This window comes from Crinia signifera, chromosome 7 (genome assembly GCF_055691185.1).
Source record: "Crinia signifera chromosome 7, ASM5569118v1, whole genome shotgun sequence".
Taxonomy (NCBI): Eukaryota; Metazoa; Chordata; class Amphibia; order Anura; family Myobatrachidae; genus Crinia; species Crinia signifera.
Window position 1 is genome coordinate 22383264 of NC_139223.1, and position 72089 is coordinate 22455352.

Below are 72089 nucleotides of genomic sequence, written 5' to 3' on the forward strand. Positions count from 1 at the left end.
GAAATACACACAAATATATTTTATTTGTTCAAAAAACAAGGTTTTAAAACATGAAACAAAATTTGTGTACTATCTCAGGCACTGAGTACCAAGCAATGATTTTTTTGCACATATATAGTGCCAGTTACATATCATGTCCTCAGTAGTGCTGTTACAGATGTCCCCAGTATGTTTTTTTAGCAAAAGTTTTTTTTTTTAACTTTCTGGAATGTATGGTTTTAAGAATAATTCGGATAATGGATATTCGGATAAGGGATTCTCAACATGTACCCATCAACCAATAATGTAAAATCGGCTAACATGGCATCCAACATTGCTAGGCGCAGAGCCAAGAGGTGCAAGACTTCCAGAGCCAATACTTTCAGCAAATGTAGAACCATTGGATGATCAAGCCTTAATGTATATTGTGGTTATCCTTTATTAAAGTTTGCTTGTAAGTCAGGAAGGAAACTTGTGAAGATGGCATGTTGAGATGTCGAGTCAAACATTCCTTAAGTGAACACATACCATTAGGGAGGAAGCCCCCGGTTTCCATGAAGAACAGGTATACCTCTCCTACCTGTGTATCAAAGACATTGCTAAGAACCACCCCATATTGGTGGGACAAGACATCCCCCAGCCAGTGACAGTCATGGACCACCTTAAGAATGCTTTTATCTTCAAACACCATTTGTTCTTCCTCAAATTTCCCCTGAATCTTACTTCCTCTAGATTCAGTGCATGTCCTCTTCTGCTGCTCCTCTTCCTGTGAAGAATGTCTCCCACCTGTACCTTGTTAAAACCCTTGATATATTCGAAAGTTTCTATCATGTCCCCCCTTTCTCTTTCCCTTTCTTTCATGTGCCTCCTTTTCCCACCTAACCATAACCTCTTTTTTTTTTCTTTGCATTATATGCTCTTTGGGGTCTAGATTTTCAAACTGCCATCCTGTCTGCCACTGCAGTGCCACTCCTAGATGGGCCACGTGTTTGTGCCGCCCACTTGTGTCGCTTATCATAGTCATCCAGCTACCTCAGTGCAACCTTATGGCCTAAAAACAATATTGTGAGGTGATCAGAATAGACTGTAAATTAGAGATGTGCGCCGGCCACTTTTTGCGGTTTTGGTTTTGGATCTGTATCTGCCTCCGGTTTTGGATCTGTATTTGGTTTTGCCAAAACCGCCCTTATTGGTTTTGGTCTTGGTTTTGGATCTGTATTTTTTTTTTAAAAAACTCATAACAACTGCTAAAATCACAGTTTTTTTTTTTTTGCCCCTACGCTATTTTTAACCTCAATAACATTCATTTTCAATCATTTCCAGTCTATTCTGAACACCTCACACCTCACAATATTGTTTTTAGGGCAAAAGGTTGCACCGGGGTAGCTGGATAACTATGATAAGTGACACAAATGTGCGGCACAAGCAAGTGGCTCATCTAGGAGTGGCACTGCAGCGGCAGACAGGATGGCAGTTTGAAAAACTAGGCCCCAATAAGACCCCTATCTGGCTGGATCGTGTTTATGATGTGCAGCCGAGGAGCAGTGGGGGTTTCGTGTAGCGCTGACTTGTTCTGCAAGTGTGTAACTGTTTTTTTTGTTTCTTCTGAGGAAGCATGGATAGCAGAGCAGTCAGTCACGCCTGATAATTCGGATGGAGGACTACTTCCGAAAATGATTGAGGATGCTGACGATAAGGGTGTTGATGGTGGAGATTGCAGGCGCTTGGTGGTTCTAACAAAGGAATCAGAGCTAGGTGAAGGTGGACTAGATGTTGCCTTTTTAGTTTCAGAATTTCTCAAAAACTTTTGATGATTACGCTCCAAGTGACGAAACAGGGAGGAGGTTCCCAGATGGCGAAGGTCCCTACCTCTACTTACTACAGCTTTACAAATGGTACATATAGCTTGGCAGTTGTTGTCCGGATTCAGGTAGAAATAATTCCACACACAAGAGGTGGATTTTTTTGTCTTTTGCCCAGGCATGACAATGGGCTTTTTAATCCCATGGGTGACAACTGTTTCCACTGGTGTCTGAGTGATACAAACAATATCCTCACCAACACCCTCATCACCAACACCCTCATCACCAACATCCTCATTCCTAACATCCTGATCAGTGGCAGCTACACAAATATACTCCTCTTCTTGGTACACTTCCACAGAAGCATCCTCAATGTCTACATCAGCATGCTGACTTGTGCTGCTCATCCCCACATTTTCAGAGTGTGCACAAATGGCAGAAAGAGCCTCCTCTTCCAGTACACTATTGGAAGGATCAGGCTCATACATGACACCAGCAGACCCACTTGGACTCTCCTCAGGGATTTGTGATGACTCTGAGCACATAGTTGGTTCACATGCCTCTGTGAGTTTCATTTTATTGACACCTCTATAGGGAGGGCTTACTTAAGAGGTAGAATCATCATCTATAACTGACGGTGGCCAAGGCCTTAACCTTTCCTTGCCACTTTGAGTCATGAATGGCATATTGCCAATTTTTTGTTTGTCTGTAGCTAAATGTACTTTAGATTTTTTCCCAACAAAAAAGTACTTTGCTTCACATTGATATGGCTTGACTTCAGACCTCTATGCCCTTTGGACACGGCCTTACTAATCGACCTTGACGGACTATGACTGCTGGCAGCAGTTGCAGCACTGGTATGTGCTTCCTTCTCTCCTCTCAGATGTTCATCCTCCATATCTATCACAGCACAAACCAGTCAACAGTCACAGTACTGTATGCACAATTGGGGTACGGACAGCAGCCACAGTACCGTATAAAAAGATGGAGTACGGACAGCAGCCACAGTGCCTTATAAAAAGATGGAGTACGGAAAGCAGTCACAATACCTTATGAACAGATGGAGTACTAGCAGTCACAGTATCATATAAAAAGATGGGGTACGGACAGTAGCCACAGAACCGTATAAAAAGATGGAGTACGGACAGCAGCCACAGTACCGTATAAAAAGATGGGGTACGGACAGTAGCCACAGAACCGTATAAAAAGATGGAGTACGGACAGCAGCCACAGTACCGTATAAAAAGATGGGGTACGGACAGCAGCCACAGTACCATATAAAAAGATGGGGTAAGGACAGCAGCCACAGTACCGTATAAAAAGATGGAGTACGGCCAGCAGTCACAGTACCGTATAAACAGATGGGGTACAGACAGCAGTCACAGTACCGTATAAACAGATGGGGTATGGACAGCAGTCACAGTACCGTATAAAAAGATGGAGTACGGACAGCAGCCACAGTACCGTATAAAAAGATGGGGTACGTACAGCAGCCACAGTACCGTATAAAAAGATGGAGTAAGGCTAGCAGTCACAGTACCGTATAAACAGATGGGGTACAGACAGCAGTCACAGTACCTTATAAACAGATGGGGTACGGACAGCAGTCACAATACCTTATGAACAGATGGAGTACCAGCAGTCACAGAATCATATAAAAAGATGGAGTACGGACAGCAGCCACAGTACTGTATAAAAAGATGGGGTACGGACAGCAGCCACAGTACCGTATAAAAAGATGGAGTACGGACAGCAGAAACAGTACCGTATAAAAAGATGGGGTACGGACAGTAGCCACAGAACCGTATAAAAAGATGGAGTACGGACAGCAGCCACAGTACCGTATAAAAAGATGGGGTACGGACTGCAGCCACAGTACCGTATAAAAAGATGGAGTACGGACAGCAGTCACAATACCTTATGAACAGATGGAGTACCAGCAGTCACAGTATCATATATAAAAAAGATGGGGTACGGACAGCAGCCACAGTACTGTATAAAAAGATGGGGTAAGGACAGCAGCCACAGTACCATATAAAAAGATGGAGTACGGACAGCAGCCACAGTACCGTATAAAAAGATGGGGGACGGACAGTAGCCATAGTACCATATAAAAAGATGGGGTAAGGACAGCAGCCACAGTGCCGTATAAAAAGATGGAGTACGGCCAGCAGTCACAGTACCGTATAAACAGATGGGGTAAAGAGAGCAGTCACAGTACCGTATAAACAGATGGGGTATGGACAGCAGTCACAGTACCGTATAAAAAGATGGAGTACGGACAACAGCCACAGTACCATATAAAAAGATGGGGTACGTACAGCAGCCACAGTACCGTATAAAAAGATGGAGTACGGCCAGCAGTCACAGTACCGTATAAACAGATGGGGTATGGACAGAAGTCACAGTACCATATAAACAGATGGGGTACAGACAGCAGTCACAGTACCTTATAAACAGATGGGGTACGGACAGCAGTCACAATACCTTATGAACAGATGGAGTACCAGCAGTCACAGCATCATATAAAAAGATGGGGTACGGACAGCAGCCACAGTACTGTATAAAAAGATGGGGTACTGACAGCAGTCACAGTACCGTATAAACAGATGGGGTACAGACAGCAGTCACAGTACCTTATGAACAGATGGAGTACCAGCAGCCACAGTACTGTATAAAAAGATGGAGTACGAACAGCAGCCACAGTACCGTATAAACAGATGGGGTATGGACAGCAGTCACAGTACCGTATAAACAGATGGGGTACGGACAGCTGTCACAGTACCTTTTAAACAGATGGGGTACAGACAACACTCACAGTACCTTATAAACAGATGGTATGGAGCTACGGAGAGCAGTCACAGCACGTGGGACAGAGACATTTTTTTTCTTTTTTTAAACTTTTAATAATTTTATTAATTAAAAAAAAAAAAACAGTGGGGTACGGTCTGCGGTCACAGCAGTACCTTATAAACTGATACAGAGCTGCGGACAGCAGTCACAGTACCATATAAACAGATGGGGTACCAGCAGTCACAGTAACGTATAAACAGATGAGGTACGGAGCTGCGGACAGTAGTCACAGTACCGTATAAACAGATGGGGTACCAGCAGTCACAGTAACATATAAACAGAAGTACGGAACTATAGACGGCAGTCACAGTATCGGCATATACTGTACTACACACAGTGGATGTACAGTATGCAGTGCACTGCACACACTGGGTTATGTGGAGTTATACACTTTAAAACAATACTGCTGGTGGTGCTACTAAACTTAAATAAAATTAAAACTTGTGGCCACTGCCTAAAGTGCCTATGAACCACGGGCTCGGCGCCTTATATGGAATCCAGGTCTCGAGAGAATCCGACGGCGGGAAGGCGCCGTTCGGCCTCGCTTTGGGATCCAAGTCTGGCGGGAATTGCCTCGCCTCGCCTAGGTAATACTCGGATCCCCAAGTTCGTAACGGGTCATATTCTTCAGAATCCGGACCGCACATCTCTACTGTAAATGAGTGGAAATTAATTTTACAGAGGTTAATAATAGCGTAGGAGCAAAAAAAATAATAATTCTGCGATTTTAGCAGTTTTATTCAGAAAAAAAATCAGAACCCAAAACGTTGAGGGGGTGTTTTTTGCAAAAACCCATTAAAACCCAAAACCTGAAGATACTGTAATCAGAACCCAAAACCAAAAACCCAAAAAGTGGCCGGTGCGCATCCCTATTTATTATACATTTTAAAAGATCTGGATTATGCATGATAACTTATAGAACTGTATTGATTGTATTGAATCTAATTATATTTATTGTTTTTGAATTTTAATAGCCCTTTATTTAAAAAAAATGCCCAGAGAGCCATGCAATTCCCAACATTATCATTTCCCATGGGTGTATACTTTTTTAAATGTATGAACATTGTGAATAGGATAACAGTATATAAATAGTCTTCAGAGTTGCATCTGCCTATTGTATTTACATAAGAGGATGCTGTGTGTTACTTCAGAGGTGATGACAAGGGAAGAATATATCTCAATTTCACAAGAGGTACAAAAGCAGATTATTGGGATTTTTTATGTATTACTGAAATTTTTCTCGTTGTAAAACCATCGATATCTTGCATACACCAATCGGCCATAATATTATACCAACTGCCTAATGTTGAATACGTCTCCTAACACCACCGCAATACTGTATCTCTGACCCATTTAGGCATGGACTTCACAAGACCATTGCAAATGTCTTGTGATATAGGGCACCAAGACATTAAAAGCAGATCCTGTAAGTCCTTTTAGTTGCTACTATGTCTAGCTAGATGAATAAAGCTGGGATGCCCTGTGTTTTTATACCTTTCTATAAGAGCTAGCATTACATTTTTGTAAATTTGTGATAAAGTAAATTGCCTAGCCTTCACTCCCATGAATGAACCTTGGGCGTCCAACACACTGTTGTTGGTTCGCTGGTTATCCTTCTTTGGAAAATGTTTGGTAGGTACTAACCCCAACATACCAGATCCACCCCTCAAGACCTGCCCATTTGGAAATGATCTGCCCTCAGATCCTTATGTTGCTCATTTTCCCTACTTCCAACATCCCAATAACTGTTCACTTGCTGTTTAATATATTTTCTACTCCTTGACAGGTGCCATGTAACATGATAATCAATGGTATTCAAGTCACCTGAACTGAAGTTTTCCATGGTGACATTCTTGTAGTTAACTATTGAAGGCAATTGTACTATGGGGCTGATTCTGGTTTAATCAATCCTCTGCCTGTTAACACGAGGGAACAATTTCTTTGCGACTGTGCATAGTTATATATGCGCATGTGCAGCCGCTGTGTGCGAGGCGAATAGATTATTTGCTGGGTGCTTGCACACAACTGTGTGGGCGGGGGCAGCAGGCCGGGGGATTTGCCCATGGGAAAGACCAGCGTTTCATTTCAGCTGCCCGCCTGCTTCCTGCACAGGACGGCGGCAGATCTGAGACACCACAGATGTGTCTCAGATCTGCCAGTACTTCCAAAATCATTTGATGGTCAGAGGCCATCGAATGACTTTGTCCCTGCATGAAAGGCTGCAAATGGATGTTTTTGCAAAACATCCTTTCACGTGCCTGCGAGGGATCGTGGCATGCTATTTGGGAGTGGGTGGCCATGGGGTTGGGATTGGTGGATTTTTGCAGCCTTGTGAGTCAACCAGAATAACCTCCCATACAGATGGGTCTTTTGCCATCCTTGCTGGCGGGTCGCCAGAACGTACGCGCTGGCGACCCGCCAGCAGCCTCGCCAGCGAGGAGACTGAGACGCGCGTGCGTCTCACGCGCACGCGCGTCTCAGTCTCCGTCGCTGGCGCGACGGAAACCCTGTCCGTCTCCGCCTCAGGGAGACGGACAGGGCTAGGGGGGTTAGTGGGGGGTGCGGGCAGGCGGCGGGGACCCCGGGTTACCGCCGGCAAGCCGGCGGGGACCCGGGGGAACGCATCGAAGCGCCGTCGGAAGGGGACGCGCGCGCCTCTCGTGCGCGCGCGTCCGCTTCTCACCGTCGCCATGGCGCTGGCGGGGGATGGCGGCTGGCGACGCCAGCGCCATCCCCTGCAAAGATGGGACAAGACCCATCTGTATGTGTTTTTCAAAGTAAGGAATCCCCTGAAGAAGTATCTTGGAGACAAAACACATAGAGGGTTATTCTGGTTGATATTCTTGGATGCAAATTTGCTTCCTTGCGAGTCAACCTAACTCTGCCTTGTGAATGGTGGTAATGCCGGTATGATTTAAAAAGAGTAAACACAGTTGTTTGACAATAAATGGCGTCACCCAGCCACTAACCATGATTGAAAAAAAAGTTTGTGAGTTACCATTCATATTCTCTGACAAATGGCCAAAAAATCACAAATTCCGCTAGGGTATGTAACCTTATTAACACAACTGTACAGTATATGCTCTATAAACAGTTTTGATAGAGATTTCCTGTAGCAATGAGGATGGCAGTATATGAAGATTTTAAAAAAAATATTTAACACACCCATGAGTATGGATCTCAAATTATTCAAATTATGTTTTCTAGTTAATATGCCTTTCCGAACTTTATTGTACTTTATCGCACATTACTGTATGATGATTATACCCCCCTCCTCCCTTCTTCCCTGACCCCCCCACCTGTCTTCGTCTGTCTGCTAATTTTGATGATGTCCTATATCTCACTGCCAATATTTTCAATTTCTGTGTTAGCTATTACATTGATGAACCTTTCCCACCATTGATAGCCAGTTGTGAACAGAGCTTGATCCGAGGTTTACATGACTCTTAACGGATACACTTAGCTAGACAGTTACCGTCTTATCTGGTATGAGATATTGTATTATACCATTCATGCAATGTGTGTATGTATGTTACGTTTTGAACTCTTATACTCAAAACTCAATAAAAAGTTTTTTAAAAAATAAAAAAATATTTAAACAGTATATTGACTGAATTTAATAAAGATATATCTACTAAAAAAAAAATCTTATTTTAAAGACCTAATTTGGAAACCAGAGATCGGAAAATTGTGCTCCTGAGAACGATGCATATTTAAATTTGAATTAGCATATGACAAATGTTTGGATTCTATTGTAAAGTATTATGATCATTTTTTTTTCCTATAAATTGTCAGTTTAATGGTATTGCATTGATTTTTATATAAGGCTGTTAATACAACACTTTTATTTATAGGCTTTGACAAAATAAAAAAATAAAAACACCATCCAAGGTAATAGAACAATAGTAAATATATAATATAATATCATATAAAAATAGAATAATTAAATAGCGAATCCCCTTTTAGATATTTAAATGTGTATGCCAGCAGGAGAGCCTATAAGGTGAGCTGCCAACTACTTTTCTCTGATTTGGATAGCAAATTATAAAGGTATGGATTATTTTGATAATGATGCTATTTTAAGTATTCAGTACTTTCAAACAGAAAATATTATAATCTCCAAACTATTATAGAAGTAATTAAATATGAACTTTTTAAAACTTTTTGAAACCTTTTTTTTAAACTGACCTGATTGAGCAAAACTAGATATATATTTTTTAAAGTCACTATGCACTCAATTTAAAAGATCCACTATGAAAACCTTGACCTCAAAAATTACGCAGTCCAGCGCAATCAACTGATCTGCAACTAGTGGTACTTTATTGAATGCAGCTGTTGGGACTCACAAATACTCCGACTTGCAACTCAGTATAAATCCAGGCAGCTGTGGCATTTGTAAGTTTGGATGTAGTATATTAGGATGTCAATAACAAAAGATCAACATTCGCAAGGTCAACACTTGAAAAAGGTTGACTCATGCAAGAGTTGATACAGAAAGGTCAACACGTGAAAAGGTCAACATGCAATTTTAAAAAAATTTTGTCGACACCTGAGGAGCTGAACTGCCTAAAGCTGGTTTCACATTGCAAAAACCTGCTTTCAACTCATTTTTGTAAACGTTTTTTTTAAATGGGTCAAAAGACAGTAAAACCCCCATATTGCATGTTGTAAAGGTATATTGCAGTTTCAATACCATTTTTGTACCTTCAGATTCAACCCGTTTCACCCATAAAAAGCCATACAGTGTCAATTTAAATGTTTTTTTTCCTGCTTGTGGGCGGGGATCAAGTGTGGTTATCATTTGTAGCAAATACCGATTCTGAGCTGTTCAGACTGCAGGGAAAATGGCTCAGAAATGTGTAGGATCCTGCTTTTAACACGTTTCAAAATACCGGTATTTGGTAACCGGTAAATTGATTGTGGAGCTTTCATATTGCAGCTGGTACCGTTTTAAAGCAGTTAAAAATCGGCAATATGCCATGTTAAAACTGCAATGTGAAAGGGGCTTAAGTGTACCGTATCCCCTGGCATGGCTAATTTTTCTGCCCTGGCTTTTATTCATGTGCCTCCCTCCGCAACTGCTGCACTTGGAAAATGTTGCCATCCCCAGCTGTAATCCATGTGGATGGTTAAGTATGATTAGGTTCAAATAATGAAAAAAAATCCCCCAAAAACTTTAGGTCAACTTTTTAATTGGTTGACTACAGTATAGACATATCGGCCTTTTGCATGTTTTGACCTTTTGAACTGTCCACAATATGTACAGTATGTTGACCATTTGCTGAAGTCCTATTGGCTAGACATTGTCTATAAAATATAACATGTGACTTTTTTTCTCTAGAATGGCAAGACCACAATAATGAAGAATCAGACATCAGTGAAGTATTTTTACATCATGGCACTTTCTGATATAAATATGATAAGTAGGGCATTGGTCTCCAGTGTATTTCTCTTGATATTTATGCTGGGACTGCTAGTAAATTCTTCTATAATCACAGTCATTTCCCTGGAACCACAGTTACATAAACCAATGTTTCTATTCATCTGCAACTTATCAATTGTAGACATATTATACACAACGGTCACTGTCCCTAAATTTTTGAACGTGTTGCTATCAGGAAATAATATTGTGTCTTTTGTACAATGCTATATCCAGTTTTACTTTTACTTTGCAGCAGCCTGTGCAGAGGATATCTTGTTATTCATCATGGCGTATGACCGATATGTTGCTATATGTCTCCCCTTACACTATCCCCGCATCATGAGTAAGAAAAACTGTAGCTTGATTACTATGGGAATATGGGTGACAATATTTTTCAATTCCTTACTCTTTACAATCTCACTATTATATATGACCTGTTGTCATTCTAATAAAATCCACCAGTTCTTCTGTGATGCTAAATCTCTTACTATGACCTCCTGTACGGCCACAGGCCTACTGTATGTTATAATTATTATAGAAGTTTTTGTATTAGGGTTTGGATCTTTTGTATGTACTTTGATGTCTTATATAAACATTTTTTTCACGGTCTTGCGCATCAAGTCCAACGATGGACGAAAAAAGGCCTTCTCCACCTGCTCATCCCACCTCTCCGTCATCATCATGTACTATCTATGCAGTCTGTTAGCTTATCTATTGCCAATGTATTCGGATATAATGGATTTTGTATTCAACGCATTCTATGCAACAGTCACACCCATATTAAATCCTGTGATATACAGTCTGCAGAACTCGGGTGTAAAAGGGGCTCTGAGGAAATTATTAAGACAAAATTTCAATATTTAACTGAGCATTAACTGAGTTTAATTTGGTTTGGTTCAATTTTTAGGTGGTACTGAGTTATCCCACTGTCAAGTGTTTTGGCTAGCCAATAGGACAGATTCAAAATTCTGATGATTTTATACAAAAGTGTAAAAATGAATTGAACAAATTATTTAAAGAACAAATAAGTGGATATCCGTTATTGAATTATGACATTTTTGTACCTGGATTTTGTTAATTGGATGAATAATATGATTGTTTAATACTAATTGTAATATGATTGATGGATTGATCAATTTTTTTAATGGTATTTAAAATATTTATTTTAATATCATGCATGGGTCCACTCAAACAGTAGAACATCTCATTTGATGGTCTTAAATGCAGTTTGTATTGTTTGCTATAAAATAAAATATGAACTAAGAAAGAAAAAGGTGTAAGGGGTCTGTGCGCACTATTTACCTAATCCTAGTGTAGCAGCCTCCTGGTGGCCGAAAAGAGTACACACCCACTCTTCAAATATATGCAAGGAGAAAAGAGGTGGTCACCCTGAATGGCGCTTACAATGGATCAGTGAATATATCTTTTTCTGGACCCAAATCAGGGAATAATTTTTTATATATACCAGAAAATAATTTATTTGACACTTAAAACATGCGGTGCACTTCAAACAGTGTCCATGTTGACAGTGTTGACATTCGGGTAAAAAAAACAGTGAAAAACCTCATGTCAACCTTTTGACTGTCGACATTGTCCATGTTGATCTAATGCTTGTATCAACCTATTTTCTGTTGACCTAGACCCATGTCGACCTGGACCCATGTTGACCTTGCTGCCTGTCGACCTAGTGGTGTCAAACCAATGCTTGTCGACCTAGTTGTTGTAGACGAAACGATCCACATCCCATGAAATTCATTCTCATTTATACATACATACTGTATGCTTTTGTGCTGGTATCATCATTTACACTCAAAATTCTGCACATATTTTTATTCATTGACCCCTTGTATGTTTTGACTATTGAATCAACAGGGCTTTGATCGCCACATGAAAAAGGTGGACATGGCGAAGGTTGACAGGGTTGGAAGGTTGACAAAAGCATTACTGTAGGTCGATAATGGAAAGGTTGACAGTCAAAAGGTAGACATGAGTTTTTCACATTTTTGTCCTTAATACCGACATAGTTGACATGGACATCATCAAAGTGTACTGCGTCCCCTCACATGGCCACACCTTAGTGGATAGTAGGGCATAATTACTGCCAGTTGGCAAATATCGGTTTAAAAAAACTTGAAAAAACTCATGTCGAAATTTTGACTGTCGACATTCCCATTGTCATCCTGATACTGCTATTGACCTTCCAACCCCATTGACCTTAGCCATGTCGACCTTTTGCATGTGTCAACCTAATATCTGTCAACCTTCAGTAGTTGACCCACTGCATGTTGATCTAAATAGGGTCGACCCAGTGACTATGGGCCTTATTCTAGTTCACAGTTTCTGACAAAATCCTTCTTAAGCCCCTTTCACATTGCAGCTTTAACACGGCATATTGCCATCTTTTTACTGCTTTAAAACGGGAACAGCTGCAATGAGAAAGCTCCATTGACAATTTAGCAGTTACAGAATACCGGTGTTTTGAAACGTGTTAAAAGCAGGATCTTACGCGTTTCTGAGCCATCTTCCCTGCAGTCTGAACAGCTCAGGAACGGTATTTGCTACAAATGATAACCACACAAGGGTGATAGGTCATCTCCCTGCATGATCCCCGCCCACAAGCAGGAAAAGCTTTCTATGGGTAAAACGGGTTGAATCTGAAAGGTACAAAAACAGTATTTAAACTGCAATATACCTTTACAACATGCAATATGAAAGGGGTTTAAATGGTTTTTGACCCGTTTTAAGACACATTTACAAAAACACGTTGAATGCAGGTTTTCGCAATGTGAAACCTTTAGATGGACAAAACCATGAGTGGACATGGTGGGGCAGATGTTACTTGTGCAAAGAGAATTAGATGTGGGTGTGGTTTTACTTCAAAGTGAGATCTATATTGCAGTGTAAAAATAAAGCAGTCAGTATTTTCCGTGCACAGAAACAAAATAACTCAACCAAATCGAATTCTCTCTGCACGTGTTACATCTGCCCTCCTGCAGTGCACATGGTTTTGTCCATCTAAGAAGGTTTTTGTCAGAAAGAGTGAACTAGAATAAGGCCCTATATTCCAATGGAGCAGCTTCAATACTTGTATTACTAATATTACTATTCCCCTTACTAATTCAACAGTAATGTTTCTCACAGAAATGGGATAAAAATGTCAACATTTACATTGTTGACATCAGAAGGTCAACATAGTTGACCTAACAGAATGTCTACATTTTCATTAGACTTGTGGTAAGGGTTAAAGTTGCTGTTAGGATTACACTTAATGATAGTGTGTTTCAGCTATTTTTAGGAATTAACATAAATTAATAAAGACAGCGGAGGAAATGTATTGGGACATGATTTTTAGGCAAAATCTTTCAAAATTGCACATTTTCCAAATTTTGCTCATGTAATAGGGTGCAATTTGTGATATAAACTTCACGTTTTGCAGTAAAAATCTCATGTTTCGGCCGGTCTAAAAAAAAAAAAAAAAGGCATATTACAAATCGCATCCAGATGTTTTCTAATTGAGAAAAAGTGTCCAATAAAGTGTTAACAATTAAAAATTAAAAAAAACAACATGCCCCCCCCCCCCCCAGGCATAACCAGCACTGATCCCCAAAATATGGTTGAATAAAATAGTGGGGATCCCTATATTAAAGTAACCATCAACATGCTCTTGGACCGGTCCTGGTTCCCAAAATTTGGAACCAGCACAAGGCTCCAACAGCCAGCGTTGACACTTTTTATACAAGGTCCCCCTGCCGAACCATGACTACCATGGCTGGACAGTATACATGGAAGAGTGGGGACACCTCAATAAAGGGACCTTCCCACAGGCTTGTCCCATCCAGGACTGAAGCCCCAGGGACGTCTGGCTGTTTCAAAAATAAAATAAAACACCTAAACTTTTTTGTGCTGTGGAACTATAAGTCCCAACAAGCCTCCCTTGCATGCAGGGACTTGGATAACCACAAGACCCAGCATGTGGGGCACTAAAGGGCCAACTTAAACTTGTAGTTCCACAACATGACCAAGATTAAAATAAATACACACATGCACCATATAAAAACTTTATTACATACATACATACATACATACATACATACATGTGTTCATGCACACAGACTTACATACTCACCTTGCAAGACGCTCACTGCAGGTCTGTCCCCTTCTCCAGTAAAGTGTCCAAAGGGTTAAAAATAAAAAAATGATTACCGCGAACCCCTATAGGCAGAGACTGGCCCGTGTGTCTTAACACAAGCCGCTTTCACTGGGATTCCCAAGCAGGGCAGAGCTCAGCCCTGATTGGATGTAACCATCTCCATGGAGATAGAGACATTCAATCAGATGGGAAAAGTTTTGCCCTGGTTATTTAACCCATACATTTTTCTCAACAGCCTCATACTTTTTATTTACTTTATTCTATAACTTTTACTGTTGTTGGTTTTTATTGTTTTTTATTGTTCTTTTTTAACTTTTATTACTCCTTTTTTTTCACAAGCGCTCATACTTATGTATCTGTACTAACTATACCGTATAAGGTGCTTCATATAACAATGCAAAAATGTTACACACTATTAGTTTAATTGATCAGTAATGTTAAAATATTGGAAATAAGAATTTTACTTTATTAGTAGTATAATAATTTTAGAAAAACCTTTAATTTAGTTATTATTTATGATTAGGAATTGTTAAATTAATTTATGTATTCAAATTCTACATGTTGTAAATACATTGCAAAATGGATTTCTACTTTAAAAATGGACCTTGGAGCATGTTTTTTCTTTTTTTTATTCCAATAATATTCGCATTGTAATCCACACAAATATAGTCAAAGTAATACAACAAATACTGCAATCACTATTATTAATTTTGCAAATTTATGCAAGAGCCACTGTAAACTGTAAAACCCCTGTTCACAATAAAGATCAAGATTCAGGAGTTACAACAACATTTATGAATATCTGTATCAATAGTTGTTTTTGATTTTCCCCATAAATATATAATGAAACCTGTTTCCTTTGAACTAATCACAACCAGAATAGTTAATCCGGTGCAAGCTCGAAAAATATATATATATATTATTGAAGTTAAAAAATGGACATTAATCTGAATATGGGCATCTCTCAAATAACAACCAGAATAGCTGTTAAAAAATAAACTGTACAAAGATTGATATCCCTGTAAATAACTCAGAGAGCGCCACACAATTGGAATCACTTTATTGCTTAAAATGTATTTTATTAATTTTATAATAATGGTATATACCTATATCAACAATTTATATGAAAAACATTACATATACAAAATATTCCCTATAAATCAAAAAAGACTGGTTCAAAAGTTTGGCCAGTGGTAGTATTGCAAGATTACCAGATTTCTCAGTCCTCAATTATGAGAAAAGGTGATAGTTCCTTGTCATCACTTTTTATATATATATCGTAGAGGAGATAGTAATGTAGCAAAGTTCATGATAATTTGATTTCAAGCTGACAGTGGTGCCGTGTTATGCTTTGCAGACAGCTATCAGCTACCCCACCAGTGGAAGCCGCCAGTTGACGTGTTACCGATGCAGTCTTTTAGCAGGGAGCGAGCCGCCTGCCCTCAGCAAACAGTGATAGTAGGTGACATGTATTCCGCGTGCGCTCGCCACACTTAGGGCTTGGTGGCTCGCTGCACTCGCCACACTATATAAAATCAACTCCATACCGATGTGTTGTCCGGCCAACATACTGGACACTGCAAACACAAGAAATTGGATAAATAACATACTGTAAGTAGACATAAGTAGACATACAACTGATAGAACTTTCAATCATATATGATGTGCCCAAAACAGGAGAAGAAAAATGTGTGCTATTCTTCAAATTTTTGTCTGACATTTTAAACAACCTTTCAGATTTGGCCTCAAATCCACATTTTCCAAAGTTGATCGAAAATGGCTAGGTGCAAGACAATTTTTAAGAGTAATGTTTTTTTCTGAAAACCACCTTAGGATCATCCTCCAAAGACTCTGACAAAGATGTATCGCTTTTTAAAATTCAGAAATTCTTTCTAATGATGTTCTTCATTTGTTTGGAGTGAGAATTATATTTTGAGACAAAAATCGGTGTATGATTCTCTGTGAACTCCCCATTTTTAGCATTATTAGTTAATAACGAATCCCGTGTCATTTCCAATACTTCTCTCTTGGCTGTATCTAAAAGATCCTTGGGGTATCCTGACTCTCCTTCTTGGATGTTGCTCTCTTGGCCAGAGACTGTATTTTCATACTGAACATCAACCTATTGCAAAGAGGTTGACTGTCATAATTATTTTAACTTTGGAAGCAGCCATCATCGACCTTGGGTCAAAAATATACCTAAAAATCAGTATATGAGAATCCTCCGTAATTATTCGGATGAGGTAGATTTTCTGAGACAGGTTGACAAACTCCCGATTGCATTTAGTGAGTCAGGATACCCCAGGGATCTTTTAGATAGAGCCAAAAGAGAAGTATTGGAAAAGACTCGGGATTCGTTATTAACTAATAACGCTAAACAACAAAAAAATTGGGAGTTCACAGAGAATCATACACTAATTTTTGTCTTGAAATATAATTCTCTTTGTAGGATCAACCTAAAGTGGTTATCAGAAAAACATTACTCTTAAAAATTGTCTTGCCATTTTCAAATCTGAAAGGTTGTTTTCAAATGTCAAAAAAAATTGTATTACTTGTCGATTTTTGAAGAATAGCACACATTTTTCTTCTTTTGTTTTGGGCACATCATTTATGATTGAAATTTCTATCAGTTGTATGTCTACTTATGTCTACTTATGTTATTTATCTAATTTCTTGTGTTTGCATTGTCCAGTATGTGGGCCGCACAACACATCGGCATGGAGTTGATTTTATATATTGTGGTGAGTACAGCGAGCCACCGAGCCCTAAGTGTGGCGAGGCATGTGGAAGACATGTAAAGTAAGTATTATTCAAAGTATCATTCAAAACCCTAAAGTGCTACCTCGAGTTACATATATATGAAAACCATGCAATTTGAGATGGAATATAATACATAACTTAAAAAACAGGTGTCTGCTGCTTCATACACCCCAATGGAGGAAAAGTGTTTCCTTACATTTCTTACAATTGCTAAACTTTCTCCAGTAATTCAGTGTTACCTACTATCACTGTCTGCTGAGGGCAGGCAGCTCGCTCCCTGCTAAAAGACTGCATCGGCAGCACGTCAACTGGCGGCTTCCGCTGGTGGGGTAGCTGGAAGCTGTCGGCAAAGCATAAGCACCACTGTCAGCTTGAAATTTAATTATCATGAACTTTGCTACATTACTATCTCCTCTACAAAATATATAAAAAGTGATGACAAGGAACTATCACCTTTTCTCATAATTGAGGACTGAGAAATCTGGTAATCTTGTAATACTACCATTGGCCAAACTTTTGATTTATAGGGAATATTTTGTATATGTAATGTTTTTTATATATATTGTTGATATAGGTATATACCATTATTCTTAAATTAATAAAATACATTTTAAATGATAAAGTGTATCTATTCTCGTATACCATTTCCTTTGACCCTTATTGAAATCAGGCCCTCATTGAAATCAGGCCCTCATGTTGACTGTATGGATCAGCTTTGTTTGGATACATGAGCAAGCAAGACCTACCAAAGTGGTTTAATTGTCTAATTAAAGGTGGTTGCAGAGACCATCCCACCCATCAAGGTCTCCTGCAACTTTTAAAATTGAAATTTCAAAAACAATATTCTGTTTACAGTGCAATACTTTTCTTGCGCCCTGTTTAATTCAAGGGTTAGATTGTGGGTATTGTCCAGGGTCTCAATGGAAAATCAATTAAGCAAACATTTCTTAGGTGAGACAAAATCTCCTGTTGCTATTAGCCCCAATATTTCTTTGTGTGCACACACATTGTCATATGTGAAGTTTAAATCACATGACCACACATGTGAATGACCCAAGTTCTCATTGACATTGATGCTCTATCTCTAGTATAGCTACACTGATGCATATTGGCACCTGGAATTCATCCTCAATAATTTTTGCTTGGTTATCATGTAAATGTTCTATTGCCTTGTAGTTCATTACCAGTTCCTTAGTGTCACTTCAGAGTCTGCCATCACATGGAGACATTAGTCCAATATCTGATAATTGCTGTTTTACTGGAATCATTGCTGTTCTTCATGACTTCATGTTACATCCGTCTGTAATTACAGTGGCCCATATTCAACACCTGTACCATGTTATAAGGGCTTTTTGTAATACAAAAGCATACAGGAGGCATTTGGATTGTAAACATATATGGCCTAACAAAGGGCCTGATTCAGGTTGGCTCAGAGGGGCTGAATTTGGGCCTGTTTCCGATAGTGGGGGTCTGGGACTGGAAGCAGGGGAATGCCCAGCATTTTACAGGTGTCAGATGATGTCAGCACACACCCCCTTTTTCGGCCATCTCTGGCTGAAATAAAATTCAGTTTAGACTAACTTGTTTGCGGAGGGCGAAAAAATTATTTGATGATCGGTGACCAACAAATGATTTTTCGCTCATGAGGCCACATGCAAGGGGATTCCGGAGGATGTTTGGTTGGGCGGCAGGCAAGTGGTGTTTACCTAGTCAGTAGTCTGCAAACAAATGCAACTCAGCGACAAGTTTTGAATCAGGCACAAAGTTAGGAGCCAATACCAAAGTAGATTTATTATGCAGTATTTGTACTGGATACTTCAAAACAATAGATTTATAAACAATAGAGAATATTATTTGGAAAGTTATTAACAACTGTGATAGATTCTTGTTTAGCAGTATACTAAAATAAACTAAATACACAAGTACATTTGATATAAAAATGAAATAACCCTGGAAGACCAGCATCAATTAAGATCAATTATAAATCATTTACCAGCATAAGGAGCCAAATGTACTAGGGTGTGAGAATCGGAAAGTGCGAGATTTTTGGGAGAGTGTTCCCCTTTCTTTGAAGCAGCAACCATTTACACTGAAAAAACAGGTTGATTTTTCCATGTAAATGATTGCGTTTTAAAAATAAGACACAAATTTACCAAAAACTCTCACTTGATGATGATTCTCACACCGTGTTACAGTTGGACCAATGTGTCCTTTTGTTGGAATGGTATGTGAATGAATGACCCATATTGGAAATCGTTGTGAAGTGGTCTGGTGGCGCAACAGAAAAACCATCAAGTAATAAGAGGATAAGTGCGTGGTTTAATAGTTACATAAAGTATGCTGCCAATAATAAACCATAAAATAATAATAATATTAGATACTTGACATACTGTAGCACAGTATGCAGATGTCAACATTATCTTTGAGGTTAAAACAATTGATACAATCTTATTTATTAAGATACAATCGTATTATTTATTTACCATTGATACAATCGTATTTTGTCTTTCCCCTATGGTATATACTGTACCAAAATTGCAGCCCTGCAAATATGTCCAAAACCATTCGTAAGCCACATACCATCAAATGATTCCCACACTGATCAGCCCTGATTGCAGGCTCTGAGAACCGTTGGACTTACACGGGAGCTGCAATGAAATCAGCCTGATCGCAATGGAGCTGATGTCACACAGACCATTCCCTAAAACACTTGGGCACGCCTGTGTTTATTGTGGAATGCCTGCTTTTTTGAGATGTTTGCAAGCTGAAAGAATTTAGTTGTGTTTTTATTTTGTGACCATAAGGCTTTGAGGTCTTATCTTCTGTGGATCTTCTGTGACATTTTAGATCGAACTAAAATGGCATCAGTAGATTCACAGTTGAAGTCCTTACAACAGGAATTTAATTTGGTGAAATATTATTCTACTCTATTAAAATGGTCCATGGATTCCACCTAGACTGTTTTCAGCCTGAAAAAGTCAATTTAAATGGGGTCTGTATAATTTTGATCACGATGCCCACTTACAGTATCCTGTGGGGGAGACATTGGATGCATTGATAGGGTTGTCTAGTTAGATTATTTGAAGTTTTAGGAAACATAATCAGGAGATGGAGTCAGTAGATGATTGGTCTACGTCTACCTAAGTACTGTTCTCCAAACACCAGGAGGAACCCACACAGATTGCAGTTGCACAACTACTTTTAGAGGAGTTGATTGAAAGACTATTGTGGAATAAAAGGGCACTGGGGCAGATCTATGAAGCGTCATTATGTGGGAGAAGAGGTATCAGCGCACGTTATGTGCATTGATACTGCTTCTCCCCCATGTATGAAGGAGCCGGTGCACGCTAAATGACAGGGGCAGTATGCACCTCTGTCCATATCGGTGCTGATGTCTAAATGATACAGTAGCAGGCTAATATGCAAATGTATGAATGGGCAGCGCTGACCAATCTCCCTGCTGCCGATAACTGCAGCAGCATGGTGGTGAAGCCCTATCTCAACACAGGGACCGAGCTGTCTCTGCTGCTGGCGCTGGGCTGTGCTGGAGATCTCGCATGAGTAGTGAGATCCCGCGCATGCCCAGTCCAGCCAGCCGGGGGGAAGGAAAAGGTGTGTCAGTGTGAACTGATGCGCTATCTCCTCAAGGTCTCCTCATTGGGACATCACCGTAGGGGGGAGTTTGCGCTCCCCCGCTTCGGCATACAAGATGTTAATACATCTTGTCGGTGTCCCTTCCTGCTTTGCGGTGTTAATGAGGCGAAGCAGGAAGTACAATAGCGGTGCGCTAAGCGCCATTATAATACATCTGCCCCAATGGGTGAATAAATGCCCTAGGAATTCAAGAAACTTCAAACCTAAGTAGAAGTGGAGAGTGCTCCTTAGATTTTCAGTTAAATAATTTGATGAACTCCCTTACAGATGGGTCAGGTCCCATCCTTGCTGGCGGGTTGCCAGAACGTCCGCGCTGGCGACCCGCCAGCAGCCACGCCAGCGAATACACTGAGACGCGTGTGCGTCTCACGCGCACGCGCGTCTCAGTCTCCGTCGCCAGCGCGATGGAAACCCTGTCCGTCTCCGCCTCAGGGAGACGGACAGGGTTAGGGGGGGTTAGGGGGGGGTGCGGGCAGGCGGCGGGGACCCCGGGTTTCCGCCGGCAAGCCGGCGGGGACCCGGGGGAACGGATGGAAGCGCCGTCGGAAGGGGACGCACGCGCCTCTCGTGCGCGCGCGTCCCCTTCTCACCATCGCCATGGCGCTGGCGGGGGATGGCGGCTGGCGACGCCAGCGCCATCCCCTGCCAAGATGGGACCAGACCCATCTGTAAGTTTATGGTGGTATTGTATATGTATATGATACTTTTGGCCGGATGTATCAAGCTTCAACAATTTACAAAGTGCAGAGTGATAAACAACCAGACAATCAGCTCCTAAATGTCATGTTACAGGTGGTGTTTATAACATTTTTATCATTTTATCACTTTTTGAAGCTTGATGCATCTGGCCCTCCGATTGATAAGGGATCAGCAGGGATTTGACTGACCAAGAAGTGGAGTAGGATGGTAGGTCTGCTGTGTTGATTTGGGCAGATTGCTACGCTGTGAGTTGGGTCATTTATTTTCATCATATTACCCCATGTCACTTATAATGTGCATCTTGAGTGTGTTCTATTTAACTGAAAACCACTTAGCTTTAGTTTTATTTATTGTTCTTATCACTCTGAACAACCAACATTACTCTCTGTGGCAAAGTTATTTAAATTACATCATCCTTCATAGTGTTTAGAGAAAAACTCCCATGACACCTCTGAACAATATAAAACAAATGTATGTAGTAATTACCCAATGATCATCTGTTCCCAAAAGGTATAATTTCAGATAAATGTATGAACGCTGCTTAGCGATCTGTACATTGTGTCATACTGTAGCATCTTCATTCTCCCTGTGTAACAAATGATAGGACAGGACGTTTCGATGTCTATGATCGTAATGGTAAGTTCTGCTGTTCTCTTTGCCACAATACTACACAATTGATTATGGGTAAAATAATCATTGAATAGATGGGAGGTAGATCCCAACAGATCAATCTATCATGTTTATTGTAGAACACATTGTTTTACATTGAGATTGTATGTGAGTCTTTGTTTTATTGTTCACAAAAAGAAAAACCTCTAGAATTGATCAAACTTCATCTCACTGAAGAAAATCAGAATCATATCTTTCAAGGCATTTTACATTATTATCCATTTATTTCACACTACGATACTATTTACACACTTGGCTAACTATAAATTCTTGATCTATTGATTCAATAAGCTAATACATTATACTAAGGGGGTTATTCTGGCTTATTCACCGGGATGCGATTTTGCATCCTTGTGAGTGAACCAGATCCCGCCTTGCGAAGGGCAGTACGTTGGCCCACTGTTCTCAAGCCGCGTACGTTCACACTGGCTGTTAATACATATTATACATAAACATCCATTCGCAGCCTGCGGGGTAACACCCAAATCATTGGATGGTCACCAACCATTGAATTACAGTATGTGGAACGTGCATTCAGATCTAAGCTTGCTCAGAGCAAGCTTAGATCTGCTTGCACATTCGGAGGGAAGTGGGTGTTGTCAGCTGGCTGCCACCCACACCATTGGGCCTGAAACGCTGGGTGTTCCCATATAGTAATGGGCCGCCCCATGCCCTCTGTTTGCAAGAATGGGTGTGAGCACACAGAGAACAGTTTGTTTGCACTGGCCACATGCACCCATGGCATGCGCAGAAATGCGCATGCACAATGCGAACGCACATGGCTGTGCGAACGGACCAAAAAAAGGTCATTAATCCTCTAGACTGCAAGCTCTCTGCACCCTATTTTTAAGGTAAGCACATTCCACCCAATTAATAAAGTCAGCATCTCCCTTGTCTATGTCAATGTACTTACAGTCTATGATTACAGCGGTATGGCATGTACTATATTGTGTGGTTTGTAAGCTGAATGTCCAGTGCCACAGCACTTATAGCTCCTGGCAAATAAATATGTTGGGTGTACTTTTAGCACCAAAATGACATCATGTTGGATTTTGTCTACGAGTGATGAATAATATTAACTGATGGTTCACTGCACACAGCCATACACATTTTAGATGCAAAACCTCTGCAAAAATAAATTAGGCATAAATCAATTTCCTTGTCCTTATACCAGAGGTTCCCAATCACGGTCCTCAAGGCAATCCAATGGTCCAGGTATTAAGTATATTCATGCTTGTCCACAGGTGACTTAATTAGTAATTCAGTCAGTCTGATTTAACCATCATACTATAACCCATTTCTCTGTGCCTCATTATTCATCCTGTTTTCTGCATTTATCTGCTTTAGCTAATGAAGACCTTAGATTAGACTCCCCTTCTGTTTCATAATTCAATTTAAGCTTCTCACAACTACTACAAAGATCCTCATCCAATCCTCTGCTGTTTACTTCTCTAACCTCATCTACCTTTGTACTCACCTGCAAACTTCTCTCAGCTCATGCATGCCACCTGTCCTACCATCTGATTACTTCCTCCAACAAACCCCTCCAAGATTTTTCTATCAGACTTTCCACCTCTCCAACAAAACCCTCAGATGACAATCCAGGGTTTTGGTATATCCATGGCTCAGCACAGATGGTATACTCAAATTGACTGAGATACTTATTTAGCCACCTATGGCCAAATATGGATATACTGTACATGTTGGGTGTCCCTTATCCAAAATGCTTGGGACCAGAAGAATTTTTGAATAACGGATTATTCCGTATTTTGAATATTTTATATATTTCAGTGATGTATCTTGAGGTATCTTGCAATGATGTTGTACAAACACATCAATCATATGAAATACACACACATATATCTTATTTGTGCATGAAACAAGGTTTTAAAACGTGAAACAAAGTTTATGTACAATCCCAGGCAGTGACTTTAAATGCCAAACAATCATGTCCTTGCAAATATTTAGTGCCAGTTACATGTTATATCCCCAGTAGTGCCAGTTACAGATGTCCCCAGTAGGTTTTTAGTAAAAAATAAAAAAAATTAAACTACATATGGAGACTATGGTTTTTGGAATAATTTTGATAATGAATATTTGGATAAGCGATACTCAACCTGTACTCAAAGCCTGGACCATTAGAATACCTTGCATACAGAGTTTAGGAACTTCTACATTAGAGAATAATAAATAGTTGTGCAGCCAAAGTACAGTCCAAATATCCATTATCATTTACACATCTTCCATTTTGGTCTACAAGTGGATAGACCAAAATGAAAGATAAATAAGTTATCATGGATGTTATCTATTTTTTTCTATTGTGTGCTTGTAGTGTGCTTACATAGCACATATATATATATATATATATATATATATATATATTCTAGACAAAAGAGAACGGGCGCTGATAGTGCATGAATTTGTTTGAATTTTTTTTTTTTATTCTCAGCACAAAGAAAGCAGGTGTAAATAGACGTACCAACGTTGGCGGTTCTTATTCACCGCGGTCAAACAGCATAGAAGCGGTGCACCTAGTGATGGAGCCGGTTACACTCGCTCGTCCAGTCTCCAACACACAGCAACGATGGTGAAATTGATCACGACGCTAGGCCACGCCCCTACACGTTTCGTATCAACTTCGTCAGAGGGCTGTCAGTCACCTCATTTATACCAGCAGCAACGTCAATTACGTCATTACATAAATTACATCAACATAACCTTAAAATTAACATCATAAAACAACTGTCATATATAATAATATATTATAAAAACATATATTACTGTCACTAATAGCAATATCTAAATTGATTGATCATTATAGTCTATTTGTATTCTGTAAAAATTAAAAAAAATTTGGTACTTGTTTCCTAGCACGGCAACCACGATTTATATCGTGGTGGTCGTGTCGGAAAAAAATCGCGTCGGTCGCGTCTAGTGCATACCAAAACGCACACAACGTGACCGACGCGATGTACCCGATTTCTCCATAGGCTTCAATGTTAAAATAATTTAACATTGAAGCCTATGGAGAAATCGGGTCCATCGCGTCTCCATAGGCTTCAATGTTAAATTATTTTAACATTGAAACTGAGTACATTTAACATAGAAAAAAAAGGTAAATGGCCCAATATGGGCCATTTCTCATTGGCTATGGCCCCGGCATGTGTGTAAAAAATAATGGCCCCCCATTGTGGCCGCCACCCCCACGATTGACGCGAACCCGAAGCGTGGCGAGCGCAGCGAGCCCGCGAGGGGCGGCGGTGCGCGTCCGCCGACCTTTTCATTCCCCTACTATCCACGTCGGCGTGGAGTTGAGAATATATAGTGTGGCGAGCGTAGCGAGCCACCGAGCCCGAAGCGTGGCGAGCACAGCGAGGACGTGGATACCCCCTCGTGGGATTGACAGGTATCCGCTTGCGCTCGCCACGCTTCGGGCTCGGTGGCTCGCTACGCTCGCCACACTTTATATTCTCAACTCCACGCCGACGTGGATAGTAGGGGAATGAAAAGGTCGGAGGACGCGCACCGCCGCCCCTTGCGGGCTCGCTGCGCTCGCCACGCTTCGGGTTCGCGTCAATCGTGGGGGTGGCGGTCACAATGGGGGGCCATTATTTTTTACACACATATGCCGGGGCCATACCCAATGAGAAATGGCCCATATTGGGCCATTTCCCATTTGTACCTATGTTAAATGCACTCATTTTCAATGTTAAAATATGTTAACATTGAAGCCTATGGACAAATCGGGTCCATCACATAGGCTTCAATGTTAAAATATTTTAACATTGAAGCCTATGGACAAAGCGGGGGCATCGCGTCGGACTCGCATAGGCTTCAATGTTAAAATATTTTAACATTGAAGCCTATGGGGAAATCGCGGGCATCGCGTGCCTTAAAGTTAAGGCACACGATGCCCGCGATTGTGGCTGTGCTAGGAAACAAGTACCAAATTTTTTTTTATTAATGATCAAAAACTCGTTTAAATACCAGCAATCGTATTTTATGTATGTAATCATATTTTATGTATGTTTTTATAATATATTATTGTATATGACAGTTGTTTTATGATGTTTATTTTAAGGTTATGTTGATGTAATTTATGTAATGACGTAATTGACGTTGCTGCTGGTATAAATGAGGTGACTGACCGACGCTAGGCCAGCCCTCTGACGAAGTTGATACGAAACGCGTAGGGGCGTGGCCTAGCTTCGTGATCAATTCCACCATTGTTGCTGTGTGTTGGAGACTGGACAAGCGAGTGTAACCGGCTCCATCACTAGGTGCACCGCACCGCTTCTATGGTATTTGACCGTGGTGAATAAGAACCGCCAACGTTGGTACGTCTATTTACACCTGTTTTCTTTGTGCTGAGAATAAATTTTCAAACAAATTCATACACTATCAGTGCCCGTTCTCTTTTGTCTAGAAAATCCTTCACCTGTTGGATACAGGTAAAAACTTCGGTTTTGAGAAACGGAGCCACCGGGTGAAAAGACCTGATTGCTGTATCGTCCTACAAAGTATTGGACTTGTTCATTGATTTTGAACTGCACTGGATACAGGTTCACTAAGTTCAGTGCACTGTTTTGTATTATTTTATTTATATATATATATATATATATATATATATATATACATACAACCCAATAATGGTAGGGTGCCTAGATTGTATAAGTGTAGCCAATATCTTAGTACATATAACCAGTAATAGTAAACATCAAGGGTCCTCGATCCAGTGAAGCAGAGATAATAAAGTTCTTCCAAAGAAAACTATTTGTTTAATCTTTCAACCAGTGGATACACGTAATGCACACTCCCACCGTACAGACGCCATGATGCTGACCACCGGATACATCACCAGAGGGATGTGCGATTGGACAGCGGTGGCGGTACATTATTCAAGGACGCTGCACTTGCGCTGTCAGCCACAAAGACACCCTGTGGTGGATGCCGAGGTGACAGGCGATCAAACTAGTTTAAGCATAATCTAAAGAAGTCCTGGTGAGTGCATTCTGATATATACCCGCTATATATAGATATATACATCTATAAATCTGCACAACACTTTTATTGGCAAGCTGCTCAATCAGAGGTCTGTCATTCAGGTGCCAACAGGGAGGGGTAAATCTGGTTAGGAAAAAAAAACTGTTTGTATCCCAATTGCACACTGAATGAGAAATATACATATAATAATCAGATAATACAGAGATCTTGGTTGCATATATCTGCAGATATAGGGCTAAGCCCCCAGGCCATACGTCAAGGCATCTCTGTCACTGGGGGTCCCTAACACTGGGTATGGGTCTGGGGTGTGGGCCCCCAATATGCCGGCACAGGATGACTACTCCAGGGCAGCACACAAATGAAAATTAGTAGGTGTTAATAAGAAGCACATAAGTGCTATGTAAGGAGGTGAAGGTGTGGTTAAAATAATACATACAATGTGATAGGGAAAAACATAAATGTTAATAAAGTGTTAGGGTGTGCTAACCTGGAGCAGACCAGCCATACCAACAAAGAGGGAATCACACTCCCAAACCCATCCCATGCACAATAACAAATTTTGGGGCCTAATAGCCCAGTGTAAGGCCACATGATAATGGCTTACAACATCTGAGAGCCAGCTTACCTGGAGATACCCCTGGCTTCTCCAATGGCACTCAGGTGTCAGCAATCCCTCCTAATGCTGACCCATCTATGCCTCTCTCAACTGCACAACACTTTTATTGGCAAGCTGCTCAATCAGAGGTAATGTCATTCAGGTGCCAACAGGGAGGGGTAAATCTGGTTAGGAAAAAAAACTGTTTGTATCCCAATTGCACACTGAATGAGAAATATACATATAATAATCAGATAATACAGAGATCTTGGTTGCATATATCTGCAGATATAGGGCTAAGCCCCCAGGCCGTACATCAAGGCATCTCTGTCACTGGGGGTCCCTAACACTGGGTATGGGTCTGGGGTGTGGGCCCCCAATATGCCGGCACAGGATGACTACTCCAGGGCAGCACACAAATGAAAATTAGTAGGTGTTAATAAGAATCTATAAATCTAGTTGCATTTGGATGGTCCGGCACTCCATTTTTGTGGGGTCAAATCGCTCCGGTGCCCTCAGCCAGTATGTTGTAGAAGCTTTTGGGGTTGCCGAAACACAAACGGAGTCTTGTAAGTCAAAATACAAACTTTATTGTGGATAACCCAAATACAGTTTAATGCATTCCTTATAAAGCAGAGATAGATCCCACCACCAACCACGGCTGCTCCGATCGTCTGATCCGGACGGCGTCCCCAGGACTTCATCATGTGCTGCCGGTTAACAGAAAAACTAATAACACCATGCTGAATAGTTTATATACGTACATAGAAAGTGACTAGTTCTTACATGTTGAACATATATGGACAATTCCTGGTATACATAACACATACATTAAAAACCTATGTAAAAGATGTACATTGAATAGCGCTATCTGTACAGTTATATTTTCCAGAGGAGGGGTACTCTAATTGGTCCTTTATTTAGGAGGAATCCTCATGTAATATGGGGGGGGGTTTCTAGGAGGGGGAATGCTACTTGATGGAAACTCGAATATTGTACCACCCATATATATGTATTGGGGGCATATGTTGGTTAGTACTGTTAAACACCATGTGGCTTAGAGTACTGATGTGCGTGTCATTTTATTTACAAAACTTCAGCTCCATGGTATCTGGCTATGGTTCTATGTGTATGTGCTAGGTGATATTGATACACAATGTGTCATTAAGTGATAGTAAAAACAAACAAGTGCTGGTGCTTAAACTATATAACTGTGTTCTTAAACAATGTGAAAAACTGAGTATGTGTGTATATAAAATATATATTGGTGTCTTGTGGAGAGGGACCTCCTCAATGTAGGCGCTGTGTAACATCTGGTTAAAAAAAAAAACTAAAGTGATGTCGTGTGTCACAGGCCAGGGTACTACAAAAAGATCTTTAAAAGGAAGAGGTGTGTTCTGGATTCAGAAGATACTCCACATAATCTTCTCATTCAGGCCATGTGGGCTCAATGTATTGAGCCTAACCATCCATCGTGTTTCCAATTATAGTAGCTGTCCCCCTCTATCCCCACCCCTGCGGTTGTGGGGAAAGTGGTCAATAATGAGGTATTGTTACTGATTTAGTCTATGTCCTGTTTCCTTAAAATGCTTGGCCACAGGTTGTTCCAGAACTTTTCCCTTTGTGTGTCCTTCAATAGCAGCTTTTATGGATAATCGGTGTTGGTCCATCCTAACTCGCAAGGTGTTAATAGTATTTCCTATATATAGGAGGTTGCATGGGCACTAAATCATGTAGATGATATGTGTTGTTGTGCATATCACTGCATGTTTGATGTTGTACTTGGTGCCTGTGCTTGGATGGGTAAATGAAGATCATGTGCCCATGTTGTTGCAGGTTGCACATTGTAAGCATTTGCAACAGCCAGGACTCCTACATAGAAAGTTTTTAGCACAGGTGTAGTCTTTTCTCTATCAGAGATATCTGCATGGGCTACCCAGTCCTTAATGCCTCTTTTGGGGCAGATCATAGATCTCTTGTTCTTAAAACATTTAAGACTGTTATCCGTGCTGATGATTGGCCACAGGGCTCTGGATGCCCTTGTTAGCATTGGGCTGGCAGTAGTGTGTTTGCTGGTCCAGGGAATAATTTCCTCCTTGATTTTTTGCTTTGGCTTTAACAGAGACTGTCTAGTCATGCATTTTACTTCTTTTTGTTTACGCAATAATGTGGCATTATATCCCCGTTCAATGAATCTTCCCATAACTTGGTCTAGCTCTTCACCCAATGTAGATCAGTCATTAGTGATCCTTGCTGCTCGTATAAATTGGTATTGTGGGAGTCCTTCCTTCAAAGCTCTTGGGTGGTGACTGCTGGCTAGCAATAGGGTGTTTTTATTTGTGGATTTGTGATAAACTGTTGTAAAGATCTTTTTCCCTTTTTAAGGTAACGAATACATCCAAGTACTTAATGCTGCTATTGTCCATGTTATATGTGATTTTAATTGGTGAATCCCAGATTTAGCGAGACCTCCTACCCAGATGATAAATAGGTCGTCTATATATCTGGAGTATTGTAAGATGTTGGCTGCCACCTTGGGGTCTTGGAAGAACATATTTTTTACTATTGTAAAGTGCAAGGGAATCTGCTGTGCTATATAAGAAACTAAATAAATAAATAATCTCTATATTCATGTCTCACAAGGGGCAGCGGTGTATTAACCCCATGCTGTCCATTATACTGCTTTATCATAAATTGCAGGGGCATATATCAACAGACAAGGATAGCATGAAAACCAACAATCTGAAAGATGCATGGTGTAAGTATGTGATGGGAAATTTTAAATGCCAAAATGAGCAAATAGATAAACTGACATTTATGCTAAATATATCCTTGATCTAGTCAGGCATGTGTTTTCTCTAGTAGTAGTAGTAGTAGTAGTAGTAGTAGTAGTAGTAGTAGTAGTAGTAGTAGTAGTAGGTTTATTTATAAGGCGCCACAAAGTGTCCGCAGCGCCGTACATAGCAAACAAAAAACAAATGACAAGGTAACGTACAGGGTGTGTTGAAAAATACAGTATAAATAGGGGTATAGCTGGTAGAAATAAAATCAGCATCAGTTCAGAAGAAGGTGTCAAAATTGTCGAGGAAACTGAAGAAGAAGTAGAGGAAGGGAAGAACAGGACAGGAGCACAGGTGAGGTAAAGAGGTAGGGTGAGTACGTGAGGCAGGAGGACCCTACTTATAAGAGTTAACATACTAAAAATAGGTGGGTGGACGAACGAAAAACAACAGGATAAGTAGGAACGGAGGGGAACGGAGGCAGGATTGGATCTCTATCGCTATAAATGGGCTGCCTATTGATATTTGTGAGAACAATTGCCCACTGTGATGTTTTATACATCACTGTATGCTTTCTAGATTAATATAGATAAAAACAAACCTCTGCTCAATCAACACCAATCTCTCCTCCTAATTGATATCACTGTGACAATTTTAGGAAGTTTTGTCTTAAAAATCACAGGACATAATGTTATTTTTCCTTTACTATTGTCATAGGAAAAGATGACGGAAAATCACACGTCTGCTCCCGTATTCCAAATTGTAACATTTTCTTCTACATCAGTTTATAAATTTCATTTCTTCACTGTGTTTCTTTTATTATATCTGATTGGACTGCTAGCAAACTCTATTATAGTTATAGTGGTATACATTGATGAGCAATTGCACACCCCAATGTATCTATTTCTCAGTAATTTGTCCCTAATAGACCTTTGTTACACAACAGTCACAGTCCCTAAGCTGCTACACATGGTACTGTCTGGTAATTACACCGTGTCCTTCATGCAGTGCTTTACCCAGATGTATTTTGTTTATGGATTTGGTGGCACAGAAATTATTCTTTTGTCCGCAATGTCCTATGACCGGTATGTTGCCATTTGTAAACCATTACACTATCACCGTATCTTCAGCTGGAAATTCTGTATGCAACTCGTAGTTGCCATATGGATATCTGGATGTTTAAATTCATTGGGAATTGCAATTTCAGCCTCATACATGCATATCTGTTATTCGTATATAATCCACCAATACTTCTGTGATGCTAAATCTCTCATGAAGATCGCCTGCACTAATACGGAAGTGTTTCTTATTGTTTTCTATATAGAATTATTCTTCTTTGGATTCTGTCCATTCTTTTCCAGTTTGATGTCTTATGTTGCAGTTATTAGGGCCATCTTGAAGATGAAATCCAGAGATGGAAGGAAAAAAGCCTTCTCCACCTGCTCATCCCACCTCACGGTCATCAACGTGTTTTATGGGACAGCAACATTTGTGTTCATGATACCACAAAATGACCACTACAAATTCTTGGAGCTGGTCTTCACTGCACTGTACACTATAGTAACACCCATGCTAAACCCTCTGATATACACTCTACAGAATAAAGATGTAAAGAAGGCAATCAAGAGATGGATGAAGATTAAGTAATTGAAATGCTAAAATAAGGGAAAGAAGGAACATCTGTCCTGGGCTGCATCAGTGGCTTTGTACATTTGTAGAAACCTATACTGTGACACTTCATCATCATGTGTAACTAAACAACACTGCAACACTACACCTGTATTATTGTATATATCTATGTTCAATTTCTTTATATCTTGTATTCTTTCTATGTATAATTTTGTCCTGTGTCATGTAACATTTTAGCAGTTACTGATACCTCTAAAATATTTTTAGAGGTATCAGTAAATAGGAAGAGACGTAAGAAAGTGAAGGAATCGGGTGAGACATAAGAGAGAGAAGGAATATGTGTGACATAAGAAAGAGAGATTTGGAATAGGGGGGACATGAGAAAGAAGAAATAACAGAAGACAAGGGAGAATGAAGGAATAGGGGAGACATGAGAAAAGGAGATTATGAATGTGGAGGGGCATGAGAAAGAGAAGGGATAGGGATAGGAGTCATGAGAGAGAGAGAATGAATAGGGGGAGACAATAGAAAGATAGAACAGGGATGGGGAACATGAGCAAGAAATAAGAAATAAGAGGAGACATGAGAGAGGGAGAGAAGGAATAGGGGGACATAAGAGAGAGAAGGAAAGGGGAGACATGAGAGAGAGAGAGAGATCAGGAATAGGGGAAACATGAGAAAAAGAATAATCGAAAACATGAGAGCTGGAATAGGTAAAACTGCGTACAGAGTAAACATTATGGGAGTGGGTGAGGCTAGTTCCAGGGGTTCACAGTACAGGGAGTGGCTGGCAGCTGGTTACATGGGAGCACACTATGGAACATAGGCTGGAGTTTGGACACAGCGATGCACACTAAATCAGCTGGTTGATGTTTGTTACATGGGTGCACACTTAGACAACAGATTGGGTTTGGATACAGGCGTGTTGTACACTTTTGGGGGAGTGGATGAAGGCTGGCTAAAGAGCTACAAATTATGGGGGAGTTGGCTACACAAATTCTCACAGTGGCGGTTATTTTGGTCCACTACTGATAAATTCCTTCTTAGATGGACAAAACCAAGTGCACTGCAGGGGGGCAGATGTAAAATGTGCAGAGAGAATTCGATTTGGGTGGGGTTTTACTTCAAAGTGAGATCTATATTTCAGTGCAAAAATAAACCAGTCAGTATTTTCCCTGCACAGAAACAAAATAACTCACCCAAATATAATAGTTTATTTCTTATACATGTATTTGGTATAACAGGCAGTGGCATACAGGCTCTCACAGCATAGCAGACTCTTAACAGGTTCCAATGATCCTTAGTCTAACCCACATCCCTGGCCTATCACTTGGGTAGATATTCCACCAAGGTGACTATGCCTTGGAAACCCTTATAACAGGAGCTGATGCTGCTGATTACATTTGGGATTCTGCTACTGCTACAAAAAACCTGGTCTGGATCATCCACATTACTTTCATGTGGGGGAATGTTGGCTCTGCCACACTCATTTCCCCTTAGCTTCAACCACCCCGGGGAAGCTAACATATTCATAGCTCTCTATGAAGCTGCTGTGACACTATGTAAACCAAATGTGAGTACATCATTCTCTGTGGTAGAGAATGCTGTCTTTGCCTTAGCAGCTTCTATTTTTTTTACTTCTTTTTATTGAAATATTTTCCTTTACAAAAAGAAATAATAGAATATTGTAAATAGGTACAATTTAACAAAATAACAGTATAATCCAAATATATAGTCTACCTAAGAGAACTTGTTTGAATATACGTACATATCAGCTTTTAACTTTCTGTGATAACTGTTCAAATACAATCTCGCAGTAATACCCAATATCAAAATAAATCTTAGACCTAACACACAGAAGGGGTGGGAAAGAGCGATCAGGGAAAGGGAGAGGGAGAGGGGGGGGGGGGGGGAGTAAAGTGATCGGCGCTTGAATTTCCATATAATTTTCTGTACTATCTTACCTATATTAAACGCTTTCAACCTTGTTCAGTCTAATGTATATTCCAGAGTTGAAGAGATATGTGTTTTAGTGTCTTCGTCTAATGTGCTTATGAATAATGACCACTTTGAATAAAATTTACGTAAACCTTTGCATAAATCTGGGCGTGCATATTTTCTATCAAAATATAGTATTTGCAATAATTTACGTTTAAGGTTTAGTATTTGAGAAACAGTTTTCTTTGTCCAGTAAATCAAAATGCACTTTCTAGCCAAAGTGATAATAGTCAATAGGAGTGGTAAATTAATTGTATCGATCCTTTTCATATCCCATTTCTGGAAGTTGAGTCCCATATACGTCTTACACCAAAATCTCCTCACCTTGAAGCAGTCCCACATACAGTGAGAGAAATCAGCTACTGCAGCACCACATTTGATACAGCAGCCCGTTTCCTCTGGTACCATGTGACGTCATTGGTGAGGCGTTATATAGGCCCGATGAATGGTTCGTAGATAGACTTCTTGTAGATAGGAGGCAGGGCCGGTGCTAGGGTGTCCGGCACCCTCCTGCAAACCATACATTTTGCGCCCTTTCACATTGCCATTGCAACAAGCTGCAGCCTGATTGTGGGAGCATATGCTATGGAGGATCTCTGGTGCATGTACATGTATGCATACACCATCTCAGTGCTGTGTCCGCAAAATATTGCAGGCACTAAAGGTGCCCATACAGGCTGCGAGAATCGCATACGTTATGGGCTAGATCGCATCACATGGTATGCATGCTATGTGTGTGCGATGCAATCCGAAAGCAGTACAAAAAGTATGTTCAGCACATACTTTTTGTACTGTGCGATGCGATGCCCACAGGAGAGCACATCGCATTGCACGCTGCTATTGCAGTGTGTATGGCCACCTTTAGGCACATAACCCAGCCCATTATTTAAAAAAGTGTCTACATTATTATAAAAAAAATCTACAATTATTACAAAATTTGTTATAAAAATGTATAATAAAAGACTCACTGTTCTTTTGCTGTTTAACTCTTCTATCTGCGTAGGCAGGATGCTGAGGATGCCATTACACCCCTCTTGTGACTGAGGGGGAAAGGAGGGGAGAGAAGGAGGAGATGGATGAAGAGGGGAGGAGATAGAGGGGGCGGAGTGTTGAGGACTGGCAGTGGCACTGGCACAGTACACTGAGAAGAGGGAAGGAAGGGTGGCGCTGCTGCCTGTTTGTCATTTGATTGACAGCTGACAGGCACAGGGAGCAATGGGTAGGGGCGGATCTGGACATGACATGTCATCCAGACATTCACAGACACCGCTACATGCCTCAGCGCAAGTGTCCTTGAGGAAGAGGGGGCAGGTCACAGGAGGACAGTGTGTGCGTGGTGTAGGAAGCTGCTCAGCTTCTCCATACTGCCGCCCGCTGTCAGACAGGCACTGCAGGCGGCATGCAGGCTATGTGCACTAGCAGTGCAGGGAGCAAATCTTTATACTGGTGGGCGGCATGCAGGAGGCAGTGACAGTGAGGGCTGAGGCAGCTTTAGCAGAGCAGGGAGGGAGACAGCACCTTTTCAGCATGGTGCCTCCCTGCTTTGCGGGGGCTGCTGAGTGGGAAGCGCTGGCCCTGATAGGAGGATTGAAGGAACTTAATAGACTGATAGTGAAGTTGCCTTAACATCGTCCAGTGTTACAATAGAGCTCAGATCCGCTTTCCATTTTTCCAGCAAAGATGACCATTGTTGACTCAGCTCATACCTTTTTCCTATAATCACTTGATATAAGCATTTCAATTTATAAGATTTGTTACAGAGTAGTGCAATAACATTTCTACAGAGGTTATTTGTGATAATGTTACTTTTAAAGGTAGTGGATGTACGGAGGTTTTTAAGGATGTCAAGTAGGGTCTTGCCTGCATATACATAAATAACTGTGACCCACGCAAATCAAATCTGATCGAATATTTTATTTGCAGTGTCTAAACCTTTTTCTCTCCATTGGAGGAATGAGAATTATGTACAGATAGAGGGAAGGATGCGTTTCCCCAAAGTGGTGTATATTTAGTGGACGTATAATCTTTCTTACAGATTTTATTTATCTCTATCCAGGCAGCATGAGTATCCTGAAATAAAACATGTCTTTTGACCCAAGGGGGGACATCTTTTGGTTTGGATTGCAAAAGTGCACTAGGTGAGTAAGGTGAAAATATGACATATTTTAGACTGCTGTCTGTATAATTAGAGGATCCTAAAATCCAATCTTTAATATATCTGAAAAATATAGTTAAGGAATACATGGACATATCTGGATAACCAAAACCACCCTTTACTTTGGAGGTCTTACGTTTGGTCTTCGCTATCCTGGGCCTCTTTCCTTGCCAAATAAATTAGGAAAATAAGGATTCAATTTTAGCTATATCGGTTTTCCGTAAAGCTAATGGAAGCATTTGCATGCAATACATAATTTTTGGTAGACTAATAGATCTGATCACGGCCAGTCGACCTAATAAAGATATAGGAAGATCTTTCCATGCCTCTAATTTAGTCGTTAGTTGGGAAATAATTGGTGCAAAGTTTATTTAGTATATTTTGGAGAGGTTATTGCATATCTGTACCCCCAAATATTTAAATTGCATTTGTGTAATAGGAAGTGGGGTATCCAGTGATTCAAGAAATGATGTACCTATCTCCCTATAGGTAGTATTTCTGACTTTGTCAAGTTTATTTTATAACCCGAGATCTTTCCAAATGACTCATCAAATCATCAAATCATCAAAGCCCGATTTTGCTTTCAAGTAGATTTCCCTGTTAGCTATTGTGGGGAATTGTTTAAACCAGTGATTTTCAACCTTTTTACCATGCGGCACACTAAATAAGATTTTAAAATTGCCAAGGCACACCATGAGATCCCCACAGGGCAAAACACATTGGCCCTTACAGGAAAAAACAAACCTATTGCCCCCCATATAAAAAACAATCACACTGGTCCCCACAGGTAACACAAATAAAATACATTGGCCCTTTAAATGAAAAGAAGAGACCAGTAAATAACACTTGAACTGGTGGTGGCTGTAAACTAGTTTGGGCATCTCTAGATCAGGGGGCACACTTGAGAACAGCTCAAGGCACACTAGAGGGATCCGATACGAATTCCCGGCGGTCGGGATCCCGGCGGTCGGAATCCCGACACTGGAATCCCGACCGCCGAAATCCCGACAAGGGGGGGACATGGATCGCCCCCCCCTTGCGGGCTCGCTGCGCTCGCCACGCAGCGGGCCCGGTGCCTCGCTACGCTCGGCACGCTATTTTATTCTCCCTCTATGGGTGTCGTGGACACCCACGGAGGAAGAAAGTTTCGGGATTTCGGCGGTCGGGATTCCAGTGTCGGGATTCCGACCGCCGGGATCCCGACCGCCGGCAAATCAACTGCATCCCCACTAGAGTGCCACGGCACAGTGGTTGAAAAACACTGGTTTAAACAGTTGGAACGAATCAGTTAGTTTAGCTTGTAACTCTAAGTAATTGCTCGCCTGTTTCTTTTTTAGACTAGAAGTATATGCAATGATCTCCCCTCTAAGGACAGGTTTTGCTGTCTGCCAAAATATTTCTGGATTGGATTTCTCATAAAGTGCATTTTCCGCCCTAAAAATTTCCCACACTGCTGTGAGTTTTTTTTCATAGATCTTTTGACTGTGCCAGATGTGAAGGGAATCTCCACATGTGTTGGGCTCTTTCAAATTGCTTAAGATTCAGCATAATGGTGACTAGGCCGTGATCAGATAAAGTAGGAGGGCATATGTTGGGAGAAGCTGTCTTTGAAAACAACGGCGCCGCTATCAAAATATAATCAATCCTAGACCATGAGTTGTAAGTTAATGATAAACACGTATAATCTTTACTGGTAGGATTGTGTGCTCTCCAAGTATCAATTAAGTTAAGCTAGCTGGCCATGTAAGGGACTCCTATTTTTGGAAGTGTTATTACTTTTTTGGGCAAAGGTGATTTATCTAATATAGGAGAGGATATTAAGTTTATGTCCCCACACACGATCAACGTTGTAGGATCGTATGCATGCAATTTTGCCAATAAACCTGTAAAAAACTATTTCTTATACTGAGTGGGCGCATAGACGTTACATATTTTGTCAATGTTATTCCATCTATTTGCATATTTAAAATGAGATATCTACCTCCCGGGTCTGAATACATCAATGCTACCTGGACCTCTTTCTTTTTCTTTATTAAAGTAACTGATTTAGGGTTCAATGACGCTGATCCGAGAACTGCCCATCCTAACATCTGCAATTTTTTAACTTCTGGTGTTAATAAATGCATTTCTTGCAGGTTCAGAGTACACTGCAGGTTTTACGCCTTTTACTCTGCGTTCAACCCAAAGGGGTAATTTCTTGTTTCAGGTATCTCCGATACCATTGTGTGGTTTGCAGTGCAATTTGGGCACAATTTCATATGATTCGGCTGAATTGGGCTATGAAATTGGCCGAAATCGCACATGTAGACATCCCATCCAACCCGATGTGCAGTCCCGTGCGCATCAGATCAGAGTCGGGAGGTCGGACGGGCTGCACATAAGATTAGCTAATTCTTATGTGCAGCCCGGAGCCATGCGGGGGAAGGCAGCAGGTGGGGGATGCCGACTACCAGGGAGCTGGGTGGAGGGAGCAAGGAGGGCAGTGCAGGGAGCTGGGCAGGGAAGGAAGCCACTGCCATTGGACAAGTCAGACTAATGTATGGGGGCCTATATATACAAGTGGCTTATGCATGTTCTATAGAGGTAAAAGATAATAATTGTGTAAAAAACCTGGGAGGGTGTTTCCTTTCAATTTTCAGAGCTTCTTCTCCACTGCAAGTGATTATGCACTGCAATAGTTGCTGTGGCCACCTGATTTCAAACTGTGCACACGTGGCTGAAGCAGTCCAAGTCTCTTTCTTCTTAGGTAGATTACTGCTTCACATCCCAGTTTCTGGTACCACAATAAAAGAGAAAAGTCAGCTCCTGATTGGCCGCTAGGGGGCCAATAGAATCATCCGGAGGAAAGGCGTGGAAGATGAAAATCTCTTTGCCTCTTCAGTCCGAGAGCGGGTACCACAGCAGCCGGGAGCAGTGCGTCTGCCGGAGAGGATGCCGATGTCGTCGCCGGGGACCAGGTGAGTAGGATTTCCTTCCTCAGGTACCCCTGTGGACTTCATCGGATCCTGGACCCCGGACCAGCCCCGGAACCCCAGGACCAGCCCCGGAACCAGGACAAAGGCCCCGGAACCGGACTCTTCAGCCCTGGAGCCCCGGAACCCCAGGACCAGCCCCGGAACCAGGACCAAGGCCCCGGAACCGGACTCTTCAGCCCTGGAGCCCCGGAACCCCAGGACCAGCCCCGGAACCAGGACCAAGGCCCCGGAACCGGACTCTTCAGCCCTGGAGCCCCGGAGCCCGGAACCAGGATCCAGGGACCGACCTACGAGCTCAAGGTATGTAAGTATCAGTGTGTGTGTTATGTGTGTATTAAACTTTTATTTTTCAGGGTGTCAGTGTGTTTTATTTAACTATTTTTTGTACTGTAGAACTACAAGTGCCAGCGGGCCCTTTAATGCCCCGCATGCTGGGACTTGTGGTTCTCCAAGTCCCAGCATGCGGGGTAGGCTTGCTGGGACTCATAGTTCGCCAGAAGAAAACAAGGTACTTATGTAGTATCTGGGCTGCCGATTTCTAAATCGGGTCGAATCGGGCACATCGCATCGCATCGCATGCGACCATCGATGCGATGCGATGCGATGCGATGACCCGATTTTTCCATAGGAATCAATGTTAAAATGGACTGAGTCCATTTTAACATGGAATTCAATGGGAAAAAGGGGTCCTTTTCATACCCCTACTATCCAAGTGGGCATGGAGTTGGATATAAACCTGTGGCGAGCGTAGCGAGCCACCGAGCCCGAAGCGTGGCGAGCGTAGCGAGCCCCGCGAGGGGACACAGAATACCGGCCCCTCGCGGGGCTCGCTTCGCTCGCCACGCTTCGGGCTCGGTGGCTCGCTACGCTCGCCACAGGTTTATATCCAACTCCATGCCCACTTGGATAGTAGGGGTATGAAAAGGACCCCTTTTTCCCATTGAATTCCATGTTAAAATGGACTCAGTCCATTTTAACATTGATTCCTATGGAAAAATCGGGTCATCGCATCCGATGGTCGCATGCGATGCGATGCGATGCGATGCGATATCGCATCGCATCGCATCTGATTGTATGCCTTAACTTAAGGCATACAATCAAAAAATCGGCAGCCCAGATACTACATAAGTACCGAAAACAATAGTTTATCTTCTTTTTTTTACACAATCCATCAGCCCGATGCCAACCGCCCAGGGGCATCGGGGACAGCCCTGGACTTTCAGCATGGGCTGGTAAGTCCTGGAGGGGGGGGACCCCTTCATTGGGGGGGTCCCCACTTCCCCAGGACCCCTGCCCATACTGACCAGCCACGGGGATAATGCTTTGGCCGCGGGACCTTATATAATAAGTGTCCCCCGGCTGTGGCATTACCCTGCTGGCTGGTTGGGTCCGGTGCTGGTTCTTAAAATACGAGGGACCCCTAGTCATTTTGTCCCCCGTATTTTGGGAACCAGCGCCGGACCTTGAGCCTGGTGCTGGTTTCATTAAATCAAGGGGACCCCTATTTGTCGGGGACCCTGATTTTATGTCACCAGCACCGGCTCATTGAGCTGGTTATGCTCTGGCGGGGGACCCCGCGCTCGTTTTTATTTTATTTTAACTGTTTATTTTTTTTTTCACCAGAAATCTGCACAGAACATTGCGATCTGTGCAGGGTTCTGGCAAATTCGCCCATCAGAACCTGGTCTGATTTTTGGGCGAATTATAGTCACACTTTATACAAATCACATACCATTAAATATGCGATTTGTATACTTTTCCATGTGAAAACATCTGGATGCGATGTGCTGCGAAAAGCAGCCATCGCATTTCCAGTGTGTCCAACTTGTTGGCAAAAATCGCACTTTTTTCACATTTTCGGAGCTCATTAAATATGCGAAAATGGAAAAAAATGCAATTTCGGCCGTTTTTGCGAAAAAAATCGCAATAGTCTATTTATCTCACCCCATAGAATGTCACCCAGCAAGTACTTGTGCAAATTGTATCTGGTTTTAAAAAAATTTAAATACCCCCTAAAAAATTTCCATTAAAAAGGTTTAATTAAAAGACAGACATTTTAAAAGCATCACATATGCCACTTTAATTCAAAATCTTTGTTCAAACTTCCCGGAATGAAGGTTTGGTGGTTAAAAATGAGTCATTTCACTTTTTGCTAGTGAGGTGGCAATGTCACCCCCCTAATGTTTCCTTCTACTTTTTTTAAAACATCATTTAAAAAAAAAATCGGGATTACACTGGTGATCTGTTTTAAAATGCATTGAAAGGGCATGTGTCTCAAGCCCCTTTCGGATATTGAGTACATGCTCGCTCATCCTTATTTTAAAGTGCCTGCTTGTCCTGCCTATGTAAAACTTGCCACAGGTGCATTCGATGGCATAAACCACATTATAAGAGTGACATGTTACAAAATCTTTAATCAGGAAATTTTTCCCATTTAGGGACTGTCCCCTTGCACTTGTCATTACTGGCCGCACACTGCATGTGAGAATATTACACTGTCAAAACACAGAGTAAAGGCAGTATGAACTTGGTCAATGAGTAACTGCAGGGGGGAGACACACATATACATACACACATACATACACACATACATACATACATACATACATACATACATACATACATACATACCACATGAAAAGCATGTGTTTGTCCTTCTGCACCTTACTCTGTAGGACTGTAGGAGACCTCACAGTCCCAGTTCTGCCTCTGATTAAAAACCCTCCCATGACTAGGCTGTTACTGTCTTCCATGGGCCTGAGAAGCATGTAATGAGCTCCACCAATCAGAGCTCAGCACAAACCTCTCAGGCTCTGCCCTCTTGTGCAAAGGGTCATGGGACTTCGTCAACTCCCAGTAATGCACTGCACACTTGTGCAGTCAGTTTGCCTTGGCACCTGATGCTCAGCACCATTAATCATTTTCACATTGGCAGATAGGTGAAGCTGCAGCACTACCCCACTCCCATGCACAAACCTTTAACTAAAAAAAAAACATTCCAACCACAGGGGCCCCTAGCTAGAGGGGGGCCGAGGGGTACTGACCCCTTTAGCCCCTGCTTTAATCCGGCCCTGAGTACAGAAACAATGAAGTACAGAAAATTTTTTCATAAACTATACTTAAAGGAATAACAGAAATGCTTGAGTAAACAGGAAAGTCTTGAGTCTGTTTTTTACAGGATTCTAGAATGGTGGGTCTCTCAAATTATGCAGGGAAGTGAGTTCCATAGAGTCAGAGCCACATTACTAAATGCTCGACCCCCAGATGAATTACGGGAGATTCTAGGTACTGTTAGAAGTCCTTCATCTGCAGATCGCAGTAATCGGTGGGACAGTATGGAATCAGAGGCTGCGTCAGGGACCTTGGGCCTTGGTCATTTAGGGCTTTGAAACTCAGTAGATTGATCTTGAAAATGATTCGCCATTTTATTGGCAGCCAGTGAAGGGAGTAGAGAATGGGAGTTATGTGGCTAGAGCGGGGCTGGTTAGTTAATAGCCTGGCAGCTGTGTTTTGTTACCAGCTGTAATCGGTGCAGTTCTTTTGCTGGGAGACCAAGGTAGAGAGCATTGCAGTAGTCTAATCAAAAGGATACAAATGCATGTAATACTTTTGGCATATCTTAAGTAAGTGTTGGATTCTGGTGTACTTGTGTAGTTTCCCAGTGGCACTTCCCTGCGGATCACATCGTATGCAAATCACATGCAAATTGCATGCAAATCATATGCAAATATAGCATGCAATTTGTCTGCAATTTGCTTACAATTCGATCTGTGATGCGATTTAGTACATGGATTATTTGACGTGTATTCCTTGTCCCCTTGCAGGGCTCGCTGTGCTTGCCATGCTTTCGGCTAGCTTTCCGCATCCCCTCACTGTGCTCGCTGCGCTCACCACGCTTCAGGCTCACTTTATAAAATCAACTCAACGCTGACATGGATAATGTGGGTATAAACAGATTGGGCGGACGTGTACTGCGTCCCCTCGCAGTGGCTCGCCACACTTCGGGCTGACGTGGATAGTGGAGGTGTGTTAAAACGCATCACAGATCGAATCGTATGCAAATCACATGTAAATTGTATGCAAATATTGCATGCACTTTTAATACGATCGGCTGGGAAGTGCCGCCATGACACTACACAAGTACCGATTCTGGCTATGTTCCTCTGATGTTTAAGTGCCAAGCTACTTTCCAGCCAGTGGCGTAACTATAAATTTAGCTCTCCCCTGCCAAAAAAATTGTGGCGCCCGCCCCCAGTCCCTCCCCCCACCTTCTTCAGTTAAACATGACAATGGTGCAGAGTGGTTACCTGGGGCACTGTGCGCTGCCATGTGTAGGGCTGCAGCTCCCCAGGAGTGACGTGCGCCCATGCAGGGAGGACATCCCATCTGTGGCGCTGACATACTGTAGCCTTCCTTCACCAGGGGATACTAGAGGAAGTGTGTGCAGGTAATGACACCGGCCACCCCCAGGCACAGAGGAGGTGAGAAGACTGGGGAGGGGAGGCGGGCTGTCACCTACAGCATGCAGTTACAGTACACAGCCACTGCCGCCCACTAATACTGAGTGACAGCAAACTGTGTTTTCATACAGGACAGCAGGTATTTTTCAGTGTGCCCTGAGACTGCCGGCTCCCCCAAGCCACAGCTGGGGCTGCCAGACCATGGTTAAGCCACTGTTTCCAGCATCATTCCAAGATTCCTCACATGATCAGAGTTTTGTAATTCTGTACCCTCCAAGTGTCAGTTCGTTTTGATACAGTAGCTTTGATGCTGCAGTCTTGTACTCTGATGTTGAGGCCCTATCATAAGATCCTCTGTTTTATCAGGATTCAGCCTCAACCAACTGGCACTCTTCCATTCCTTGAACTCTGCTAGACAGCAATATATACTATAAGTATATTAAGTGCAAAAAAAATTACATTCAAAAATTAACTATTATTCAATATACCACAGCATCAACAGATTATTGTGCTGCTCCAAAAAAAAAAAAACTTTACTAACAAAAAAATACTAGGCAAACTGCTGGTTTCCTCATGTGCCTTCCAAAAGGTTAGTCTTCCTGCATTGTTTTTCCATTCTACGCCCCCTTTTCTTGAGCTCATTAAGACCGTGAAACCGGGGAGCTTGACTATGTGGTTTGAGACATCATATACGCACTGGAGCTATAATATCAATTGTAGCCATCATATTTATGTATTTATAACAGTTTCTTATATAGCGCACACATATTCCGCAACACATTTACAGAGAATATTTGAACATTCACAACAGTCCCTGCCCCAGTGGAGCTTACAATCTATATTCCCTACCACATGTACACGCACACACAGACATTCTAGGGTTAATTTGTTGGGAGTCAATTAACTTACCAGTTTAATTTTGAATTGTGGGAGGAAACCGGAGTACCCTGAGGAAACCCACACAATTATGGGGAGTATATACAAACTCGGCACAGTTAGAGCCATTGTGGGAATCGAACACATGACCTCAGCTGTGAGGCATATCCCTATTATAGTAATACTACAGATACTACCTTTCACAATTCTGGATCATGTAGATGTTGACCATACTGTATACTTCAGTTGCTGAGAACACAGAACTGAGGCACAAATTCCAACATATACTGTAGGGGGTTTTCACCAGGGAGCTTAAGAACTTTTCACTATAAGAACAATTAAATATGCTGGGACATTCAAATTTGGCATGAGCATGATGAGATTGTGACATTAGCAGTCACATGACAGCAGATAAGACAAAACAAAAGCATTTTCTAATGATGTCAATAGACAGTAAACTCACTTATTGCAGATTACAATACTGAGTTATTTCCTTTTTAATTTAAGATAACTTAAAAAAAACTTTATTTCAATGGATTTTGAGTTTTAACTTTTAGACCATACACACTGGGCAATTTTGAACTGAATGTAGCTCAGTATTGTCATTTGAACTGCTTTCAGCTCAAAATCCACCGAGTATGTACGGGCCAGTGATGAGCTGTGAGCGCTGATCCCCCATCATTGCCGGCCACCACCACTTATCTTATGGCAGATGAATAACGGAGTGGGTGGCTTTCCAAAATGTCCTGCTATGGAAAGTTGTCCACCCCCTGTGAAAATTGCTGGCAAGGGAGAAAATTGTTTAGGGTGTATGCAGTGTGTATGATTTTCAGGCCAGCGATTTCCATACACGCTGGGCAAAATCGCCCAGTATGTATGAACCTTAAGACTAGCTAGCTTTAGTTTCATTTGTTAGGCTCATTTGTTAGGCCCAACATTCCACGCTTTATAATCATACTTCATACTGATAAGGGACAAAACTCCCATTACACCTCTTACCAAATTACAGAAATGAAGGAAACGTATCTAATTGCCCAAAGGACTTCTGTTCCCAAAAGATATTCTTTCTGATAAATGTATGAGCACTGCATAGTGATCCTGCAGTATATTGTAGCATCGCTATGGTCTCTGTGCAACATGATCTATAACAGGAGGTTCCATTTTCTGGGTAATTAAAGGTACGGTCTGCTTTTCTCTTTGTCACGTTACTGTAGTACACAATAGAATGGGGGTAAGAAAAGCATTTAATAGCTTGTACAAAATAAATAATCTTATCCTGCCTTTTGTTTTATTGCATTGATTCTGGTTGTATAAGTGTATGTATTTTTTATTATAATTATTTAATTCACGCCAAGTTATTGTTATGTACTAGGATGGATGTAGAATAGATCCAATGATTCCACATTCGATAGTGTGTCCTATAGACCATAAGCTATGAACAAGGCCAATTCCAACAGATTCTACATGTCTGCACCTCATTTGTCTACAACTTTGTACAGTGCTTGTTGTTTTTGCAATTTGTTATAATGAAATTTTTTCATACAGTACTTGCTATTTATAAATGTATTTGTAAGATTTATACTATATATTGTGATTTGTAAGATGACTCTCTGTAGACACAGACCTTATTGCAGTTTGCAAATCAACCACATTGAATATGTATTTTTTATTTTGCCAGTTAGAGTAGCACTAACATCACAACAAGTGAGTTTGTGCCAAGAAGTGTTGAATACTGTTTCCTTTTAGAGCACTAAATAAACTTCTTACCTGTAAAAATCTGGAAAACATATTTAGATAGTAACTGATGTTGAGCCTTATTATTTTTCCTGTTTTTTATTTTATTTTTTAAAAAATTTTAACTAATAACAAGACTTTTTTTAACTATACATGGTAATGTAATGCTTCCTCTTCAGGAGATTATGTTTTTAAAATGTCACACCTGGGTCTGTTTTGTTAGGTTTATATTTCTTACAGTATATTGAGTCCTGCTAACTCCTTATCGTTTAGTTTACTGACATGTAAAATGTATAGTAATGAGATATAGCCTAATTGCTGGTGTTAGTAGCGACACTAATGTATTTAACAAAAAAAAAGCCAATTTTGGGCATAAAAAAGGCCCAAAGTATGGGCCATAACCACTAATGCTGGGACTGATAGTAAGTGGGAGAATGGGCAAAGAAATCATATTTTTCAACCACCTGATGGAATGTGAGGGGGCCTCCTATAGGTTTTATCAACTAAACATAAACAACCAATAGAGCTTATACTCTGGGTCAACCTTTAATAAGGGATTAGCAGCACAGCCAGTTTACAAATCTGGTTTTTGTACCAATGAGACATAAACTTTTTATGGTGTACTCTGTGCTACAGTCTGTGGATATTCCAAAGAAGGGGACAATCTCTCAATTATTGTGATATCTCACAGTTAGGTGAAGGAAAGAAATCAGGTTTATTTCATTTATTTTTTGTTTCCTAATAAAGTTGACAAATATTGACTTTTTTGAATATTGAATAATTAGTGCCCAAAGCGAGCATTAGTGGAAGTGACTGGAAAATACATATGACTCTTCGGAGTGCAATTATTTTTTAATAAACTTGTCCTGCACAGATCGAGCGTAGATGTTGCCACCCATATAGATCTTTACATGAAGTTACTTGAACCTTGGATACATTCATCTAGTATAAGAAAGATGGGTATTGGTGATCTAATTGTATGTAAAGCTCCCTCTAGAACAAGTAAACACCATACCAGTATGACAGTAAGTACACATAAACAGTGATCCCAAATATAAGGCTACATTTTTTTCCTCCAGATACTGTATTTTGCTAAATTCTTGAAATAGGGACAATAATTGTTGTAATAAAGTAATGGGGTTAGACAAATAAAGCAGTACATAATCAGCAAATGCTGTGATTTGAATGTTCTTCAAGATCATACAAATTTCCTGGATTGTTTGGATTTGTCGTATTAATTTAAATTAAATAGAAGCTGGATAAATAACCATCCTTCTGGCTGTCCCTATACATTGTTACCTCTCTTCCCTGAAATACATTCAATAGAGTGTAAGATGTAAGAAATTGTAGAAATATTGTATCAATATGATGAATCTTGGCCAAATGATATTGGTCTAATAATTACATATAAGTGATACCAGAGTACAGTAAAAAAAACTTATGAGTATCAACGCTAAGTAATACATTTGATGAGTAGGGATACAAGGTGGAGATCACAGTGATGTGTATAGATGATTTTATACCTGTGACCAAGTCGTGGTCCTTGACAAAACCCAATTGATTGGATGTAAGAATATCTGAACAGTAGATTTTAATATATTTGATATCATTTCTGCCAGGATATAAAATCTAATTTTAGTAGTATAAAGAGCCCACCAATTGGGGATCTTTATCGGGTTTCATCAAAAAGTTAGTATGTGATAAAATGAAAGTTAGGTATAAAAGAGAATGTCTGTAGATCAGTTGATAGAGATTAATAATCCCATCCAGGTCCGGGATTTAAGAGTTGTGACATCCAAGATAGTACCCTAAAGTTCTCCCACAATAATAATCCTTCTAATACTGTAGGTCCTTTTTGGAAGATGGGTTCAATCTTATTGACAACTATGTACAGCATGAGTATTCATTTTGGAGTACTTGAGGGTTTTTTAATATTTTTCAAATTGCAAATTAATGTTCTTAGTAAGAATTGAACCAGTGGATTGATCTTTAAGAGAATGACAAAAGCTTATTTTTCACCAAGTCTAAGACATAATGGTTAGTAGACTATCATGCTTATTTCCGCAGTAAAAGTATTTTTTTTTTAAGTAATCTAATTTATATTTCGATTCGAAAAAATGAAACAACTCCAACAAGTGGTGGGCCTGTCTATAAAATTTTATAGAATTATAATTTGGGCAGTCAACGTAATCGCTAAAGGCTCTCTTTATAGATTTGTAATGAACCCTGTCTTTTCTTTTTTAGATACATAATTAATAACATGGTCCCTCATAGCTGCTTTTGATATCTTCCAAAGGAGATCAGGTTTGTTCCAATGTGCTATATTATTATCAAGATATGAATCCCATATTACAGTAGGTCAACTTAATTTAAATTACAGACTTTCATTGCTTATAGGATAGTTTTCTTAAAAATGTCAAATGTAGAGTATCTTGTGTGATATTTTAAACCTTCAACATGTTTCCATGCCTATCTATAGGTTTTTCCCAAAAAAAATACTGTAGTGTTCTGTATAAAGAGTCACACTCAAAGCACAGCATATGCCACCACATTGCATACACGGAATATAGGGACTCATTCAGAGTTAGTGGCAAATTAAAAAAAAAATTCACAGCTGGGCAAAACAATGTGCCCTGCAGGTGGGGCAAATGTAACATGTGCAATGAGAGTGAGATTTGGGTGAGTTATTTTTTCTGTGCAGGGTAGATACTGGCTGCTTTCTTTCAACACTGCAATTTAGAATTAGAATATACACCACCAAAATATTAAGTTTACATTTAAAGGCTCAACTGGTCTGCAGTCATGCTCTATATGCCTTCTCCTCTGACAGTATCTGCATACTGGTCTGGATTGTTCATAAAATTGATCAGTTGGTTGACCATGGGAATTCCAAGGAGTGTCAAATCTATTGTCTGCTTTCAAATATCCTTTCTCTCTCCTGCAGATTATATCTTTGCTAAGGCTGTACAATACCTACACATATCAGCCATTCCATGGTTTAAATCTGTGATCTACCCTTTCTTCATATTAAATGAAACTTCTGAAGTGATTGACTGTTTTTTTTTGTACTGATACCTCCTTGAATTATAGGAAGCTATTAGTCAACTCCAGAAATCACAAAATCTTAAGCTCAGATTTCAAATTGTCATTGTAAATTACTTATATAAACTGATTAAACAGTACAACATCAGGTCTGTGTAGTTAGCGGCTTGCAGTGTTTCTTGTAACTCAAGATAAAACTCACACCCAAAAAGAAAAAAGATGACTCTCTTTGTTGGGGCACAACTTATGAAATCTATTAATCCTCAATGATAAACATGTAAGGTAGGAACCTACACTCACCATCACACTCCTATCACTTATTACACCTTTAATGGGAGAGAGAAAAAAGGGGGGGCAGTTGCCTAAAACGGTATTTTTATAATTTTTTAATGCACAATAGTATGGTGAGGGTGAAAAGGTACAATAGATGGTACCAAATATTAGCACCAAATTTTGTAGTTGTGTCAGCCAGGGTCAAAAAATGGTCTCAATGTTGGGATATCATCACATGAGGCATTGGGATAGCCTGGCTGAAATTTATTGAAGTGACAAAGTGTGAAAAGAGAATTTGTTTGTATAGATTAAATGTGTCTACATATACACATGTGAAAGATAATAATTAAAATTTGGCGAAAATATCGTAGATAGTAATCAGGTGACTGTCACGGAGGGGTTACCACAGCATATAGTTCTGCGGTATTTCATAAGCAAAATTGCAATTAATTATATGGTGCTGTCTAAATATCTGAACACCAAACCTGAAGCGTGGCGAGCTGACGCGTATCCGTGTCCCCTCGCGGGGCTTGCTGCACTCAACACACTTTATAAAATCAAATCTACGGTGACGTGGATAGTGGGGATATTATGCATTGTGTATTTTAGGGCTCACGAGCCACTTACGTAGTTTAAGTAGCCAGAATAGTGCTGTATTGGTAATCTCAATACACCACTATGTAAACTATGTAATGGGCGCCCTGATAATACACAAGTACCAAATTTTAATATACAGTATGTCTGTCTCTCTAATGCAGTCTTTGAGCAGTATTCAGTGTGGCCGGTGAGGGGGTTTGTATGGCAAGGATGAAAATAAGCCATCCTCACCATCAAACCCCCTAGCCGTATTCAATGTAGCCCTATTCAATGTAAGGGCTGAATCCTCGCTGTGAAAGCCCGGCAATGATCCCATTAAATGGCAAAGTTTGCCACAAATACAGCGAGTCGGTCACCACACAATAAAGCTTTGAACCTGTATCCAGTCTCTGAGTGACGCCTTTTTGCCATCTATACTATATGTATATATATATATATATATATATATATATATATATATATATATGTATATCCTTCATCTAGACAAGCTTCTGTATTATCTAGCTCTAACAAAGGCCAACAGCTCTATAGTATTCATTCTTTTACGCTTTCCAGAATAATATACTTATTTATTTATTTACAGTTTCTTATATAGCGCAGCAGATTCCGTGATGCTTTACAATTGTAAACAGTGATAAAACAAACTGGGTAACAACAGACAGACTTGGAGGTAAGGGAGCCCTACTGCAAGCTTACAATCTATAGGGATATAGGAGGGAAATACAAGGATAGGCCCCAGTAATAGCATAGATCGTAGGTCCATAAGGGAAGCTATATACAGTAAGACATAAGTGCCTCAGAGGGTTGTTCATATGGAACTTAAACATGGCTATTGGTGAGTCTTATTGTGCATGGAAGGACATTCCATATGGTGGAAGCAGCCTGATGAAAGTCCTGTAATAGCGAATGGGAGCTGGTGATCCATGCAGAAGAGAGACGCAGATCTTGTGCAGAGCGGAGTGGTCGAGATGGGAGATATTTTGAGATAAGTAAAGAGATATATGCTGGTGCAGAATGGATAATAGCTTTATATGCTAGCAGAAGGAGTTTATATTGAATATGGCAAAACACAAGTAACCAATGGAGGGACTGGCAGAGTGGATCAGCAGACGATGAGCGTCTTGCAAGGAAGATCAGCCTAGCAGCAGCATTTTGAATGGATTGCAGTGGCGACAATCTGTTCTTGGGAAGACCAGTTAGGAGACTATTGCAATAATCAATGCGGGATATAATGAGTGCATGGATAAGAGATTTAGTAGAATCTTGAGTGAGCTAGGGTCCTATTTTCGATAAGTTTTTTAGATGCATGTAACATGATTTGGTGAATGTGGGGAACAAATGACAGTTCAGAGTCGAACTCCGATCAGATAGGTAAAATATGAACCAGAAAGTGCTGTATCATTAAGTCCTAGGGAGTACTGTGTTTCTATGAGAAGAGAGAGCAGAGAGATCTAGAATAATATTTAGTGACTACTGGCCTTTAGACTTGGCAGTTACCAGATCATTCACCACTTTAGTCTGTACTGTCTCAGTGTAGTGTTGGTAAGAGCCTAACTGAAACGGGTCTAAGAGGGTGTGAGAGTTAAGAAAGTGTTTGAGGCGAGGGTAGACAAGTCTCTCCAGTAGGTTGGAGAGGCATGGGAGCTGAGAGATATGATGATAGTTAGAGAGAGAGTTAGGGTCAGAATTGTGTTTTTTTCAGAATGGGATTAATCACTGCATGTTTGGGCAAAGATGGAAAAGTGCCAGTAGCAAGAGAGAGATTGCAGATTTTAGTTAAGGTTGTGAGAAGAACAGGAGCAGAGTTTTAATGACTTGTGCAGGTATAAGATCAAGAGGAGAGGTAGTAGAGTAGGAGGATAAGAAGAGTGTGGAAACTTCCTTTTCATTTGTGAGCTCAAATGAAGTGAAAGTGCCAGAGGGTTCAGGTGGGGAAGAAAGAGGGTTAGAGGTTGTGGAAGATATATACTTTAGATAAAACAAAACCTCTGATCATTTAATCGCCAATTTCTCCTCCTGAGTGACATTACTATAGCAAATATCAGAAGTTATGTATTAAAATCACATTGAGTAATGTAATTTTTACCTTACTAGTACTGTAGGAGCAGCTTATGGAAAATCGCACATCTCTTCTTGGGTTCCATATTGTGTCATTTTCTTCTACATCAGCCTATAAATCACATTTATTTATTGTGTTTCTTTTGATATATCTGATTGGACTGTTGACAAACTCTGCTATAATAATAGTGGTTTATATTGATGAGCAATTACACACCCCAATGTACCTATTTCTCAGTAATCTGTCCCTAATAGATCTGTGTTACACAACAGTCACGGTCCCTAAGCTGCTGGACATGTTACTGTCTGGGAATTACCTTGTGTCCTCCATACAGTGCTTTACCCAGATGTATTTTTTCTATGGATTTGCCAGCACGGAATTTGTTCTTTTATCCGCAATGGCCTATGACCGGTATGTTGCTATCTGTAACCCTTTACACTATCATCGTATCTTCAGCAGAAGCTGTTGTCTGCAGCTCACAGCTGCCATATGGATATCTGGATGCTTAAATTCTATGCTACTTACATTATCAGCCTCAAGTATGTCTTTTTGTTATTCACATATAATCCACCAATTCTTCTGTGATGTTAAATCTCTCATGATGATTGCCTGCACCAGTAAAGAAATTTTTTTCATCGTGGCTTATGTAGAATTATTCTTATATGGATTTTGTCTGTTTGTTATCATTTTTATGTCTTATGTAGAAATCATTAGGATTATTTTGAAGATGAAATCCAGAGATAGCAAGAGAAAAGCCTTCTCCACCTGCTCATCCCACCTCACGGTCATCACCATACTTTATGGGACAGCTACATGTGTGTTTATGATACCACCCAATGACCATTACAAAGTCTTGGAGCTGATCTTCACTGCTCTTTACTCTGTAGTTACCCCTATGTTAAACCCACTTATATACAGTCTTCAGAATAAAGATGTTAAGAGGGCAATAAAAAGATCCATTCAGTTAAACTAAAGTAAATGTTAAAATATGAAAAATAATCATGATTATGTGGTTGAAAATGCTTATCAAACTTTTATCCTAAAAGTACTCAATTGTTTTTGGAGGACATTGTGATTTTTGCGTCTTTTAATTCCATCTTCGGAACTTGGTAGCAAGTCAAATACTGGCATCTAGTATAATTATTTTCAGTGTTGGCTCCAGATGTGGGGCTGTAGCACAGTTTGAAATTGAAATAGGGGAACCACAATCCCTGCCACCAACTGCAATTACAAATTGACTCATTGGCAGTTGGTGTTTCTCCCCATTTGAATTTTGAACTGTGCTGCAGTCACCACTGATTATTTTACAGATATGTGGTCGTTATTCTAAGAACAACTCTGAATATACTGTATGCCTGCAAGTCTGGTGAGAGCAGAAAAAAGCAAAAAAAAAAAAAAAAAACTCAGGTCACTAAATCTTTCATTGACTCAACAAAAAGTTGAGTATAAACTTATAGATATATCAGCATAGTTTATAAAGGTTTGTAACTAATAATTAAAGAAAATAAATTGGTTCAGCCATAGATTGATAAAATAATTCATTACATGGTACTTGTGTATTATCACGGCGCCCGTCGCGTCGCATCGCATACCACTAATTAAGGTATGCGATGGCATGCGATGGACCCGATTTGAGGCTTATCCCGGGATGAGTGTACAATTTTAATATCTCGTCGCATCGCATGCCATTATAATGGCATGCGATGCAATGCAATGCGATTTCAATGTTAAATGCCCACCCAGACTTGATTTTTAATTGTATCCCCACGCTGATGGGTAATGACAATGTTAAGTGCCCCCCCCCCATTGTTAACACCACTCCACTATCAACGCCAATCCGAAGCGCGGCGATCGCAGCGAGCCCGCGAGGGGCGGCGGTACGCGTCGTCCGACCTTTTCATACCCCCACTATCCACATTGGCGTGGAGTTGATTTTATATAGTGTGGCGAGCCCAAAGCATGGCGAGCGGACGCGCATTACTTCGCTACGGGCTCGGCCACGCTTCAGGCTCGGTGGCTTGCTGCGCTCGCCACACTATATAAAATCAACTCCACACCGACGTGGATAGTGGGGGTATGAAAAGGTCGGAGGACGCGTACCGCCGCCGCTCGCCACGCTTCGGGTTGGCGTTGATAGTGGGGTGGCGTTAACAATGTGGGGGGGGGGCATTTGAACATAGTCATTACCCATCAGGGTGGGTGTACAATGTAAAATCGGGTCTGGGGGAGCATTTAACATAGGAATCAGGCATCTGGGTGCCTGTACAATTAAAAATCGGGTATAATCGCGTCTCATCGCATCGCATGCGATCATATGGAATGCCATGCGATGAGACGCGATTTTGTGGTTGTATAATGCCCTGCAATGGAAATCAGGGGCGCCGTGCTTGGCAAGATCCTGATGTTTGTTTTGTCTCAATACTCTGACTAGCAGCTTTTCAGGTGTTCCCAGAGGCAATGGGCTCCAAGCCCTAAAGGGGCACCTGCATACAGTATATCGATCATAGTGGGATCCAAGTGTGAGTGCAGCTCTTCCAATGGAGATTTGTGGTGCAGCTGCTTCTGCTTCAGAGTTAATTGGCTCTTTCCCACAAGCCCTGCTACCACCTACAGTAAGGGACAGGGCAGCTACTGCTGAGTACTGCTCAGCCTGCGCTGCAGCAATCCAGGGTGCACTCACTGCTGCAAGACTGTGAGATGGGATGCTGATTCATGCTGTAGATGGCTGAATCTTGGGGTAATAGCTATTCAGGGCTTTAGGTATTGATATTCACACCTTGTTTGCACTTGTTAGGGGTTTATTTAATATGGTGCAGGTTTTTAGAAGTACAGATTCTACTTATTATTTATCTTGCATTGTCTAGAATATACCATCAATCTGCTTATTCCATAAGAACTACAGAGTATATCTCTGATCATGATCAAGAGCTGAGGTGATAATTAGACTGTGTCCACTTGTGGTTATATAAAATATAATTTAGCATTGGATATAAAGTATAATGCCCCTCCTGAGGAAACCTGATGGGAGGCTGATCTTCCTTGACAGGCACTCAATATCTGCAAAACTGCTCTATTAGTCCCCCTTTTGGTTACCTGTATACATTCATATTCAATATAAAATACTTTTACATACACACAAGGCCATAAACCAAACTACACCAATGTATATCTCTTTTCTTATATCTAAATATATCCCAACTCTAAAGCCCCGTACACACGGGGGAGATATATCGCTCTGTGTCTCCTGTTCATCAGCGACCAGAGATGGTCGCTGATGAAAAAGAAACTGCCGGGTGGAGCCCGGCAGTGGTAATCAGCTGGTCACAGGAGCATGTTCATGCGACCAGCGATCACTACAGGGGTAAAAATTGGAGCGCGTACCCAGCGATATATCGCCGGTGCACACTCCCATTGCAGGCAATGTGGTCACTCAGAGACCATATTTCCCGCAATATTACACAAAATCGCCCCGTGTGTATGCACCTATACTCTTATTCTTTACAAGATCTACGTCTCTCACCCACATACATGACTTGCTCCAATTCACAATTGCCAAGCTTTCTTTGGGCTGCACCCACTCTGTGGAAGGATTTGGTATAAAATACCGATGGTCAAAATCCCGACAGTCAAAATACCAACAGCTATTGACCGACGGTCAAAATCCCGACAAGGTGAAAATCCCGACATGGTCAAAATACCGACATTTAAAATCCTGACATGGTCAAAATCCTGACAAGGTCAAAATACCGACATTTAAAATCCCGACAAGGTCAAAATACCGACATACATACATAGAATGTAGACAGGTGAAAAAGTCAACATGACTTTCGGTCGACAGGTCATGAGGTTGACATGGGTTTTTTCACAGTTTTTTTACCCGAATGACGACAGAGTTGACATGGACACAGTTGGAAGTCAACCACAGCCCCTTGCTTTGCTCGCAATGCTTTGGGCACGGTGCCTCGCTGCGCTCGGCACACTATTTTATGCCCTGTGGATTGCCCTCCCATGCACAATAAGACTCTCCAAATCTTCAAGTGTCCCCTGAAAACTCACTTCTTCATGCAAGGTCATCAGATTCCAGAACAGCCCACATCACCTTCATAAACCTTTCCCATCTAATTATTTCCTTAATGTACAGAACAAACATGCTCACTTATTTGCTCTCATATCTCATATCATCCAGACCACTAAAAACCTATGCTATCTGGTAGACCGTTATGCAATACAGAATACCTATCCTTTTGCATCAATGCCTTGGGTATGCGTCCTCTGACCTTTTCATACCCCCACTATCCACGTCTGTGAGGAGTTGATTTTATATAGTGTGGTGATCACAGCGAGCTACCGAGCCCGAAGCATGGGCTAGACTGAAAGCTGATGGTCCCCTCTTTCCATGGGTACAATAATTTAAAAAATCGGCACTGGGGAACCGGAGATATCTGACTTCAAAGCAGTGGTCCCCAGCCAAGCCTGTTAATTGCTGTTCCCAGTCAGATATTTCAGGTTTTGTCTGACTTATAGTTTTTCTGAGGGTATATTCCAAAAGCTGGGGCTCTCCCCCTTTGATGGGCAGTACTAGCTTGTCTCTACTGTGCCCAGAACCAGAGATATCAGCCTTCCAGCAGCTGGTTACTGCTCCAGCTCCACACACCTGGTATATAGTTTTATATACTTGTTGGCAGATTGCTCTGCCTCCTGAACCCCTAGTTCTGAATCCCCTAGTCCCCAGTACCATTTGGTAGGTGGAATTCTCTAGTTTTTAATTCCCTTAAAAGCTAAAAAAATATATTACCGGGAACTGGAGATATCTGCAGTCAAGCAAGCTGCCCTCCCACCAGAAAATTATGAATAATAAGCCCACTCCACTATACACCCCTCCTCTGCATATTAAACTTCCTCTACCACCCTGGAAGTTATGTATCAGGGCCCCTTCATTCAGCCCAATGCCCCCTTCTCCCACCCCATCTCCCACCATCTGTGCAGTAAAGGGGTAATTAGTGGAAATTACTGATCCAGGCCCTATATGCTGAGTGGTTGATATAAAACCCCCTACCACCCACGGGACATCAAAGCTTCCGCTCATAGCACCCCCCACTCCTACCGCTGGAGGATAGGTAGTGGCCCCAATACATTGCTATGCCCAGGGGTCTACACTGCTGTTATGTGTTTATATATATATATATATATATATATATATATATATATGTGTGTTTATTATTTATATACATTTGGTCTATCTATAATACTTTAACTTACCCGGCATATACTGGGTCACCTAAGAGTCCATCTCCGTGCTTTGCTCCGTCCCTCTCTGGAAACCCCCTTCTGAAAATCCTGTGTTTGCCCCTGAGTGGGGACTAGGGAGCTAACAATGGCACAGAGATGCTTAGTGTCTAAAGATTGTTAGAAGAGAGGGGGTTCTTAAAGTATGTTTACTTAGGTAAAGGGCAGCATTGAAGAATTGAGGATCAGGAGTTTAAAGGCAGTTCAATATTTGGGGTTATCGATTAGAATGTTGACATTTTCTAAGATAATGGAGAGAATGTCAGAAGAGAAAAAGTGAGGAAGCCAGGAAGCAATGTTGTCCATAAATTTGGAACAGACCCTAACCCCGAAAAGAGAGACAGATATTCATGTCTACAGCTGGGCACCACACAGAAGGAGACCATCACTAATCCATGAGAAAACAGCACTACCAGACCTTATATAAAGCAGCCAGTATCCATTGCACCATGACAAAATCATTGTCTGAAATGTAGATAGACATTTGCGGAGGAGGTGGAATCATGAGAGGAGACCATTTATTTTCTGCCTCCTTTCATGAATTCACCTTCTCCCCACTTCCACTACCTGTAAGTGTCCCCCAGGATTCTGTTCTTGGTCCTCTCCTTCTCTCTCTCTCTCTATATATGTCTTTTTTAGGTGTACTCATTAGCTCTTTTGACTTCCAATATCATAGTTATGCTGATGATATTCAAATCTACTTTTCCCATCCATTAATTCTCCCCTGCTCTTCTCACTCATGTCACCAACTGTTTCTCTGCTATGGGCTTTTTTAAACTTAATATATCTAGGACTGAGCTGATCATCTTCCCACCCTTCTGCACAATCTCCCCTCCCACAATCTCATTATCTATTAATAGCACTACTTTTCCTCTGGAGCAACTGTCTTGGAGTGATCCTTGACTCCACCCTCTCCTTTAAACCATACATTCAACACCTCTCACAAACCTGTCATGTCATCTCGAAAACATTTACAGGATCAGATTTCTTACCCAGGATTCTACCAAAACCCATGTCCACTCACCAGACATCTCCATACTGGATTACTGTAATCTACACCTACTGTATGTGACATACCTGATAAATACTTTTCTCTACTCCAATCTCTCCTCAATGCTTTAACCTAGATCATATTCCTCACCAAATGCAATACATCAAGCTCCCCCCTCTTACATTCCCTTCACTTGCTTCCTTTCCTTTATAGAATCTAATTCAAGCTTCTCACACTCACTTACAAAGCTCTCACCCATTCCTCTTCCATTTACATCTCTTACCTCATCTCCCTTTACGCTCCTGCCCATCCTCTTTGCTCCTCTAATACACACTGCTTCACCTCCCTGCTGATTACTTCCTCCCACTCCTGCCTCCATGACTTTTCACGTGCTTCTCACTTTCTATGGAATTCTAAACCTCTCTCTCTTACGCTCTCCACCTTTGTACAAAACTTAAAATAGTCTCTCAAGACCCACTTCTGAACCCAATCCAGACAAAGCTTACACTATTCTTTCTACCCCACCTGTGACACTCCTGTCTGTCTTTCTGTTTGTCCCTCCAAGTTAGAATGTAAGCTCTTATGAGCAGGGCCCTCTTTCCTCAAGTGCTTTTCCTTCTCTTACTTATACCATATAAATTAATAATAATAATAACAACAACAATGATAATAATAATAATAATAATTATTATTATTTTTAATTATTGTTTATTAGAGTTTTGACATTTAATACAACTTGTATACATTTGCTTTCTTATAAATCTTATCATGAATACATTAAGGGGAGAGCAGGAAGACAGAGAGGGGAAAAAAAGGACCAAGGAAGAAAAATGTACGGGGAAGGCTCATATACAATACAACTAATCTATACATTCACATTGATTTAACTAATACATATCTGTGCTTTCGCTATGTCTATACTTAACATTATAGGAACACCAGACTTAAAATAGGACTACTGTATCTATTCGGTTCCTCATCTAATTTTTCACTTATATCCATGTTAACCATGGTACCCAGATCTCTTTAAAGGGTGATTCTTTCTCCTCAACAATACTGGAAATAGATTCCATATGATACATATCCCATATTGTTGCCATTATTTCATTTCTAGACGGACAAGCTTGTGATTTCCAATGGGAGGCAATTTTTACCGCACTGGTCATAAACCAGATAAGCTTTTGGGTGGCATTTGGGGTTTTGGGGATGTTTTGGGGTAATAATAGGAATTCAGGGGCAAATATGAAATATATCCCTGTGATTTGATGTATTAAAATATGTACCAACGAGTATATAACTTATATGCATTTTCTCTATATCTGATCGCCGGAGATATTGAAATTAGATTTTGTTTAATTTGGTCCCATGCCTCTAGCTCTAACTGTGACCCGAGTTCTGCTTCTTAGGCTATTTCATTTAACGTATGAATCGGCTTCTTATCATAGAGGAGAAGTTGATAAATAATTGATATTAGACCTTTAGAGTTCACCCGTTTTTGACGAGTGTTTGCAGTTTGGTTTTACTCAGGTCTTTACGCTGATGTTGAGATAACGTATGGTAACTACGTATCTGCAAATATTGGTAAAAGCTTTGAGTGGGGATATCAGATTTTATTTGCAGTTCTACAAATGCGGGGAAGTTTTGCACAGGAGCTAAATCATTAGTAAATAGGATTCCAGTTTTATCCCAATTCTTACGGAACTGTCTATCGTTACTGGCTGGAAACCTCGGATTATCCCATATGGGGGCAACCCCCGGGGGCGTGGATAGTAATCTATATAATTTAGTTACTTAATCCCATAAGACTAGCGTGAATGCAATTACTGGAAAACTCTTTACATTTTTAGCTCTGCGGTCTTTTGGTATCCAAAGTAGTGTGGAAATTGAATGTAGTTGAAAAATTTCTGATTGTAATTGGACCCATCTACGGGTAGATGTATTTGAATGCCATATAACCGCCTGTGTTATATGGACCGCATAATAATAACATTTTAAATTTGGTCCTCCGAGTCCCCCTTCTCTAGTACCGTTTTGTAATGTCTTCAATCTCACTCTGGGTCTTTTCCCTGACCCATTATATATAAACAATAATAATAATAATAATAATAATAATAATAATAATAATAATAATAATAATAATAATAACAATAATAATAATAATAATAATAATAATAATAATAATAATAATAATAATAATAATAATAATAATTATTATTATTATTATTATTATTATTATTATTATTATTATTATTATTATTACAATGTTCACATACTTTTATGTTTTTATTTTATTTTGCCTTTAAGCCTTCTGTATTTTTATGTTTTTTTTCTGTTTAACTGTAAGACTAGCTAACTTAAGTTTATTATTATTATTATTATTATTATTATTATTATTATTATTATTATTATTATTATTATTATTATTATTATTTTAAGGTTTATCAATTATACAGCCCTAAATTCCACATCCTACTTCATACTATTTAGAGACAAAACTCCGAAAACACCTTTAATCAAAACACAACAAATTATACCTTTTGGGATCATAAGACCGTTGGGCAATTACATACATTTCAAATGTATGTAATTGCCCAACGGTCTTATGATCCCAAAAGGTATAATTTCTGATAAATGTATGAGCACTGCTTAGAGATCCCTATAGTACATTGTTGCATCTCTGTCTCTGTGATAAGGTGCGTACACACGGGGGAAGATATATTGCTAGCAATATATTGCTGAGCAATATATTGCTCAGTGTCTCCTTTTCATCAGCGACCAGAGATGGTCGCTGATGAAAAGGAACCTCTGCTGGGTGAGCCGCAGAGGTAACTAGCTGGTCGCAGGAACAAGCTCCTGCGACCAGCCATTACAATGGGGCAGAAAACAGGAGCACGCACCCGGCAATTTATCGCCGGTGCACATTTCCATCACTGGCAATATGGTCGCCTGCGACCATATTCCCAGCGATTATAGCCCCTATCGCCCCCGTGTGTACACAGCATTAGTAATGACTACAGCTGTGCACCAAAACTGTTGGTATATCTTGAGTATCAGTTTGGCCACCACGGACAAATGCTGTATTGTATGATTTGTAAGCTGACTGGTTCTGCAGAACTTGTTGCACCTTGCAAATAAACAAAAGTAATCATATGTTATTCATTTAGACTATTCAATTAGCCTCAGCATCACATCAATTATGATTCTGTCAACAGCTAATGAATAATTGAACTTTTTAGCTGTAAACACTCCGCAAAAATATAATTTAGGCAGTATATAATTTGTCCATCAATTGTAATCATCCCTCTTTGTTCAATCTCATTATTCTTCGTGTAGCTAAAATTATTTTTATTAATATTCTGCTTGAACATCTAAAATATTGTGTGTATGGTATATTTTAGATATTTTTTTACTGACATGAATACTGAAGACCCCTATTGCCTTTCATATTCATACAATAACCTACAAAAGAGAAGAGTTGTCCTATGGTAATGCACAAAACAAATACAACATGACAAGAAAAAATATTACTTTTAATCTCATTTGCTAAAACCTTGTACTCAGATTTCTGCCACACCTCATACATCATTATAATTATATTTATTAATCCCTTGAGTGGTGGGTTTTGCTGGGGCAGGACAAATCTATCAGGGCAGGTTTGTCCTGCCACAGCAAAACCCACCACATAAAGTTGTAAGCCCCCCCCCCACCTCCGCTCCGGCGTTAGTACACCGGAGCTTCCCTGCAGTGCTGCCGCTGTCCCCTCTGCCTAAGCCGCCTGTCACATTCAGCAGTGACGTCGGCGGCAGGCTGGGGGATGTTCATGGCAGTTCGGGAGGACTCAGGTGCCTGAGCGCTCCCGAGTCCCCCTGAGCCGCACCGACCATCCCCGAGCCTGCCGCCGACGTCACTGTAAAATGAGTGACGGGCGGCTTTCTGGCTGGCTGGCAGACGGGTCAACGGAGCTCCGGCGTGCCGTTCGCCGAAGCAAAGGTGAGGGGGGGGGGGGGGACTGGAAGGGTGTAGGGTGGGGGGCTATAGAGGTGCTGCACCAGTGGTGCACACCTGGACACCTAAAATTGACAAAGCAGCATGAGCGCTGCGAAACGCCCTGGAAGCCCTGATCCCACTTGGAAAGACTTATAATATCTTGCCCACGGCAAATTTGTGCGAGACTGAAACATCTGTCCACACCTGGCAATTTATCCATCCAATCAGGAACTGGTAACTATTGGTTACTTCTCATGCAAATGCAGTGAAATGGCTTTTTTTATAATCTTTTTATTGAAGTATTGCATGCATGTAAACCATTGTCTTTTAGTATAATTTTGTGTGTATATATTGTGTTATTTGTGTAATAAATTGTTTTAGTGTACAGAAGGTTTTTTTTTCCTGTGCACACCTGGACACCACTGGCGCACACCTGGACACCACTGGCGCACACCTATTCTTTATTAGTGATATGCCCGGAAATTTTCCGGGACAGCCCGCTGCGGCAGTGCAGCTGAGCCCGGAAAATTTCTGGGCATACCACCCGAAGGGTTAAACATTTACAAATTCTGAATATAAAATTTCTAATTTTACCGACACTTTCGTTGTCAGGGGTTTCTTTTCTTGTTGCCATAGGTTTTTTGCTTGTTGTCAAAGGTTTCTTGCCCAGAGTTTCATGCAGTGGTTTCATGCTTGTTTTTGTACTCAGTGGCATGCCTGCACTCCTAGAATCTCTGCTCTTCTGGGTAATGCTATAGGCGCTGCACTTCCATGACAGGATCTAGAGGTAACGCTAGATAGGTGCTTTCTCCTTCTATGTGGCAGACATATTTGTAGGAAAATTTTTAGCAAATTCCATGGACAGATCGCATGGAATACGCATACCTGTAAACATGTGCCAGCGCCTCCGAGCTACCACTTGGGGGCTATTACTACCCCTTGTACTATAAAATGCTAATAAACAATTGAAGAATGCTCAAAAAAATTAAGAAATTGTGATAAAAACTCACACTGTGTTGTGCCTGCTACGATGTATTATTAACCAATTGAGTGCCAACATCTCTGTGAGAAATGTGCAGAATATCCACTAAAAATGCCAGAGCTTCTCACATTTGTTATATAAATTCAAATAAAAAAAAAAGGTTGGAAAAAAAGATTATATTCCCTAAATAAGATACCATTACAGGTCATTATGATTAAGGGCAGTACGGATGGTGTAATAGTTAGCATTACTGCCTCACAGCGCTGAGGTCATGGGTACGATCCCCACCATGGCCCTAACTGTGCGGAGTTTGTATATTCTCCCTGTATTTGCGTGGGTTTCCTCCGGTACTCTGGTTTCCTCCCACAATCCAAAAATATACTGGTAGGTTAATTGGCTCCTAACAAAATTAACCCTGGAATGTCTGTGTGCGCATGTACTGGGGAAGGGACTGATGTGACTGTTCAAAAATTATCTGTAAAGCGCTGCAGAATATGTGTGCGCTACATAAGAAACTGTTAATAAATAAATAAATTATGATGAATAGGAATGTTTGCTTGGCAATTTCTTACACCAATTTTGACAAATTCACATGGCATTCAAAGGATTAAATGTATTCTGGGTAATTGTAACTCCCTTATTATTATATTCATGTACAGTAGTTGACCCAGTAAAAAATGATTTTGTCACACATGAGGTACCCACAGGAATTTTCATTCAAGCGAGTCTTTATTCAGTGGGACCTCTGTTTTACTCTTAAATTAAATGTGAATGTTGCTTTTATAAATATATACAGTTCGAGACGCTTTCTGCCACTCTGCCAGAATGGTGCACGCACGCAATAGATGCTCACATGCCTCATTCTGCCGGAAGCCCCTGCAACAGTCTCCCACCACTACCCATCTCCCCCGCTCTCCCCCGCTCATTGCCCGTTCCCTGCCTGTCTCCCTAAAGCGGAGATGGGCAAAGCTGCCTTGCTGATGGGAAGCGTGAGCTAGTAAGCTGCTCATGTGTCCTCGTCTGCTGGCCACGGCCACCCCCCAGCCTCCACCAGTGCTCTGGATATGTCATGCTGGTGGGCTGGCTGAGGCTGGCTCCATCTGTATATAATAGACTCCGGGTCTTGCGTACAGTGTAGTTTACTGTTAGCCTATGACTGGTATATTTTACACGCTCTTTTTGTGCTTTTGCTGCATGGTAATGATACTCACATACCAGGGTTGGCACACATACGTAGTCAGTGACGCTCGTACCTCCAGGAGGTCTCCCCTTTTTAATATGTTTTACACACCCAGCACCTGAATACTGGGTTTCAGTTAGCACAGAGTAAATATTTATCCCATCACACTGCACATATGCATGGTAGTTCAAATCGGCCCTAGCGCCGCTCACTGTTCATACCCACAGCATGACACACCATTATCTATGTAAGATATCTCATTCACACAGGAGCCATCACGGCTTTTTCACATTCTTATTGCACATAATTATCTACATCATGACATTGCACTAGTATGATTGTTGTATTGTTTGTTGAATGTATCATTTTTTAGATGTGTCATTATACGTTGTTTGTTGTTGTTTTTCTCTGTCACCTAGGTAATAGAGAAGCCGCGTCCCCCGCCTGTTACACGGAGCGGCTCAGCTGACATGACAGCTTCTGCCTACGTCAGCAGCCTGGGGGGAGCAGGCAGGAGACGGGGTGGAAGCAGGAAGGCATGGCATGCAGCACGTGCACGGAGCAGAGGGAGGCGGCAGTTGCGTAGAGTAAGGTATTTAACTTGATTTTTATCACACTGTCTCACTTGTTGTTCATTGGCTTGAGAAAGGGGATCATCCTTGAAAGCCTTTGAGACTATTATCGTTGAAACAAATACCATGGGGGTTTCGCGTAAAAAATACCCCCACCATCGGCAGGAACAATGTTACATTCTGCAGGCACTGGATCGCCGTCCTAAACAAATGTTCTATGGACTTATTACTGTTCGAGGAATCTACTCGAGAACAAAACATTCTTAAACAAAAAATCGATGATTATGAGAAGCTACATCTCAGCACATTGGTTCAGGATACCCATAACGATTGGATCACTCAAATCCAGACACAAGTGGAGACCTACAAGCATGAGTTAATAACTTTTAAAAAAGAGAAATTACGCAAAGTTCAGTTGGATTACGAACAACGCCGGGCATATGACTGGCTGAGTAACACCGCCAGAATAATCCTACATGGTCCTATAGGAGGAGAATGCCCAGGGCCCGGTTTGGGGATAACGAGGCATCCAGCACCTCAGCAAGTGAAGCAGAGTCCGGTACAAGAAGTGAGCAAATCCCTTCAGGAACCACGACCCGTGCCATGCTGGCCAAACCCGTACAACAAGAACAAGGAGGTCCGGGCAAAACCGTCGACAAGAAAACAAAAAGAGGAGGAAGAAAGTAGAGGAGTTGGTGTTCAACTCCCTTATCTGAGGCTGAGACACAGGTTCTTTCTAAGGGCCTATATTACGTACCTACAGCCCCCTTTGACCCTTTCAGATGGAAAGTGGACACTTATAAATTCGGCAGGTCTTTACGCCTGAAAGACCATTTTGACATCAGATACAGGGGCTCAATCGGGATACGAGGCGAGAGATTCCACCACAACTTAAGATTTCTGCACACTCTAATTTCGACCCCCCATCATCTAACCCCTCAATCAGGACAGTTGTCCATTTGATGGACCAGCTGGGTGAACCCCAGCATTCTTCCCCACAGATCCACCATAATTTGACCCGCGAAGAACGATCAGTCCTCAAAGACCTTTCATCACGTAAGGATATTGTGATACGGGGTGCAGAACTTGGGGGATTACCAAAGGGAATGCATTAAACAGTTAAGTGATTCCACTGTATACGATTTGTTGGCTACTGATCCTACCAGGGAATCCTGACGAAGGGGACAAGAGCCCCGAAACATAGATGTCTTTTTAATAAACACGTTTGTTTGCAATAATCAAGCCTCCGAGTACCACCTGTCCACTGCCGCTATATATAGATATCTATATATAGATATAGATATATATATATATATATATCTATATACAGTATATAGTATATATACACACACACACAGGAACACCAAATATATATCAATTCCACCAGAACAACACTTCTCCGGCCTTTTATAAAAAAAAAAAAAAAAAATACCTTAAAAAACTTTTGCAGTGTAGCTATTGTGCAGGTGGGAGAATACCACAAGCACGTGTTTGCTATCTCCACTGATATTTTAAGAAAATTCACTGCTGATTGTAATGCTCCTTTTTTGTTTATCCCTTTTTTAGTATATACTGTTCCACCAAGAAGAAAGCGAGTGAATAAAAATTAACAAATGGCCAGAGTTATGGCCAATGTCATTGGCGAAAAATTGCAGGAAATGGACACTGCAATGTCTGCACAAGAATATGCTCATCTAGATAGATTTCTGAAGGCCCAGGACACTATGCAAAATAAATTTTTGACATGCTCACCCTCCTGAAAGGACAGAAAGGAAAGAAAGTCCTGAATACTCTGTTTACAGGAACTTACCCTAACTCAGCACCTTATTTTTATAATATTCCACTTTTATATGTATTCTAGTTAAACACTTTTTATAGTTTTAGTGTAACGTGCCAAAAATATTAGTAACCAATGTTTTTTTGAAGCAACCAGGCTCCTTTCATTATACTATGTGTGTGTTACCTTTCAATGTTTGCATAACTGTTTACAGAAATGTTTTTGTGTGTGTTGAAGTACACAATTTTAAATGGGTACACTGCTTGAACCTTAATAAACCTGTTTTAACATTTAAAACAACAACTTTGTATTGGCATTTGTCTATGACAGTAATGAGAGAAGATTGGCCATTAGAGCAGAGCGGATCTGTTCTGCATTACCGCTGTCATCCCCAACATAGGCCCTTATTCTGTTCTAAGCGGTAACGGCCGCATGCGGCCGTTCCGCCGATGTTTTCGCTCTGCGCATGTGCAGAGGGCACTCTGCGCATGTGCAGGCGAAATCGCCGCACAATTTTTTTTAACGCCGCAAAGGGGGTGGATAGGGGCGTGAGGGGCTACTTAGCCTCATTTCCCTATGCATACGCCCCGCGTTTCATGGGCGTTCCCATGCAAACGCGGGGCGTACGCATGGTAATGAGGCTGTGACGCATGTGTTGGGGGCGGGCATCTGACATCGCCGGATGTCAGCTGCCCGCCCCCATACATGCTTTCACACGGACAAGTGTCCGTGAGGTCTATGGGTGCGGGAGCTGGTGGAGCGTGCGGCCCTGCCTTCGATGGTCGGTGACCATCGAATGCAGGGGGCTGCTCCAAGATGGTGGAGGCGTATCCCCCGCCATTTTCATGCGGACCGCCACATGTCCGCGTACGGACGGCCGTGGCGATCCGTATGGAAGGCGGGGATTCGCCTGCACGGTCGGAGCCGCATATGCGGCTCCGGCCGTTCCAATCAGAATAAGGGCCATAGTCTGCTGAATCCACAGAAGAGTACTCAAGGGCAGAGTCATGTACAGCCCACTCAGGCAGAAATTGCTCATTACGAGCCTCACAAATGTTGTGCATGCAATTTCTGCCTGAGTGGGCTGTACATGACTCTGCCCTTGAGTACTCGTCTGTGGATACCTGATGATAATGTCTGATGTTGTTGCAGCATGTTGCAAGTACACAACATGCTGCAACAACATCAGACATTATCATCAGGTCCTCATCCTTGCGCTTCATGACGCAGCAACAACGTCCTTTTAATCTGCCAACTGCATTCTTCATGACACTCCTCACAGAGCTCAAGGTGTGGGTAAAGGCAATTTGATCAGGGCACTGTTGCATGAAGTGCATCAACCAGTGGCGTAAAGGGTAGGCCAAATCTCCAATTGTGTGTACAGGTATCTCAACCCCATTAATAATCTTCGATTTCTATAAAGAAAGTAAAAAATATATTTGTAAAGTGGAAAATGTACAATCACATGGGGCATAATTGACATGTTACAGGGGGAATCACAGCTGGTTTCACCAAAAACATGGTGGTTATCCACCTACCTCCATAGCCAGGGTGTGTAGACAGATGGTATCTAGCCCTTTGCCTGCACCATGGTGGTATTTTGTTGCCCTACAGATGTTGATGAACTACACATACAAGCATTCCTTTCCCAGTTTTAGCATGACCAAATCTAAGTAAGGCAAAGCATGCCAGGATATGAAGTTCAACAGGTGGAGGGACGCTTTTGGCTCACTCCTGGTCTCCCCCACAACTTCACAAACGTGTAATTCTTACCTCTCTTGGGAACAGCCAGCCACCTTGCTTGTGCTCCACTAGTTAAAAGAGGTCAGAATTGGCAAGGACTCTTGAGTCATATGCTCTGCCTGGCCACCCAATGAAGACATCAGTGAAGCTAAAAAGAATGTATGCTTATTTTAAAAAAAGGTCTAAATGCACATAATATAAAACACACTGCAAAAACAAACGTACCAGTACTGGTGGTCCATGACTGCTTGTAAAATGATATAATGCCACCCCTTTCTGTTATAATAGTCTGCCAGGCAGTCATGGGGAGCAATAATCGGGATATGTGTCCCATCAATGGCCCCAGAACACTGTGGATACCCCCGCCTGCGGAAATCTTGGTTGGTGTCCTCTAGGCGCTGTCCCTTTGGGAGGGAGATGGACCGCTGTGACTTGGTAGTATATGCTGCAGACTGTAGAGATCCCAACTCCAAACAAGCAGCACAGTGTGCGATACTCCCCAGGTGTGGCATACCACCACAAGGCGATGGCTAGCCTCCTGTTTGGCTCTGTGGGTCTCCTGTAGTTTGTGGTCTGCATAGTGAGTTCAGGGGTCAGTACATCCAGGAGGTGTTTAAATGTGCCACATGACATAAGAAAATGAGCCATCCACTGTTCATCTTGGAAAGATTCCACAGCTAGCATGAAAGCTTGCCCATGCCTCTGTACTCTGGGCGACAATGTTCAGGATGATGCCGTGTTCAAATGCAGTAAGGTTGACATAGTTGCTGAGATAAATGCTCACCTCCTGTGCAAATAAAGGCATCGCCCTTGGTTCCTCTCTTTCCCAAAACTGTGCACTTTTACTCAGCATGAAATAAGTGTAGAGCATGTTGCACAGTGTGACACTTGACTTCATGCTAACACCTGAATCACACAGAATCAAAGCACAAAGATTCATGAGCTCATGAGCTACTGCTGCTGCTGCTGCTGTGAACAATCTCTGACCCTCACTTTTATTTCCTGTGTGACATTATTATTGTGAGCCAGAAAAAAAGTCAATTTTTAATGACACACGAAGGTTTTGCAGTCCAGACACGGGTTCAGTGTAAAAGCACCAACCCTGTGAAAACCTGGGTTGAATTGCAGTGTGAAAGGGGTATATAAAGGGTCTGACACGGGTCGCCGCAAGGATGAACCTGTGTTCAAAATGCAGGGTTGGACACAGGTTTGCGGTTTGAAAGTGGTATGAATTAGTCTCCCACAACCAAATAGTTGCATGCGGCACAACCCAGACATTTGTAACAACCCAGTTTATCATACTACTTTCAGACTGCAAATGCCGTGTCGCACACGGGATAAGGACACGGGTCCCATCCCCAGAGCAACACGGCAATGCGGTCTGAAAGTTCCTACACGGCATATTGCCGAGTCGGTGATGTCATAGGGGGCGGAGCTGGGCGGCGGCGCGTCATCGGGGGCTCTGGAGGAGGCAGTACTTGGAGCTGACGGTGCTGCCTCCTCCATACTGTGAACGGGACACGGGTCGCTTGACCCAGGCACCCGTTCACACTGCACTTGACACGGGTCATAGCCGTGTTCAACCCTGGTCATTACCAGGGTTGAACACCCGTGTTGCTCGACCCGTGGTGGCCTTTTCAGACCGCACCTTGACCCGTGTTGGGGCCGCAAGAACACGGCAATAACCCGGGTCTAGAGTGCGGTCTGAAAGCGGTATTAGTTAAAAAGTGAGTTTTTTTGGTGTGCTATATCCTGTTATATCTGTCTTTACCATCAGGTCTTTAATGTTGGGTCCTCTCACAAAACTGGTTATAAGCCGTGTCCCATTAAGGCTTTTGAGTTTTGGGTCACTGCTCACAATGGGCCACAAGCTTTTAACTTTGGGTATCATATCAATAAATATGTTTTTCATGTTCTTTTTCAACAAAAACATTTTCATTGATTTTTCACTTTTTTTAACAGACAATATACAATGTTTGACCCTAGTAGTGGGTCCCTATATAAATTCAATATTTATTTTGAAGTGCTGAATACACAGAGCTAATGAGGCCTGATACAAACATAGAGCACCCGGGCCCCACCAGATTGCCATTACATTAGAATAACACCTGCGATGGCTTCCAACTGGGGCTGTGTGTCACGGGTGTGCATCCGGCAGCGAGGCTGAGCTGCAGCAGCTCTAACTAGTGAGTGGGCTCTGTTTTAGCTTTCAGATGGGGGGGCAGAGACTACACAGTGGTGTGGTAGCAGCATTGGTGCTAATGTACCAGCGCTGCTAGTCTTTATTATTGTGGAAGTCCCCCATATTTTTCATACAGAGTGTGTGTGTGTGTGTGTGGGGGGGGGGGCAGACACTGCACAGCACTCTAATAGCAGCACTGGCAGTTTATGGTAAAAGTTTATAACTTAAAGTGAAGCCTTGAAAGCTATAGCATATTTTTTTCCATTGTTATGAGTACATTATGCTAAAGAGTGTGACATTGAAAAATGTTTTTAAATGTTAATATGTTTCTATTGTTTCCTCATGTTATTGAGTACATTGGGACATGTATTCCAGCGGTGATGCATGTGGCACCCCATCACAATAATTAACTTTGATTTGTAAACAAACAGTAAAATGTGCAATTGTAAATTAATAATTTATCAGAAGGGGAGAACTTAATCTTTCAAATGGTACCTCACTTATATAATTTAATTAAGTATGAAGGGAGAAACATGAAGCGTCAATAAAAATCACCTTCTAGAAAAAATACTGTATATACTGTATGATGTTTTCTAGAAAAATCTGGATAAAAAGAACCTCTGATTATTCAACCCCAATGTTCCGTCCTGAGTGATATCATTGTGACAATGGGGGTTATTCTAGTTCACTCTTTCTAACAAAATCCTTCTTAGATGGACAAAACCATGTGCACTGCAGGTGGGGCAGATGCTACTTGTGCAGAGAGAATTAGATTTGGGTGGGGTTTTACTTCACAGTGAGATCTATATTGCAGTGTAAAAATAAAGCAGTCAGTATTTACTCTGCACAGAAACAAAATAGCTCACCCAAATCTAATTCTCTCTGCACATTTTACATCTGCCCCCCTGCAGTGGGGTTTTGTCCATCTAAGAAGGATTTTGTCAGAAAGAGTGAACTAGAATAAGGCCCAATTTTAGGAAGTCAAGCCCTAAATATTTAATTAAAATAATGCTAATTTTCTTTTACTATTATTGTAGGAGCACCTTATGGAAAATCGCACATCTCTTACCGGGTTCCATATTGTGTCATTTTCGTCTACATCAGCCTATAACTCATATTTCTTCATTGTGTTTCTCTTGTTATATCTGATTGGATTGCTAGCAAATGCTATTATAGTTATAGTTGTATACATTGATGAGCACTTACACACTCCGATGTACCTGT

The 72089-nt window shown here is 41.2% G+C and overlaps 1 protein-coding gene across 1 annotated transcript; it reads left to right on the forward strand.

The window, feature by feature from the left end:
* The first annotated feature begins 31090 nt into the window (after positions 1-31090).
* Positions 31091-32014, forward strand: LOC146021093 (olfactory receptor 1-like). Its single transcript, XM_083154894.1, has one exon. The coding sequence runs from the start codon at positions 31091-31093 to the stop codon at positions 32012-32014; it is 924 nt and encodes a 307-aa protein (XP_083011020.1).
* The last annotated feature ends 40075 nt before the right edge of the window (positions 32015-72089 follow it).

Excerpts from the sequence above, each read along its gene's own strand:
- LOC146021093 (XM_083154894.1), top strand. The coding sequence starts at position 31,091 with ATGACGGAAAATCACACGTCTGCTCCCGTATTCCAAATTGTAACATTT.